Genomic DNA, 72089 nt, shown 5'->3' with positions numbered 1-72089 from the left:
ATTGCATTAAATATATAATTTCAATACAAGCGTGTTCTGTACAGTTATAGACACCAAAATAATGTAAAACAAAATAATATGAGATGAGTCTTGAATGCACTCCATCTTCTCAAAAGCTGGCCTCGGTACCTGTCTACTGATGACCTGAGAATACAAGTTATTTTGAAAGAGTTTATCAGCATTAAGCTGGTGCGTTCATAAGTATTTTAGTGTCAATGTTTGTTGTCAAAACGTTTGAACCTGTCGCAAGTATAAGTTGAAAAATGTATGTAAGTGTTTGAAAGTGTTTGTAAAAGTTTGAATCTCTCAGAAAAACCTATATTTTCTATTAAAGTAACCTTCTACCAAGGCTTAATTGTTTTGTAAACTCGTCTGTTGTAAAAGTGTGTAATTTCCCAAGTGTAACTATCATTTAATAAAATATAGTATGTACATTAATGTTTAAGTGAGGTTATCACTAAAATATGTAATGGGTAAATCATTATAGTACTGTAGTTTTGTATAATAAGAACTACTACTGTACTAATTACTACCTTAAACTGGATTTATATTAAGGTATAATGTGATAAATTGCACCATGCTATCGACTGGTAACAACGACATAATGAATGGTCGTAATAAAGAAATGACGTTTGGCACCCGCAGACCTGCAAGTTCGGCTGTAGCTGGCAGCAAGGTGTAGGATAGTCAATCCAGTATAGATCTATACGCAAACTCACGCTCTCCCTCCAAGAGAATTCTGGCTACAACTCGGGCCATGACATTTAAGGCATGCTCCGACACAGTGGATCACAATTGTTAACGTATTCATGTATATGTAATGTTTCTCGTTCTAGTATAGTTGTATATGTTCATGTTTCTAGTATAGCTGTATATGCTCATGTTTCTAGTATAGTTGTATATGTACTTGTTTCTAGTATAACTATATATGTACATGGTTCTGGTATAGCTGTATATGTACTTGTTTCTAGTATAGTTGTATATGTACTTGTTTCTAGTATAGTTGTATATATACTTGTTTCTAGTATAGTTGTATATGTTCCTGTGTTACCCCGATGGTAACTAACTATTGATGTACTGATAAGTATGAATATGGAAGTACTTTTATGTCTATATATGTATATAAGATATATAAGTAATATGGAAACGACCTTCGGATGGTCACCCAAAATCCCACCAGACCACATCTCAAGGCGCGAAAAGGAAATAGGGCGGATGGCCTTCCTAAGCCCTTTAAACATTATTTATATATCTATACATATATGGGCATGCAATTGATAATATAAAGGCATAAATAAGTTTTGAAAAGACATTTGAAAGATAAATATAATTTCAAGAGAAGATCGGCTTGATGTCAATCTATAATACAATTTGAAGGCATAAGTTGATAAAACGATTTAAGTATAAGAAACATTTGTTTGAAATTACAGTCGGTAAATAAGTTTGGATAGTAAAAGATTTTGTAAAACATTTCAAAGTAAAGCAGTTTGATAAACAGTTTGAACAGTGGTAAAAATCGTTGTTTTCCTAGTTATTAATCACATGTGATTAAATGCAATCACATGTGATTGAAGCAATAACTATAAGTATTAGACTTGTATTCCCCCCCCCATAAAGTATTTAAAACATTTAAAATCATTTCAAAGGTTGATTCAAGGGGTATGAACTCACTTGTGGTGAGCTGTACGAATCGCAGTGTCGGATACCGTGCTAGGTGGCAAACGGAGACTTGTTTACACGCACGAGCCTAGTTATCATATAATAAGCATATCTATAACTAACTAGACAAATAATAACTTAATAAATAAGTTAAAACACTTAGGAACATGTAAACACTTTTTATAAGTGTTTAAGGTCCTAATGGTTGCATCTATGTTGCTACGGGACAAGGCAAAAGGGTTTGAAACATCAAATGGCCTTGCATAAGAGTTCACCACCCAACAAACCCCACGATTTGGAGTTTACGGCCGTAAACTCATGGGTTTATGGCCGTGAACTCCTCACTTGGTGGTTTTGGGTGTTTTAAGGTGTTATCTTGGTCCTAGAACACTCCTAGCTTTGTTGGAATAAGACATGAAGTAGTTTAAGGCCCTAGAATGCTCCATAGGGGAGTTTACGGCCTAATGTCCATATACCCTAGAGTTTACGGCCGTAAACTCCTATGGGGTGATGGCTTTTAATTCATTTGAGGCACTTGCACATCAAGGATAGCTTCCATGATTTTATCTAAGGCTAATGGGGACAAGAGGCACACATTTGTGCCTTCACTTGGAGTTTACGGCCCAAGAGGTGTTCCTTGGCCGTAAACTCCCTTTAAGGGATGTTCTTGATGTCTTTTACTCCACATTCAAGTCCTAGGTGCTCAATGGTAATTGTCTTAAAGCCTTAGGGGTGTTTGTGGTGCATTTAACCCTTGGAATAGGGGTTTACGGCCCAAGAGAGGTTCTTGGCCATAAACTCCTATAAACTTATGATTTTGAAGTGTTTTGATGTCTAAAATTGTTACAAGCATGTGAGGGTTAAAGTCCTTAAGCATTAGGCGTTGTTTAGGGCACTAAATGCCCTTGAAAAGGGGTTTATGGCCCAAGAGAAGTTCTTGGCCATAAACTCCTATTACTTGTTGATTTTGGATGCTTTCTAGTCTCTTAAGATCATACACAAGGTCCTTAATAAGTTGTCTATCAAGGTAATGGGTCTAGGAAGCCTTAAAGCTCCATTTTGGAGTTTACTCCCCAAGAACGTTCTTGGGCGGTAAACTCCCGGATCTTGAAGTCTAAACATGTAATTGATGTTATAAAGCATCTAACAAGTATTGAAACACATTTAGTAAAGTAGACTCACAATCTGGGATGAAAACCCGAAGATCCGTCAGAGAGAATATGGCTTTTCTCTATTTGGAATTGTGAATAATGAATTAATTTAATTCAGAAAACTATTTATAGTCCTGGAATATTTTGGCAGAAAATATTTTTATTCCTGATATGGGACTGTAACATGATGAAACTTGAAATGCTCAAATTTCACAAAACTAGGAGCATCCACTCTCCTGATATCTCCTTAAACATTAACCCTAATGTATACAAACTGGTTCAGAAAAGTATGAAAATCACTGAAACTGGACTAGCTTCTATTGAATAGATAATGTTCGTACAAATGGAAATTTCGGGTTGTCACAAAATGTAACCTGATCAACTACATTTATTCGAGATGCGACCAACGTATGCTTGGGAGTGATGGTGGTGTTTTAACGAATCTGAAACTTACCACATAGGAATGCTAGAGCCAAACATAAAGTTTAGAATACTATGGGAGTATTTTCGAATACTAAAAGACTCACATTAATCGCAGAATCATATTCAGAAATTAAGAATCAAACAAGTAATTAAAATACCATAGGGGTATTTTAGGATCCATAGATAACCTTGTGTGAAAAACTAAAAAGATCCTTATTGATATACCTATGATTACAGAGGGTATACTTCCAAGGTTATATATGACAAGGATCCCATAGACTAAGAATGTGTAGTTTCGCTTTACTTCCTTTTCCTTGTTAGGATGTGGATATAGAGTAGTATCACATATTCGAAGGCCTATCGGATCTAAGTTATATATAATTTGTGTGTACCCCATGTAATTGTAGCAGGACTCGATATAGATCATCCAGTGAAATGTTTTAATAATCTCTTTGGATTCTTTAGACATTTCCATTCTCGCATGAACCCGGTAGAAAACCCTATTATCACACCCCAAAACCACGAACGGCGGAAACGTTCTGGGACGGAGGACATCATGTAATGTACCACAACAATGTAAAGTAGTAAACAAGCAACAACATCATCATCCATTGCATTAATAGTATAATTTTAATTACATGTGTGTTCTTTCATAATATACAACAATAACATGAATAATCAGAAAATAAGACGAGTCTCGACTGCTCCGTCTTCACAAAACCTGGTCGTCGTACCTGTCTATTTGTGACCTGAGAATACAAGTTATTTTGAAAGTGAGTATCAGCCAAAAAGCTGGTGAATTCATAGGTATTAATGTGTCTTTGATTTGTAAAACTTTGTAATGAAAGACTTGACATTGTTCTGAAAGAAAGTTCGTATAAGTGTGGAAATGTTTGTAAGTAATTGAAAGCGTTTGATAAACCCTAGAAATCCCTATGATTCCTATTAGTATAGATGAAATCTTCTACCAAGACCTAACTGTTTTTAAAGTAGCCTTCTACCAAGACCTGACTGTTTTGAAAGTAGCCTTCTACCAAGACCCGACTGTTTTGAAAGTAGTCTTCTACCAAGACCCGACTGTTTTGAAAGTAGTCTTCTACCAAGACCCGACTGTTCGACTATTATTATTATTATAAGAAATTGTATCCTTTGGTACTAGGATACTCAAATATAATTCACCTCATCGGTTATGTGAATGAGTCACAAGATAAAGGTAATAATATAACTAACTTAAGTATTATCCTTTTATACTAGGATAACTAACAGTGTTAACTTAAGACATCCGTAGATGTACATTTACCTCTGTAGCTAACAGTTGGGTGTAGGAATAGTTAGTCCCTTAAAGTATACCTATAATGGTATCAACCGAAGACATCCGTAGACGTGCATTTACCTCTGTAGCTAACAGAGGTTCTAGGAATGGTTAATCCCGCAAAGTATCCTTTGGAACGAGGATATAAAGTCCAATCTATCTCGTTGATTATGTGATTGCATCACAAAATAAAGATAAGAAGGAGAATTATATAACAGTATCTACACATATAATATGTAATAGTAACTCATCATATAACATTTACGTAAAAGTATTCATGTAAAAGTATCCATGTAAACGTACTCATGTAAGCGTATTTATGTAAACGTACTCATGTAAGCGTATCTATGTAAACGTATTCATGTAAGTGTATCTATGTAAACGTACTCATGTAACATGTAATGTACTAGTAGACTCATGAATGAACTGACTATTGTACATGGAATGGTAAGTGGTATCTCCTAACTATACCTATAATAGTTACTAACCATGTACGTGTATAACCTGAAGTATGCCTTTGCTACCCAAAGGTACTGAACTGACTGTGGAAACTTTTATGTCTCTATAGGTATACATGATATATAATTGATAGTTAAACGACCTTCGGACGGATACCCGATACCCTACCAGACCACATCCCAACGGGGAAAAGGAAATTAAGCGGGTTAGCCTTCCTAAGTCCTTTAAACATTATTTATATAACTATACATATGCAGGCATACAATTGACAATATAAAAGCATATAAGGAGTTTTATAAAACCTTTGAAAAAGATTAATACCTAAGAGAAGATCGACTTGATGTCAGTTTATAAAACGGTTTGAAAGTATTTGTTTGACAAAACAGTTTAAGTATAAAGGAACCTTTGTTTCAAACACAATGTAACAGGGTTTTGAAATGAACATACAGTGTTTAATAAACAGTTTAATGAAGTGTTTTAAACACCTAAAAACGTTTAAGATAAACATTTGAATGATTGGTAAAACAGTTAACGTAAAGTAAAGCCATTTGCATGTTAATTATTAATCACATGTGATTGATATAATAACTAAACATGATTCAACTTGTATCCCCCCATAAAGCATTTTTAAACATTTAAAAGGTTAATTCAAGGGGTATGAACTCACCTGTAGTTGGTGGTTTGGATGAACTGAAGATGTAGGATTGCAAGGTGTCAAGTGAAGACTTGAACACACTCTATGATCCTAGTTAACATATAATATCACATATATGTATCCAATTAGTATTTTAAACAACTAATAAACAAAGTTAAGACACACTAGGATATGCTAAACACCTCATACAAGTGTTATAAGTCCCAAGGATTGCTACTAAGTGTTGTAGGGAAAGGCTAGTGTGCTTGGGGTTAAAGGAAAACTCCATTAGAGAGTTTACGTTTTTGTGGTCACTAACAAAATAGTTTACGGTCGTAAACCCTTGAGTTTACGGCCGTAAGCTCGCAAACGTATGACCATTTGTTGTTTTGAAGCCTAAAAAGTCATTTCATGCATTCCTACCTCATGTTGAAGCCTTAGGAAGTGTTTGAGGCATCAATACACTCCTAAATGGAGTTTACGGCCCATGGACCATTTCTCCATGTGTTTGCTGCCATAAACTCCTATGGAACATGGTATTTTGATGTTTTCAAGTCTTAAACACTTCAAGGTAAAAGTCTAGGCTAGTTTCTAGGCATAAGGAAGGAATATGGTGCATTATAACACACTTTGGGGTGTTTACGGTTTTGGGAGATCCCCAAACCGTAAACACATATAAATGGGGTATCTTGGTGATTTTTGAGTGCTAAACACATCAAAGGAAGGTTCCATACTCATTTCTAAGCATAAGGAAAGAGTTGAAAGCACTTTGGCACCCAAATTAGGGTTTACGGTCCAAGAAGATCTTGGGCCGTAAACTCCTTTTTCTTTTGATTCATGAGTGTTTTCAATGATATCTAAGAATGTAATACACTTTAATACACTATAGGGTTGAAGTACTTACAATTTGGGACAAAAGATTGAAGATCCTTGGGAGAGAATCGGGCTTTTCTCTAGTTAAAATTGAAGAAATGAACTAAAAATGGCTAAGTGCCCTTTATATAGTCCATTGAGTTTTTGGTCCAAAAATATCATTTGAGCCGTAAAATTCAAACTCTTGGAGTTTTGAAACTTATTAGATGCACAAAATACTCTAGGGCATCCTCTCTCCTGATATTTCCTGAAGTGTAAATCCTGAAATACTCAAACTTATTCTAAAAAGTCTGAAAATTAACAGCAACTGCTCTGACTTCTATTGACCTGACATGTTTGTACATAATAGAAATTTCGGGTTGTCACACCTATCCACTTCAGTGTTCGACAGAAGAGTTGATTAAGACCCATAAGAGGTTCATTGAGAAGATTTCCAGTTCGGAAACAAATCAACCAAAACGAGACTATTGAAACCACCAAGTGCCTATACCTTTTAATGGCACCGGTGGGAAATTCGCCTGAACTTCCGAGATTTTTATTCATCCATCATGAAGCGATGACACCCATAGTCAGGATCGGAAGTAAGACGGAGTAGAAATTCAATATGTCTTTACGAGAAGAGAACCCTAGGTAACTACCCGAAGAAAACTAACGTCGGTCCCAGTCAAGGATAAGAGGTAGACAGAGGGAGCCAATACATGGAACCCGAGAAGTGTCTTTTCCTCGTATTCGTCGCGCTAATACACCCATAAAATAATACAATTTAGTGAGTTAGTGATTACACTACTCACACTATGTGTTAGGTAAATCGCCTTTCCCGTCGCAAGTAATACGATTAGATTGGATTTCAAAACCTCGATTGAGCGTGTTTAGCCATAAGTTTTCATGAGCCCTTTTCTTCTGTGATCCTTGTTTCGAACTTCCCTCAAATCTTTCCAAGCCGGAGAGTGAAACTTTTCAGCATAAAGATAACTTAGTAGGAGCAACCCCCATCTTATGGCTTTCTGATATTCTTACTTCTACCTTGAATACCCGGACTACATCATAGGGATGTAGGTTGACACTCTGATAACCAATATCCAAGGCACGGGAAAAATTATTGCCTATTATAAAAAGGATAGATACATCTAGGGTTAACCACCGTCCCTCATCAGCTTGTGTTCCTTTTTGTGTAGGAAAAACCATGCCTCCGAAGAAACGTAACCAATCCGCTGGCAAGAAATCGACTCCCCTATTCGATGAAGCTACGTTCCAAGCTGAAGCCTCAGCAGCCGTAGCAGCTGTCATGGGTCATCTAAATGCTAACAACACCAATGTTAGCAGGAGCCCTGTCGGGATTCCCGATTAAAGCAATGGACAGCAGCAACCAACACCTGCGTACCCAGCCACCCAAGAACCTCGACCAGATCCGCTGAAAAGAAAGTTCAAGAGCGAAGAGGGAAGTACCTCGACTCAAGGACCATCTAAATGGCAACGCGCCGAGGTAGTCAATACCCCTGTCAACCCTCCCGTCCCAACTCCAAGAAGACCATACCTAGGAAACCTCCCACGCTGCAGCAAGTGTAGCTACCATCATCATGGTAGTTGTCGAGAATTCTTTTGCGCTAGGTGCAACAAGAAGGGGCATACCGCTCGTACCTGCAGAACCCCGGTTGAGTTCATTACATCAACCACCAATGTGGCGACCAGTCTAGTGTGTTATCTATGTAGTGAGATTGGGCACTTCAAGCGGGACTGCCCAACGGAAAGGAACGACAATGGCGTAGGAGGAGTCTAACTCTAATGCCTAGGAAGAAGCATCAAGGAGCCCGGAAGAATTTTGGTACATCTCTCAATCCTAGATAACTAAACGAAAACATTAAATAGCTAATTCTAAATGTAATCACTCTCCCAATAAGGCGAAAGTTGCAACACTGTTGTAAGAATTCAAAATTTCATCAGGTAAAGCTATAATGGCTCGGTATATACGTTAAATCCATGTATAATTAAGATGGATAGACCTCAAGTGAGTGATGCTGCCTCATTTCCTGTTCCTCGTTTGGTTATGGATTTAGGGCGGAGTCGCTCAGTCAACAGTCCTTTCCACCTTAATTATACATGACTAGTGTATACTAGGCGATTATAGAGAGGCCTCGTGAGAATCCATTCATGAGAAGTACATTATTCCAAAACCTCAGGACCCTCTATAGTTCCGCGTCGACTCTATCAGTCCAAGTATCCACGACAGTGATACACGGGACGAAACCCGAGACGCCAAGAACTTGTGTGCCCGTTCAGCACATGGCCCTATCGACCCTCATTCTATGTCATGTCGATGTATACCAGCCTCGACGCCTTTATCAATCATGGTTCGACTTAGTGCGACCATGTGTAAATTCCTAGTGCTGTGTAAAAAGAACTTTCACCGTAGCCATTTCGGCGAATAAAGGTTCTTTCGAACCTAGTAATAAAACCTAATGCGATCCGCCAGTCGTCTCTCTTATCTAAAACTTTCCGAAATACCCCTGAGTAGGGTATCGCGTGCTGTTAACCAACCCTTCCTTAGAAAAATAAAACCTGAAGCGAAAGACACTGCAGGCATACCAAAAGACGATAACCACCTGAAACCTACTCCATAGATCCCCCAGAAAGACCCTCAGCACCTCACAATCAGGTTCGTGAATCAAGAGGAAAGAACTCATGGGATTGACTACTATTAATTGAGTATATGCATAAGAGTGGTATATAATTTAGATCAAAAAGATTTAAGATGTGTGCTTGCTCCCTACTCCCTGTTCCTCGTTGGGTTATGGGTCTGGGGTGGTGTGACAACCCAAGTTGTCCCGTTACAATTCCCCGTTACCATTAACGGAATATTCCACTGTATAAAAGTTTCGTTAATTAGAGGGCATCAATTTAATAAACATTCCATTTGGTTACCGTTAATATGCCGTAAAGTCGTGATAAAATGGAATAAAAACTCAAGACACACATTTCCATTTATTGAGGAAATGTCAAGTTTTATTATTACGACCACTAAATCGGGTGCGACCAAAAGCCCCGTTTAACGGCAGTATCGGGTAAAATTCCACTGAGCCCCGACTGTGAAACCTATATAAGGGTGAGTGGAGTCAAATGGGAGACTTTTTACACTCTCTCTCTATACTCTCCCTCTAGACCCGTTTTCGCCCCGAATTCACAACCAAACGCTTCCAAATTGTAAGTCCGCTTACCCTAACTTATTCTAAGCGTATTGATTTATGTTTATAGCCCAAAAATCATCCAAGAAGGCATAAAATAAGGAGTTTTCGGCCCAGGAACATTCTAGGGCCGTAAACCCCTAAAAAGGGTGTTAAAAATGCCTTTTAACTTGACCATGAGCTTAGAAACTATTAGAGGATATAGCCTAGGAGTGTTTAAACACTAAAATGCATGGATTTAGGACTCAAAGAAGAGTTTACGGCCCAAGCACATGCTTAGGCCGTAAACTCCACAAGTTAGGGTCCCAAATGTGCACCAAACTCATCCTAGGGCTTATTACATATTTTAGGGACTTATTCCTTTGAGTTTAGGACACTAGAACACTCCAAAATTAATTAAAGAAAGGAGTTTACGGCCCATGAATAGTCAAGGCCGTAAACTCCCTAAAATCATGCCCAAAAGTGTGATTTTGCCCCCCTAATGGCCTTAGACATTTACCATAAAATGCTAGAATGGAAATAAAGGCTTAAACACAAGAAAAATGAGACATTTCTTGGAGTTTACGGCCCAAGCATTTTCTAGGCCGTAAACTCCCCTAAAACCCCCTAAAATGTTGGTTTTAATCCTCCAAAATAGCATCACACTTCATTAGAAATCACTAGAAAGGAATTAGGGGCTTGAAACATCACCAAACTCAATGATTTAGAGTTTACGGCCGTAAACTCCTTTAGGAGTTGTTCTTAGGCCGTAAACTCCATTATAAGGCCCTTAGGAACCTCAAATCCAATCATGCCTTTGATGAAAAGTGCTTAGAATAAATCAAGGAACAAGCTAGAAGCATCAAAACCCCAAGAACATGACCTTGGGAGTTTACGGCCGTAAACTCCCTTAGGTTGGGCCGTAAACTCCTTGTTTGGTCCATATTGATGCTTTAAACCCCTTTACACCCTTGATACTTGAGCATAGCAAAGTCCCACAACTGATAGGAGACCCTTAGCACCCTTAAACGCTACCCGGGACCCCAAACACTCAACCAAAAGTGTTTTCCACTCCTTTGAGTGTGTATAATTGTTTTATTAGTATATTATATGCTAATTGTATGTGAACATATGTTATCATATGTTAAAATAGGTCCTTGTGTGTGTTCAAGTCCTTACGTGACCCCGAACGCCTAAACGGCACTACCGTCGGACCTACTTATACCAGGTGAGTTCATACCCCTGAATGAACCTTTTTTTAATGCTTTTAAATGTTTTCATAGGGGGGGATTACAAGTTAAACATGCCAGTTATCATATCAATCACATGTGATTGATAACCCGCATGCACAAGATTTTACCACTGTACACTGTTTTACCGAGTAGGGCACTATAAATGGCTTTCAAAAAGGGTTTTTAAATTGTTCAAGTTCTTACTTTCATAGCTTATCAAAGATTCATTTTCAACTGATTTATAAAAGATTCTCAAAGATTTCTAAAGGTTTTCACACTTATCTTATCAAAGAATACAAATGTGATTTTCCGGAGTAATAAAGTCTTCAAGGGTTTTCATGAATACTTTTAATTGTTAGATACCGCTGCTTCGCTTATACCTGTTTTATACTCCTACTCTGTAATGCTTTCTCTTATACCTGAAGTCACTTATACCTGATAACGCTTATACTTATTTACCCTCTTACTTAGTGATACGATTCTACTTCACTTATACTTGAGATCGACTTTACTTCACTTATACTTGATACGTTCTTACTTCACCTATTGTCATCTCCACTTCACGATGCGCTTATACTTATTCGACACTTATACTTCACTTGCGACCGCTCTTACTTCACTTGTTAGACACTCCTACTTCACGAGAATCACTTTCACTTGATACCCACTTAGTCATAGTTAGATGTATGTCCGTACTTATATAGGTATATATAAGTAATGACTGAAAGACTTAGGAAGGCTCATCGGCCCTATTTCCTTTTCTTCGTTGAGATGTGGTCTGGTGGGATCGGGTAGCCGTCCGAAGGTCGTTTGGTCCATTAGTTAAATACTATGTATATGGGTATGGACATATAGGGAATTCTCTAGTCAAGTCAATTAAAAGTCTCTTCATCTATTCTACACTTACTTTAGAAACACACTACCCACTGTTTGGAAGTCTCTACCTCTAGTATATCATTTGTATTAGAAACCCACTCCCCTCAAGAAACACACTATTCTCTATTTGGGATGCATCTTCGGGACGCGGCCTTCTCCGTCGTCTAGTTGGTAACCAGAGTCTCCTGTAGGGAGAGCGGACATTGTGTGTATAGGCCTATACGGGATTGACAACCCCGCACCCTGACTGCTAGCTACAGTCCACGGCCCACCAAGCCAAGGGGTGACAAATGTCATATTATATAGATGCTTGTAGGGTGTCTGGAACTCTAGTCAGTATGGTTACGAGTATCCTGGGTTGCCTTATAATTCATGGCTTTAAGGTAACGGTATTTTCGTCAGCAATTTACACTGTATGCTGATGTCACTTTTCAGAGTCACTCTGTTTCGACCTTGCTAGCTGTATCTTTCATTTGATACTGTCTGGGGTCTATAATCTCTGTTTCGACCTTGCTAGCTGTATCTTTCGTTTGATACTGTCTGGGGTCTATAATCTCTGTTTCGACCTTGCTAGCTGTATCTTTCATTTGATACTGTCTGGGGTCTATAGTCTCTGTTTCGACCTTGCTAGCTGTATCTTTCATTTGATACTGTCTGGGGTCTATAGTCTCTGTTTCGACCTTGCTAGCTGTATCTTTCATTTGATACTGTCTGGGGTCTATAGTCTCTGTTTCGACCTTGCTAGCTGTATCTTTCATTTGATACTGTCTGGGGTCTATAGTCTCTGTTTCGACCTTGCTAGCTGTATCTTTCATTTGATACTGTCTGGGGTCTATAATCTCTGTTTCGACCTTGCTAGCTGTATCTTTCATTTGATACTGTCTGGGGTCTATAGTCTCTGTTTCGACCTTGCTAGCTGTATCTTTCAATTGATACTGTCTGGGGTCCGTAGTCTTTCTTCTGACCTTGTGAGAGATACCTTTCATTTGGTATCGTCTTTGGTCTATATTTACTGTTTTAGACCTTACCAGCTGTACCTTTCATTTGGTACCTTCTGGGGTCTATGTCTCCCCTTTGTTAGACAGAACCAGGCGTGTCGTCAGTTCGATACCCTCCTGGAGTCTATGACTCTTTGCCTTAGTCAGCAGTCCTCACTGTTGAGGCATATGTTATTCCCTGATGTCTCCTGCTTTCTTAAATAATCAAATTCAGTATTTTGATAGCAATGTCAATTAAGGGAAACCTACCTCTTACCACAATGCACTGAGACAGTCTTGGTAGAAGGCTGCTTTATTTAAAGAAAATATAGAATTTTCTGGAAAGGACACTGAAGCACTGAAAGCACTTAAACTACTACTTATTAAAGTTATTTGACTAAATGACACTAAATGCTTATGAACTCACCAGCATTTGTAAAAATGCTGATACTCGCTTTTCAAATAACTTGTAATCTCAGGTAAGCAATTAGACAGGTACATCCCCGAAGCTGCTGATGAAGATGGCCTAAGTACCTTGCTGCACTTTATATATGTTGCTTGTATTACTTTGATACTAGGTAATGTAACCATGTAAAAATTATTACTATTAATGCAATGTTTTGTTGTACTTTGATTACTATATGCATGTGTTGTGATACTTGACATGACGTCATCCACCCCATAACGTTTCCGCCGTTCCGGTTTTGGGGTGTGACAGATTGGTATCAGAGCATTGTTTATAGTGAGCTAAGTATATCAATTCATAAAAGATATACAGCCTATAAATGCAATGGGATAAAACACTCTGACCAAGAATTATACTTTAAAATATAACCATATTTTACCAAAGTATAATAACATCCATAATCTAAGCGCTCGAACAAAAGTATCACAAGAAGAACAATAATAAAAGTCTTCGGATGTTGAGCACTACAGTCAAACCTGGGCAGTTATGTAATCGTAAGCTGGGATAAATGTAACCTGATCAACTACATTTATCCGAGATGCGATGAACGTGTGCTCGGGAGTGATAGTGGTGTGCAGCAGATCTGAAACTTACCCAAATAGGAATTCTAGAGCCAAACATAAAGTTAAAATACTATAGGAGTATTTTAGAACGCTAAAAGATCCACACTAATCCCAGAATCATAATCAGAAGATAAGACTCAATCAAGAATTAAAATACCATGGGGGTATTTTAGAATCTATAAACAACCTCGCGTGAATAATTAAAAAGACCCTTATCGATATACCTACAACTACAGAGGGTGTACTTCCAAGATCTTATATAATAAAGACCCCATAGGCTAAGAAGGTGTGGTTTCGCTCTGTTTCCTTTTCCTCGTTGGGATGTGGTCCTAGAGTAGTATCACATATTCGAAGGCCTATCGGATCTAAGCTATATAGGATTTGTATACCCTGTGTAATCGTAGCAGGACTCGATATGGATCATACAGTGAAATGTTAATAATCCCTTAGGATTCTTTAAACATTTCCATTCTCGTGCGAACCCTATAGAAAAACCCTATCCACTTCAGTGCTTAACAGAAGAGTTGATTTCGACCCCGAGGAGATTCATTGAGAAGATTTCCTGTTTGGAAGTGAATGAACCCGGTCGGGACTATTGAATACACCAAGTGCCCATATTCTCTTAGGGACAGTGGTGAGAGATTCGCCTAAACTTCGGAGATTCCTAGTCATCCATCATGAAGTGATGACACCCATAGTTGGAATTAGAAGGAAGGCGGAGTAGAAATTCGATATGTCCATACAAGAAGAGAACCCTAGGAAACTACCCGAAGGAAGCCAACGTCGATTCCAGCCAAAGATACGAGGCAGACCGAGGGAGCTAGTACATAGAACCTGGGAATTTGTCTTTTCCTCGTATTTGTCGCGATAATTCACCCTTAAAAATGATGCAGTTTAGTGAGTTAGTGGTTACACTACTCACGCTATGTGTTAGGTAAATCGTCGTTTCCCGTTGCCAGATACGCGATTAGGGCGGATCCCCACATCTCTATTGAGAAAATTTTAGCCATCTGCCCTTGTGAGTTTCCCTTTCCACGATTTCGTTCCGAATCGTTCTCAATTCTCTCCAGGCCGGAGAGTGAAACCTTTCCATGTATAAAAGTAACTTAGTAGGAACGACTCGCATCTTATGGCTTTTTCCGATACTCATACTCTTACCTTGATTTCCAGGACTACATCATAGGGATGTAGGTCAACGTTCAAACAACTAGTACCCGAGGCACGGGAAAAATTTATGCCTAATGCGTTCAGGACAGAAATGTCCAGGGTTAACCATCATCTCTCATTACCTTGTATTCCTCTCCGTGTAGGAAAAACCATGCCACCGAAGAAGCGTAACCAATCCGCAAGCAAGAAACCTGCCCTCTTATTCGATGAAGCTACGTTCCAAGCTGCAGTCTCAGCAGCCGTAACAGCTGTCATGGCTCACCTGAATGCTAACAACGCCAATGTTAGCAAGGGCCCTGTCGGGATTTCTAATTCTGGCAATGGACGGCAGCAACCCACTCTTCCCCACTCAGCCACCCAAGAACCTCCACTTAACCCACTAAAGAGAAAATTTAAGATAGAGGAGGGAAGTACCTCGGCTCCAGGACCTTCCGAAGGGCAACGAGCTGAGGCAGTCAATACCCCTGTAAATCCTTCCCTCCCGACCTCAAGAAGGCCATACCTAGGAGACCTTCCCCACTGCAGCAAGTGCAGCTACCACCATCATGGTACCTGCCGGGAACTCTATTGTGCTAGGTGCCACATGCTGGGGCATACTGCTCGTGTCTGCAGAACCCCGGTTGAGTTCATTACACCAACCACCAATGTGGCGACCCGTATGGTTTGCCACCTATGTGGTAGAATGGGACACTCTAAGAGGGACTGCCCAACTGAAGAGAAAGACAAAGACACAGAAGGAGCCTGACACTACTGCTTAGGAAGAAGCAGCAAAGAAACTCGTTGGATTTTTGGTACGTCTCTCGATCCCGGATAAATAAGCTAAGAAAACAATAAAAGACTAATTCAAGTATAAATTCTTTCTAGTAAGGTGAAAGTCGCAGCACTGTTATAAAATTTAAAAAAATTCATTAGGTAAAACTACAATGGCTAAACATATACGTTACGGCCATGTATATTTAGGATGGATAGACCTAGAGTGAGCGAATGCCGCCTCATTTCCTGTTCCTCGTTTGGTTGTGGATTTAGGGTGGGGTCGCTCAGTCAACAGTCCTCCCCACCTTAAATATACATGACTAGTATATGTGAGGCGATTATAGAAATGCCTCGTGAGAATCCATTCAAGAAAAGATACTCTATTCGGAAACACTTAGAACTCTCTATAGTTCCGCGTCGACTCTATCGGTCCAAGTATCCGCAGTAGCGACATATGGGACGAAACCCGAGATGCCTAGAACTTGTGTGCCTGTTCGGCACATGACTCTATCGATCTTCACTTTATATCATGTCGAAGTCAGCCAACTTCGACGACTCTATTGAGCACGGTTTGACTTCGTGCAACCATGTGTACATTCTTAGTGCTGTGAGCTTTCTCCATGGCCGTATCGGCAAATAAAGGTTCCTCCGAACCCGAACCTAACACAAATAATCACATCTAATGCAATTCGTCAATCGTCCCTCTTATTTCAAACCTTCCGAAGTACTCAAGTGAGGGTACCCCACGCCGTCGATCGACCCCGCGTAGTCAAATGAACACCAAAGTGAAAAGCACTGCAAATACCTCAGAAAACGACAACCATCCGAGGCATACTCCGTTGAGTTCCCTGGGTGACCCTCCTCACCTCACACATAAGGTTCGTGAACCCAGAGAATAGAACTCATGAGGCTGGCCACTATGACCAGGTGTACTGCTGGCATCCATCAAGTATGGGCAGTTAAGCCACGCATGAGTTCTACCATGAACCCCTTCGCAAAACACTTTCACCCCATTCGATGACATAGGAGCAGAAAATCAAGAGAACTACTGCGGATTGAGCTAGTAGAGTTCCGAGTGAAGAGACCCTATGCCCACTAGATTTGCCTTAGACCGAGAAAACTCAGAACCTTTGGGAGAATAGTTGCGGTAGGTGCTCGCACTACTCCTGCACCTTGCCCACCCAGTTATAGGCAGGTAGTGCTTATCATCCTCCACCCTCTCACAAGGAGGAAAATCGTCGTCGCCTCGTAGATGATGAATCATATTTCCCGAGGTAAACACTAGAATACCGAGAACCACATGGTAACCTTCGCAGCCAAGAATACTTGGTCAAGTGCGAAAGTAGTTGCGTTAAATCTCATGACACGGATCCCGAAAAGATTATAGACTCGACACCAGCCTTGGTGTTAGTCGAGGGATTACGTCGGAGCACGCACTTTCCACGCTAGAATAAACCACAGTCTTAGAGATTCCTTGGACTAATAGGTGTTCTCCGAATACTATCTCAAGCAGAGATAGTAGAACTACCTCGCGAGATAGTCCAACACTCGTCTGGTGAAACCCTATCTCCCCGATTCTCAGGGTTTCCGTATCTCAAGCGTCGATAGTGCAGGTCCATTTTGCACAAGCTGGAGATAGACACTCTATAGCAAACCGATGACTATAGTCGCCCAACCCACTTGACGATCTAGGAAGCCTCTATCATCCAGTGGAAAGAAAGCATGAAACTGAAGACCACTTGAGATTCCTAAGAACCAACCCGAAGGACTACACTACCAGTACGAGAGAGAACGTTAGGAACTTCGGAATGGCGATCACGCCAGTGATGATCTTGCCATAGAAGTACACTATGTTCTAAGTACTGAAAGGCTCTACCCTTCCTAGAGCGTAGGACCATCCGGGAATCCTCATGGAAATTTGGTCCAATCCTTTTCAGACCACTACTACTTTCGGATATACCACAAGATTCACATTCGACCGATCCACTTCTTAGACTTGATATGCGATTATCCGACAACACTCTTCGTGCCTCACTCATCTTGATAGAATCCATCGAGAGCCCTGACTTCATAGATACACCAGTCGGAACCCGCTAGCTACACTAGACGGAATGCGCATCCCGTATGTGAAGATCTGTGGGAAGGACAGACACAGACTAGAGATCACTTGGGAATACGAGGGCAACCGTATAGGAAGTACTCCCTCATCTCTACTTGGCCATTCATGCCTACTTCCTTGTCTAGACTTGAATTTCGGGACGAAATTCCCTCTAACGGGGGAATGATGTGACAACCCAAGTTGTCCCGTTACAATTCCCCGTTACCGTTAACGGAATATTCCACTGTATAAAAGTTTCGTTAATTAGAGGGCATCAATTTAATAAACATTCCATTTGGTTACCGTTAATATGCCGTTAAGTCGTGATAAAAGGGATTAAAAACTCAAGACACACATTTCCATTTATTGAGGAAATGTCAAGTTTTATTATTACGACCACTAAATCGGGTGCGACCAAAAGCCCCGTTTAACGGCAGTATCGGGTAAAATTCCACTGAGACCCAACTGTGAAACCTATATAAGGGTGAGTGGAGTCAAATGGGAGACTTTTTACACACTCTCTCTATACTCTCCCTCTAGACCCGTTTTCGCCCCGAATTCGCAACCAAACGCTTCCAAATTGTAAGTCCGCTTACCCTAACTTATTCTAAGCGTATTGATTTATGTTTATAGCCCAAAAATCATCCAAGAAGGCATAAGATAAGGAGTTTTCGGCCCAGGAACATTCTAGGGCCGTAAACCCCTAAAAAGGGTGTTAAAAATGCCTTTTAACTTGACCATGAGCTTAGAAACTATTAGGGGATATAGCCTAGGAGTGTTTAAACACTAAAATGCATGGATTTAGGACTCAAAGAAGAGTTTACGGCCCAAGCACATGCTTAGGCCGTAAACTCCACAAGTTAGGGTCCCAAATGTGCACCAAACTCATCCTAGGGCTTATTACATATTTTAGGGACTTATTCCTTTGAGTTTAGGACACTAGAACACTCCAAAATTAATTAAAGAAAGGAGTTTACGGCCCATGAATAGTCAAGGCCGTAAACTCCCTAAAATCATGCCCAAAAGTGTGATTTTGCCCCCCTAATGGCCTTAGACATTTACCATAAAATGCTAGAATGGAAATAAAGGCTTAAACACAAGAAAAATGAGACATTTCTTGGAGTTTACGGCCCAAGCATTTTCTAGGCCGTAAACTCCCCTAAAACCCCCTAAAATGTTGGTTTTAATCCTCCAAAATAGCATCACACTTCATTAGAAATCACTAGAAAGGAATTAGGGGCTTGAAACATCACCAAACTCAATGATTTAGAGTTTACGGCCGTAAACTCCTTTAGGAGTTGTTCTTAGGCCGTAAACTCCATTATAAGGCCCTTAGGAACCTCAAATCCAATCATGCCTTTGATGAAAAGTGCTTAGAATAAATCAAGGAACAAGCTAGAAGCATCAAAACCCCAAGAACATGACCTTGGGAGTTTACGGCCGTAAACTCCCTTAGGTTGGGCCGTAAACTCCTTGTTTGGTCCATATTGATGCTTTAAACCCCTTTACACCCTTGATACTTGAGCATAGCAAAGTCCCACAACTGATAGGAGACCCTTAGCACCCTTAAACGCTACCCGGGACCCCAAACACTCAACCAAAAGTGTTTTCCACTCCTTTGAGTGTGTATAATTGTTTTATTAGTATATTATATGCTAATTGTATGTGAACATATGTTATCATATGTTAAAATAGGTCCTTGTGTGTGTTCAAGTCCTTACGTGACCCCGAACGCCTAAACGGCACTACCGTCGGACCTACTTATACCAGGTGAGTTCATACCCCTGAATGAACCTTTTTTTAATGCTTTTAAATGTTTTCATAGGGGGGGATTACAAGTTAAACATGCCAGTTATCATATCAATCACATGTGATTGATAACCCGCATGCACAAGATTTTACCACTGTACACTGTTTTACCGAGTAGGGCACTATAAATGGCTTTCAAAAAGGGTTTTTAAATTGTTCAAGTTCTTACTTTCATAGCTTATCAAAGATTCATTTTCAACTGATTTATAAAAGATTCTCAAAGATTTCTAAAGGTTTTCACACTTATCTTATCAAAGAATACAAATGTGATTTTCCGGAGTAATAAAGTCTTCAAGGGTTTTCATGAATACTTTTAATTGTTAGATACCGCTGCTTCGCTTATACCTGTTTTATACTCCTACTCTGTAATGCTTTCTCTTATACCTGAAGTCACTTATACCTGATAACGCTTATACTTATTTACCCTCTTACTTAGTGATACGATTCTACTTCACTTATACTTGAGATCGACTTTACTTCACTTATACTTGATACGTTCTTACTTCACCTATTGTCATCTCCACTTCACGATGCGGTTATACTTATTCGACACTTATACTTCACTTGCGACCGCTCTTACTTCACTTGTTAGACACTCCTACTTCACGAGAATCACTTTCACTTGATACCCACTTAGTCATAGTTAGATGTATGTCCGTACTTATATAGGTATATATAAGTAATGACTAAAAGACTTAGGAAGGCTCATCGGCCCTATTTCCTTTTCTTCGTTGAGATGTGGTCTGGTGGGATCGGGTAGCCGTCCGAAGGTCGTTTGGTCCATTAGTTAAATACTATGTATATGGGTATGGACATATAGGGAATTCTCTAGTCAAGTCAATTAAAAGTCTCTTCATCTATTCTACACTTACTTTAGAAACACACTACCCACTGTTTGGAAGTCTCTACCTCTAGTATATCATTTGTATTAGAAACCCACTCCCCTCAAGAAACACACTATTCTCTATTTGGGATGCATCTTCGGGATGCGGCCTTCTCCGTCGTCTAGTTGGTAACCAGAGTCTCCTGTAGGGAGAGCGGACATTGTGTGTATAGGCCTATACGGGATTGACAACCCCGCACCCTGACTGCTAGCTACAGTCCACGGCCCACCAAGCCAAGGGGTGACAAATGTCATATTATATAGATGCTTGTAGGGCGTCTGGAACTCTAGTCAGTATGGTTACGAGTATCCTGGGTTGCCTTATAATTCATGGCTTTAAGGTAACGGTATTTTCGTCAGCAATTTACACTGTATGCTGATGTCACTTTTCAGAGTCACTCTGTTTCGACCTTGCTAGCTGTATCTTTCATTTGATACTGTCTGGGGTCTATAATCTCTGTTTCGACCTTGCTAGCTGTATCTTTCATTTGATACTGTCTGGGGTCTATAATCTCTGTTTCGACCTTGCTAGTTGTATCTTTCATTTGATACTGTCTGGGGTCTATAGTCTCTGTTTCGACCTTGCTAGCTGTATCTTTCATTTGATACTGTCTGGGGTCTATAGTCTCTGTTTCGACCTTGCTAGCTGTATCTTTCATTTGATACTGTCTGGGGTCTATAGTCTCTGTTTCGACCTTGCTAGCTGTATCTTTCATTTGATACTGTCTGGGGTCTATAATCTCTGTTTCGACCTTGCTAGCTGTATCTTTCATTTGATACTGTCTGGGGTCTATAGTCTCTGTTTCGACCTTGCTAGTTGTATCTTTCAATTGATACTGTCTGGGGTCCGTAGTCTTTCTTCTGACCTTGTGAGAGATACCTTTCATTTGGTATCGTCTTCGGTCTATATTTACTGTTTTAGACCTTACCAGCTGTACCTTTTGTTTGGTACCTTCTGGGGTCTATGTCTCCCCTTTGTTAGACAGAACCAGGCGTGTCGTCAGTTCGATACCCTCCTGGAGTCTATGACTCTTTGCCTTAGTCAGCAGTCCTCACTGTTGAGGCATATGTTATTCCCTGATGTCTCCTGCTTTCTTAAATAATCAAATTCAGTATTTTGATAGCAATGTCAATTAAGGGAAACCTACCTCTTACCACAATGCACTGAGACAGTCTTGGTAGAAGGCTGCTTTATTTAAAGAAAATATAGAATTTTCTGGAAAGGACACTGAAGCACTGAAAGCACTTAAACTACTACTTATTAAAGTTATTTGACTAAATGACACTAAATGCTTATGAACTCACCAGCATTTGTAAAAATGCTGATACTCGCTTTTCAAATAACTTGTAATCTCAGGTAAGCAATTAGATAGGTACATCCCCGAAGCTGCTGATGAAGATGGCCTAAGTACCTTGCTGCACTTTATATATGTTGCTTGTATTACTTTGATACTAGGTAATGTAACCATGTAAAAATTATTACTATTAATGCAATGTTTTGTTGTACTTTGATTACTATATGCATGTGTTGTGATACTTGACATGACGTCATCCACCCCAGAACGTTTCCGCCGTTCCGGTTTTGGGGTGTGACAGGTGGAGTCACACAACTGAACATCCCATCGATCTCAATTATATACGGCTTGCATACACCAAGTATTAGTAGTTAAGCTAAATATGAGATCTACCACGAACCTCATAGTAAAACTATTCATCCTATCCCATAGAATAAGAACTAGAGTCAAGAGAACCACTGCAGGTTGAGCTACTAAAAGGACCGCAAATCCGAAATTGTTGTCATCCCGGTTAAGCCAATATAGTAGTTAAGCCAAGGACATTGACTGTGACCATCCATTCACGCTTAATCTGTGACAACCCAAAAATTTCCGTTAGTTTAACGTCGAAATTAATTACGTCAAAAATTAGCCAAATTTATCCCGAAAATTGTGACAATAGTCAAATTCGGGTCAAGTCTAAGCCGGACAAGGTCAACAAGTCAAACCGGTCAACTCAATTAAACCTTGTATAATAGGGTTTGTATTATGTAATTTCTGCATAACTCACTATCTTAATGAGAAAACATCACTTGAAAAGTTCGTGTGTTTAAATTTCTTTAACCTTAGTGCTAAACAATGAACAAGAACAATAAAACAATGTTGCATACTCATAGGGAGTGTGTAAGATCCTAAAACATGGCATAACGGGGTCTACGGACCTTACATTGCGAAGCCGGACACTCACATTCGTCACACACGAAACCGCTCTCAATCGTTTTCACTCTATCTCTTCTTATCAAAAATCTCTCCCAAATCTCTCCAAGTATGTCAAATCTCTCCCAAATCTCTCTAAGTATGTGAAATCTCTCCCAAATATCTCTCTGTATGTGAAATCTCTCCAAGTATGTCAAATCTCTCCCAAATCTCTCTAAGTATGTGAAATCTCTCCCAAATATCTCTTTGTATGTGAAATCTCTCCAAGTATGTCAAATCTCTCCCAAATCTCTCTAAGTATGTGGAATCTCTCTCAAATCTCTCCCAACTTTCTATAATCACTCGGGGCATCCCGACCCTCGAATTTGGCGAAAACAGCCCAAAAACGGAAGTCGACGCGAAAAACGGATCTTAGGAACCGAAACCCCTCTTAGGAACCGAACCTCCTGATGAAGAGGAACCGAACCGAAAGTACTGTTCACTACTAACCGAACCTCCTGATGAAGAGGAACCGAACTGAAAGTACTGTTCACTACTAACCGAACCTCGCTTAAAAGGAAGAACCGAACCCGAAGGTACTGTTCACTACAGTTCATTCGGTTCTAACTTCTCGCCTTTTATCTCCGGACCGAACCCTCACCTTCGCTTCTGACTTCGGACCGAGCTCCTCGCCCCTTCGCTTCCCTCTGTTCGTTTCCGGCTACAATCCTCAGCAAGGACCGAACCTCGGCCTAGGACCGAGAGGCCTCGCTGGGAAGCCTTTTTCTCCCGATTTTCGATTAAATTCGCGTTTTAAGCCCGTTTTTAATTGTTTTAACACAGGATTTTCACCCAAAACTTTATTTTAAAATATAAGACGCCTAAATTAATGATTTAATCACATTTTAAGGATAAAACCTTATCCAAAAGAGAGTAGGTAAAGTACAAAGGTAGAGTGTTGACTTTACCTTATTTTATGACACAAGCAACCCCATACCCACTCCATGATTAACCCACACTCCTCCCCACCATACCTTGTCACTTCCTTGTACTTTTTACCCCTCTCACAAGCCATCCCCACGTTCTAGGACTGGTCACTCAACCTCTCTCCTCATTTTCTTTCAATCACTCTCATTCCACCAAAGATCCAACTCCAATTTTTCTCTCAAACTTTTCTCTCTAATTCAAGATCCCAAGGCTGATCATCAAGTGTTCTTCCACTCTTGGTAAGTGTAATTCATCCTCCTTGTGATTTTTACACTTCATTCTACTCAAATCACTGATAGCTTATACAAACTCCATAACTATGATGCTAGATTCTCAAAAATCTTCAAGGCATCTCCAAGTGTTCTTGAGTTAAACACCTCCATTCTTCAACAATCATCTACTGAAAACACTTAAGGTGAGTTCATACCCCTACATTTTTATGTTTTCTTAAGTTTTTAGGGGGGGGGGGGGGGGGGAATACAAGCTGAATCACCAAGAATATAACTAAATTTTTCTAACAGCTTTCATCAGAAAAGTTGGACTCCATTCACGGACTGTTTTGGGCAACTTAAACATTTTTGTTTGAAAAACTGTTTTAGGTGTAAGTATTTCCAGTTATTAGCTTTAAAATGACTACTTGCACATCTCCATACGATTTTTCTACAATTTATGGTGATTTTTACAAAACTGCCTATCATTTCAAACACCAATCCGGACCAGTCTGTGATTATGGACTTGGTTACACAAGTTAGAGGTCCCTAAAAATTATGGGAAAATTTATGAACCAACTAGGCTCATTTTCCAAACTCCCAGAAGTTACAGAACTGGATTTGGTCATTTTATGATTTTTCTACAAATTTTCTAATAACAGTTACAGAAAATGTTATAATCAGAAAAGCACTAGCAATTTCATTTCACCTTGTAACATGTTGAGCAAGGTGTATATTATTATGTGTTTATGTGTTATTGCAATATATGACATTCTTGTGTTAGTATCTAGACATAAACTGTTAACAAATGGATTTTTATTAGAGAAAGCATAGATTAAACAAAGCATTATTATTGAAGTATACCCATTACACACAAACATTTTATTAAACTATGTTAAGTATAATTTACGTACTTTGCTGTTACTACCCTTGTTTTGACAAACTATAATAGGTATAGTTTACGATAGATTTCAAAATGCATACATTTCAGAAGGGTACATTTATACAAAAGGGAAACTTTCATTATGTTAAGTGTAAATTCGTTAATAACTTTGTGAGACATTCACTTCGCATAAATCATAAGTCCTGTATTGTAACCAGAGTCTCCTGGAGGGAGAGCGTGATAGTTGTATATAGATCTATATTGGGCTTGACAACCCACACCAGAGTTGCTTGCAACAGCTAGACCGGCAGGTCTGTGGTGACAAGTGTCATTTCAGTTCTACGACGCCCGAAGAACGTCGTTTTCAGGCCACCTAGGTCATAGTATGGTTATAATAGCTCACGGAAAGTATTAACAAACTTAAGAATTTACGAGAATTTCACTAATATCATACACGTTTGTATTGAAATAAACTCACGTTATTTTCTGTAAATAAGGAAGATTACTCATAAGTTTCAGTCTTTGAATACAAGACTACAATATTCATTTTAAGGAAAAATATCGGATTTTTTTTTCTGGAATAACTATACAATTACATGACAAGCTTTTTCATAATTATATACAAAAACTTATGAACTCACCAACCATTGTGTTGACATTTTTTTTTCAAACTACTTGTATTCTCAGGAAATCGCTAAACAGGTAACAAAGTACTTTTGAGGATGGGACGTTGAGGCGTCAAACTTATCATATTTTGTCAACATATTGTAATTGATTTTGAAACATGTAAGTCATACAATGATGTAACTCTTTCAATTATATATATGTTGGTTGTGTTTACTTTCATCACTATTACCATTGTTGTTATGATACTACACATGAAGTCCTCCACCCCCGGACGTTTCCGCCATCCTTGGTTTGGGGGTGTGACAAAAATATTTTTGAGCGGATTTAAACCCGTTAGAATATTTTAAATAATATTCGTCTAGCGAACCAAAATTAAGGCGGTATAATTTTAAAATTTGCCGTGATTAATAATAGTTGTGAAAAAACCCCGTTTGCGGTTGGTGTCAGGTGAACCCCAGCTAGGCCATAAACTCCACCATATATAAGGGTGGAGTGGGTTTCATTCCCACCTTTTTTCCACCTTAGACTCTCTCTCTACTTTCTCTCTCTACAAAACGGGTTTTGGTCAAAAATTGCCCCTTCGAGCTTCAAATCGGTAAGTTAACCTTCCTAGCTCGTTGTTTATCTTATCTAGCTTGCAAATTCGTGGCTTAATCATCCAAAAACCCCAAGAATATGAGTATACGGTCTTGGGAGCATCCCGAAACCATAAACCCCTTGGAAGTGGGTTTTGATGCCCAAAAACCCTTCCAAAACACTTCTAATGCTTAGCAATGACTTCGGCTTACACGAAAGGACTTAGAACACCAAAATCGGGGCAAATGGGGAGTAAACATGAGTTTACGGTCTAAGAACATCCTTAGACCGTAAACCCATCTTCTTGGACCATAAACACCTTTTAAGGTGTTAAACTACCCCTCAAACACCTCCAAAAGCTTCCACGAGTGCCTTGAGCCTTGTAATCCTTCGTTTGATACACCAAAACATAGGATTCATGGACCAAATGAGTTTACTACCGTAAACTCATGTGTTTAAGATAGTAAACTCCCCAAGAACATCTTCTTAGACCGTAAACACCTTTCCAAGGTGTTTAAGTGCCTTTAACACCTTCCTATGCTCATAAAAGTGACTAGAACCTTACATGCATGAGTTAGATCCACCAAACAACAAAATAAATGGATAAACATGAGTTTACGACCGTAAACTCATGTGTTTATGGTTGTAAACTCCTCAAGGAGTGTAATGGACCGTAAACTCCTCAAATCGTCCATTTTGAAGCCTTAAACCCTTCACAAGCCCTAAAATTGAACCTAGCGTAGTTCCATAAGTGTTATATGACCTTAATGCATCAAAGAACCCACCACCCATGAGTTTACGGCTGTAAACTCATGAGGATAAGGTCTTAGGGCCGTAACCTCAATAAAGAGTTTACTCTTGAAGAGTAAACTCCCTAGTTAGGCCATACACACCCTTAGATTGTTACCCGGGACACTCCTAACACTTGACCAAAGTGTTTTCCGCATTTTAGGATGCATATACGTGTTTAATTAGTATTATATTTACTAGTTGTATGTAAACATATGTCATCATATGTTAATAGGTCACTAAGTGTGTTCAAGTCTTTATTTGACACCGAGCACCCAACCGGCACCTTCATCCGATCCGCTTACAACAGGTGAGTTCATACCCATGAATTAAACTTTTAAATGTTTTTACATGCTTTTATGGGGGGGGGATACAAGTTAAAACATGCCAGTTATCATATCAATCACATGTGATTGATAACCTGCATGCACAAGGATTTATTACACTGTCAACTATTTACCAAGTATGATGCTGGAAATGGTTTTCCAAAACGTCTTTACTTGTTCAAATCTTTTCTCAAATTGTCTCTCGCGCTGTATGTTTTACTTCAAATTCAGTTACAGTAGTATTTTAAACAAATGTTTTCTTTACTTATATTGTTTTATCAAAGTTATAATCAAAACTTGTTTATGAAAGATTTTCAAGGGTTTCTAAAGGATTTTCAATCTTATTTTACAAAAGAATACCAAGTCATGATTTTCTTAAGTGTAAAGGTTTTCCAAAGTTTTCATCAAAGTTTTCTTCCATGTTTTTATACTTCTACTTCGATAGATACTACTACTTCGTTATGCCTCTACTTCGTTAAATGCTCCTACTTAGTTAAATGCTACTACTTCGTTAAACGCTTATACTTCGTGAAACGTTTCTACTTTGTTAAACGCTTCTACTTCGTGAAACGCTTCTACTTTATTAACGCTTCTACTTCGTTAAACGCTTCTACTTAGTTAAATGCTTCTACGTCGTTAAATGCATGTTTGTACCTGTATAGTTATATAAATGATGTTTAAAGGACTTAGGAAGGCTAGTTCGCCCTATTTCCTTTTCCTCGTTGGGATGTGGTCTGGTGGGTATCGGATATCCGTCCGAAGGTCGTTTAAACATTAATTATATATCATGTGTACATGTATAGACATAAAGGTTTACAAGGGTCAGTTCACACGCGAGTCTATATCATCTCTCCAGCGCCTCTAATAGAATTCAGATTACGAGATGCATCTTCAAGACACGGATCTCCCAATCGTCAATTTGGTAACCAGAGTCTCCTATAGGGAGAGCGGGCATTGTGTGTATAGATCTATACGGGACTGACACCCCCGCACCCTGACTGCTAGCTACAGTCCACGACCTACCAAGCCAAGGGGTGACAAATGTCATATTTACACCGACGCTTGCAGGGCGTCAAGTACTCTAGTGTCGATCAGTATGGTTACGAGTATCTCCATGTTTACCTTATAATTCATGGCCTTAAGGTAACGATAATTAACATTGTATGCTGGAAACACACTCTTAGAATTACTCTCTGTTTTAGACCTTGCTAGCTGTATCTTTCATTTGATACTGTCTGGGACTGTGTTTCTTAGTTTTAGACCTTGCTAGCCGTATCGTACGTTTGATACCATCTGGGGTATGTGTCTCCTTTTGTTAGACTGAGTCAGGCGTGTCGTTCATTCGATACTCTCCTGGAGTCTATGATTTCTTTTGCAGGTCAGCAGTACTTTCTGCTGAGGCATATGTTATTTTCCCTATTGTTTATTAGCTTACTCTAAAATCAAATACCGTATTTTGGTAATGATAGTATTTTAGGGGAAATTACTCTTTAAAACATAACTCTGTCAAGTCTTGGTAGAAGACTGTCTTTATTTAGAAAATATAGGATTTTCTAGAAAGGACTTTAACACACCGTTGATTCTAAACTACTACTTTTATAAAGTTATTTGAATAAAATGCTCAGTTACACAAATGACACTAAATACTTATGAACTCACCAGCATTTATAAAAATGCTGATACTCGCTTTCAAAATAACTTGTATTCTTAGGTCAGCAATAGACAGGTACACCCCATAAGCTTTTGTGGAGACAGCCTAGTACCAAGCTGCACCTATATTATTACTTGTATTAATTTGTTTCTATGCAATGTAAACTATGTAAAAGTATTACTATTAATGCAATGGTTGTTGTACTTTGATTACTATACTGCATATGTTGTGATACTTGACATGACATCATCCACCCCAGAACGTTTCTGCCGTTCCGGTTTTGGGGTGTGACATAATCCCACAAATTAAGCATCTCAGCAGATATCCTGGAAACCTGGAAGCTGCGATAAGTTAAACTCTGAGAAGAATGGATGAGGAAATTTGAAGCTCCGAGTGACGGAACCCTATACTTCCTAGACTTAATCTATATCGAGGAAACTCAGAACCACCGGAAGAGTAGTTGCAGAAGATGCTCGCACTACTCAGGCACTTCGTCCATCCCGTTACCGACGAGTAGTGCCTAGGACACTCCGCCTCCTCACGTGGAAGAAGTCACTGTCGCCCTGTAGACGATAGATTGCATTCTCCAAAGTGAATACTAGAATGCCAAGAACCACAGGATAACCTCCGCAGCCAAGAATACTTGAATAAAGTACGAAAGTAGGTGGCGTTAAGCCTTATAACTCTGATCCCGAAGAGATTATACAATAGCACGCACTTTCTGCAACTGAAATAAACCGACGCCTTAGAGAATAGGGCATGTCTTAGAGATTTATTAGATTACTAGGTGTTCCAAGAATACTATCTCACACAGAAATAATAGAACCACCTCCCGAGATAGTCCAACACTTCAGAAAATCTCTAAGGACTAAGTTAGCCCTGAGCAGAGATTGCTATTCATGAAACAGCGAAGCGAGTAAGAGCATGATTCTTTCCAGTTAGTAATCATACTGTGAAAGCATCTGTTAGACGATGATGAAAATTAAAACTTTCTAAACATCGTCTGCTAAAACCCTATCTCACTAACTTTGAGAATTTCCGTTAGAAACACCTCAAGAATCAGAAGTGCATGTCCATTTTACACTAAGTCGAGATAGATGCCATGAAACCAATTACATGCCAGTGTGTAGCCAATACATCCGATGATCCAGAAAACCTCTGAAAGCCAATCGGCAGGAAACATGAATCCGAGGATAACACGGGCCTTCTAAGAACCAACCCAAAGAACTACACCCCCGGTATGAGGGAACGTTTGGAACTTCAAAATGGCGATCACGCCAGTGATGGTCCCACCATAGAAGTTCATTATGTTCTAAGTAGTGAAAAGCTCTATCTTTCCGAGAGCTTAGGACCATCCGAGAACCTTTATAAGAATTGGTCCAACCATTGTTAGACCACGACTACATTCGGAATTCCATAAGTTCACCCAAAATCGATACACGTCTTAGACATGAAAAAGTGCTTGCCCGACGTAACTCTCTAAAATCCCACTTGTCTCGATAGAAATCATTGGGAACCCTAACTTCGTAGAGGAACCTGTAGGAGTCGCGAACCGAGAGATCAAACGAGCATAACGAATCCACATCCCATTAAGTGAAGGTTCGTTGGAACGCAAATAAGAAGGCCGGATTTCACTTGGGAGTGCGAGGGCAAATCGATTAGGAAATACCCTCATCTCGTTACTCAATCGTTCACGCCTACTTCTGTGCCTAAACTCTAATTTCGGGACGAAATTCCCTCTAACGGGGGGATGATGTGACAACCCGAAATTTCCGTTTGTTTTAATGTCGTAATTAAGTACGTCAAAAATTAGCCAAATTTATCCCAAAATATTTTTTTGACCGGATTTAAACCCGTTGGAATATTTTAAATAATATTCGTCAAGCGAACCAAACATAAGGAGGTATAATTTAAAATTTGTCATGTTTAACGGAAGTCGCGAAAAACCCCGTTTGCGGTTGGTGTTGGGTGGACCCCCACCCAGGCTATAAACTCAACCCTATATAAGGGTTGAGTGGGTTTCATCCCAACCTTTTTCACACCTTAGACACCTTCTCTCTCGACAAATCGGGTTTTGGTCAAAAATCGCCCCTTCGAGCTTCAAAATGGTAAGTTAACCTTCCTAGCTTGTTGTTTAGCTTATCACACTTGCAAATTTGTGGCTTAAACATCCAAAAACCCCAAGAACAAGAGTTTACGGTTTGGCAACATCCCAAAACCGTAAACACCTTAAAAGAGGGTTTTGATGCCCAAAAACCCTCCCAAAACCTTTCCAATGCTTAGCTAATGGCCTGGGGGCTTGCATGTATGATCTAAGAACCCCCAAACATGATTTTAAGAGGGTAGACATGTGTTTACGGTTTGGGGATCTCCCAAAACTGTAAACACCTTCTAAAGGGGTTTTAAGTGCCCTTAACACCTTCCAATGTTTGTTTAAGTGACTAGAACCTTGCCTACATAGCCTCGAACCACCAAAGCACAAAAGAAACGGACTAACATGAGTTTACGACCGTAAACTCATGTGTTTATGACCATAAACTCATGTGTTTACGACCGTAAACTCATGTGTTTACGACCGTAAAGTCCCCAAGGAGTGGTTCAGAAAACGTAAACTCCCTAAAGTGTCCATTTTTGAGCCTTAATCACTTCCATAGCCCTTGAATCAACTCTAGAACCCTTATTTGTCAAGCATGAAGCCTTAAAGCACATAAATGCACCATTCCCATGAGTTTACGGCCGTGAACTCATGGGGGATATGGTTCCAAAACCGTAAACACCCAGACACTACTATTTGAGGAGTAAACTCCAATGTGAGTCCATACTCTCCTTATATGCAACCCTTAGTACTCCTAGCACTTGTAGCAAAGTGTTTTCATGTAGTTGGACATCCTTACTTGCTTGATTAGTTATTAAATGACTAATTAGATACTTAAATGTATCATTATATGTTAATAGGATCCGAGTGTGTGTTCAAGTCCTCGCTTGACACCTAGCGTCCTATACCGTTCATTCATCCGAATCGCCCACGAAAGGTGAGTTCATACCCCTGAATTAACCTTTTAAATGATTTTAACTGCTTTTATAGGGGGGGAATACAAGTTGAACTGTACAGTTATTAGCTAAATCACATGTGATTAATAACTGTATAGCAAAATAGATTTTTGCATGTTAAACTGTTTATCCAGATTAAAGGTTTCCAAATCATGTTTTCGAATCTTGTTAAAGTATGAATATCCCTTTTTAGATCATTAAAGGTTTACCAAAGTTTTTCAAAGTTTGTTTACTTAAGAGACATCCAGTCGTAATTTCTTATCCAAAGTTTTCTTCACTTAAACCGTTTTATACAAATCATTTTCAAAGCTGTTTATGAAAGGTTTTTCAAAGGAATCCAAAGATTTTCAAAACTTGTTTTACAAAATGACATCAAGTCGTAAATTTCTTATGTATGAAAGTTTTCCAAAGGTTTCATCAAAGTTTTCCTTCTATGCTTTTACTTCGTTAAATGCATGCCTATATTTGTATAGTTATATAAATAATGTTTAAAAGACTTCGGAAGGCTAGTTCGCCCTATTTCCTTTTCCTCGTTGGGATGTGGTCTGGTGGGTATCGGTTATCCGTCCGAAGGTCGTTTAAACATTAGTTATATATCATGTTTAGACATAAAGGTTTACATCGACCAGTTCATTTCCCTTGGGTAGCAAGGGCATCCTTCCATTCATCATTCATAGACCAGAAACACTAGTAACTATTATAGGAATAGTTAGGAGATTCTATTTAATCTTTCTAGTACGGAGAATTCCAAAGGAGTCATGTCATTCGTGAGTCCATATCATTATTCCAGTACTTATAATAGAATTCAAAATAGGAGATGCATCTTCAGGACACGGATCTCCCCGTTGTCAAGTTGGTAACCAAAGTCTCCTGGAGGGAGAGCGGGCATTGTGTGTATAGATTTATACGGGACCGACACTCCCACACCCTGATTGCCAGCTATAGTCCCCGACTTACCACGCCAAGGGGTGACAAATGTCACATTTATTCCGATGCTTGCAGGGCGTCAAGTACTCTATTGTCGATCAGTATGGTTACGAGTATCTCTATGTTTACCTTATAATTCATGGCCTTAAGGTAAAACGGTATTTTTGAAACAACCCACTTAGGATTATCGGATGTTTTAGACTTTGCTAGTTGTGTCGTTCATTCGATACTGTCTGGTGTCTGTATTTCCTTGTTTTAGACTTTGCTAGCTGTGTCGTTCATTCGATACTGTCTGGAGTCTGTATTTCCTTGTTTTAGACTTTGCTAGCCGTGTCGTTCATTCGATACTGTCTGGAGTCTGTATTTCCTTGTTTTAGACTTTGCTAGCTGTGTCGTTCATTCGATACCGTCTGGAGTTTGTGCTTCCTTTTGTTAGACTGAGCCAGGCGTATCATTCATTCGATACTCTCCTGGAGTCTATGATTTCTTTTGCCTTAGTCAGGAGTATTACTGCTGAGGCATATGTTATTTTTCCCCTAGTATTTTTACGACTGATATTCTCATATTTTCTTTAAAGTCAATACCGTATTTTGGTAATGATAGTATTTCGGGGAAAATTACTCCTTAAAACATAAGTTTGTCGGGTCTTGGTAGAAGACTGCTTTTATTTAGAAAATATAGGATTTTTTGGAAAGGACGCTAATACACCGTAGATTCTAAACTACTATCTTTCATAAAGTTATTTTGATTAAAAATGCGTACTTATACAAATGACACTAAATACTTATGGACTCACCAGCATTATAAAAATGTTGATACTCGCTTTCAAAATAACTTGTATTCTCAGGTCAGCAATAGACAGGTACATCCCGGGAGATTTTGTGGACACAGCCTAGTACCGAGCTGCATCTATGTTATGTTCTGTAATTACTTTGATATTACTATATCATGTAACCGATCTAAAATTATTACTATTAATGTAATGGTTGTTGTACTTTGATTACTGTACTGCATATGTTGTGATACTTGACATGACGTCATCCACCCCAGAACGTTTCCGCCGTTCCGGTTTTGGGGTGTGACAATAGAAGTATTCCATCAATTTATAAGAGGTTTGATGATCATTGTTTAATTTTTGAGTTCCGCAATATAAGTCTATGCAAATTAAGCAAAGGTTTGATGAGCAAAGTTTAATTCGTGAGTTCAATAATAGAAGTCTATGCAGTTTAGCAAAGCTTTGATGAGCATTGTCAAATTCAAGATTTCCACACTAGAAGTCAATGCAATTTAAGCAAAGGTTGGACGAGCATTGTTTAATTCTTGAGTTCCAGAATAGAAGTCCACGCAATTTACCAAAGCTTTGATGAGCATTGTTTAATTCTTGAGTTCCACAATAGAAGTCTATGCAATTTAGCAAAGCTTTGATGAGCGTTGTTTAATTCTTGATTTCCCCAATAGAAGTCTTTGCAATTTTGAAAAGTTTTGATGAACATTGTTTAATTCGTGAGTTCCATAATAGAAGTAGTCTATGCAATTTAGAAAAGCTTTGATGAGTATTGTTTAATTCTTGAGTTCCACAATATAAGTCGATGCACTTTAGCAAAGCTTGGACGAGAATTGGTTAATTCTTGAGTTCCAAAATAGAAGTCTATGCAATTTAAGCAAAGGTTGGATAAAGGTTGGATGAGCATTGTTTAATTCCTTAGTTCCAAAATAGATGTCTATGCAATTTAGCAAAGCTTTGATGAGCAATGTTTAATTCTTGAGTTCCGCAATAGAAGTCTAATAAATTTAGCAAAGCTTTGATGAGCGTTATTTAATTCTTGATTTCCACAATAGAAGTCTATGCAATTTTAGCAAAGCATTGTTTAATTCTTGAGTTGCATAATAGAAGTTGTCTATGCAATTTAGCAACGCTTTGATGAGCATTGTTTAATTCTTGAGTTCCACAATAAAAGTCTATGCAATTTAAGCAAAGGTTTGATGATCATTGTTTAATTTGTGAGTTCCATAATAGAAGTCTATTCAATTTAGTAACGCTTTGATGAATATTTTTTAATTCTTGAGCTCCAGAATAGAAGTAGTCTATGCAATTTTGCAAAGATTTGATGAGCATTGTTTTATTCATGAGTTCTACAATGGATGTCTAAGGATTTAGCAAAGCGTTGATGAATATTGTTTAATTCTTGTGTTCCTCAACAGAAGTTGGTGGAATTTAGCAAAGCTTTGATGAGCATTGCTTAATTCTTGAGTTCCACAAAATAAGTGATCTATGAAATTTTCCAAAGCTTTGATGAGCATTGTTTAATTCTTGAATTCCACAATTGAAGTCTATATAATTTAGTAAAGCTTTGATGAGCATTATTTAATTCTTGAGTTCCACAATAAAAGTCTATGCTATTTAGCAAAGCTTTGATAAATATTGTTTAATTCTTGAGTTCCACAATAGAAGTATACCATGCAATTTAGCAAAGGTTTGATGAGCATTGTTTAATTCTTGAGTTATGCAATATAAGTCTATGCAAATTAAGTAAAGGTTTGATGAGCAAAGTCTAATTTGTGAGTTCCACAATAGAAGTCTATGCCATATAGCAAAGCTTTGATGAGCATTGTCTAATTCTTGAGTTCCACAATAGAGTCTATGCAATTTAAGCAAAGGTTGGATAAGCATTGTTTAATTCTTGAGTTCCACAATACATGTCTACGCAATTTAGCAAAGCTTTGATGAGCATTGTTTAATTCTTAAGTTCCACAATTGAAGTCTATGAAATTTAGCAAAACTTTGATGAGCGTTGTTTAATTCTTCATTTCCCTATTAGAAATCTTTGCAATTTTGCAAAGTTTTGATGGGTATTGTTTAATTCGTGAGTTCTATAATAGAAGTAGTCTATGCAATTTAGCAAAGCTTTGATGAGTATTGTTTAATTCTTGAGTTTTATAGTAGAAGTCTATGCAATTTAGCAAAGCTTTAATTAGTAGTGTTTAATTCTTGAGTTCCACAATAGAAGTCGAAGCACTTTAGCAAAGCTTAGATGAGCATTGGTTAATTCTTGAGTTCCACAATAGAAGTAATATATGAAATTTAAAAAAACTTGATGAGCATTGTTTAATTCTTGTATTCCAGAATTGAAGTCTATGCAATTTATCAAAACTTTGATGAGCACAGTTTAATTCTTAAGTTCCATAATAGAAGTCTACAAAAATAGAAGTATTATATGCAATTTAGCAAAACTTTAATGAGCATTGTTTAATTCTTGAGTTCCACAATGCAAGTCTATGAAATTTATAAAGGGTTTGATGAGCAATGCTTAAATCCTGAGTTCCACAATAGAAGTCTATGCAATTTAGCAAAGCTTTGATGCGCAATGTTTAATTAGTGATTTCCACAATAGATGTCCATGCATTTTAGCAAAGCTTTGATGAGCATTGTTTAATTCTTGAGTTCCAAAATAGAAGTCTATGTAATTTAAGCAAAGTTTGGATGAGCATTGTTTAATTCTTGAGTTCAACAATAGAAGTCTATGCAATTTAGCATAGCTTTGATGAGCATTGTTTAAATCTTGAGTTCCATAATAGAAGTAAATGAAATTTAGCAAAGATTTAATGAGCGTTATTTAATTCTTGATTTCCACAATAGAAGTCTATGAAATTTAGCAAAGCATTGATGAGCATTTTTTAATTCTTGAGTTCCATAATAGAAATTGTCTATGCAATTTAGCAAAGCTTTGATGAGCATTGTTTAATTCTTGAGTTCCATAATAGAATTCTATGCAATTTAAGAAAAGTTTTGATGATCATTGTTTAATTCGTGAGATCCACAATAGAAGTCTATGCAATTTAGCAAAACATTGATGAGCATTGTTTAATTCTTGAGTTCCACAATAGAAGTCTATGCAATTTAGCAATGCTTTGATGAACAATGTTTAATTCTTGAGTTCCATAATAAAAGTAGTCTATGCAATTTTGCAAAGATTTTATAAGCATTGTTTTATTCATGAGTTCTACAATAGATGTCTAAGGATTTAGCAAAGCACTGATGAATATTGTTTAATTCTTGTGTTCCACAATAGAAGTCGATGCAATTTAACAAAGCTTTGATGAGCATTGCTTAATTATTGAGTTCCACAGAAGAAGTGATCTATGAAATTTACTAAATCTTTGATGATCATTGTTTAATTATTGAGTTCCACAATTGAAGTATCTGTAATTTAGCAAAGCTTTGATGAGCATTGTTTAATTCTTGAGATCCATAATAGAAGTCTATGCAATTGAGCAACGCTTTGATAAACACTGTTTAATTTTTGAGTTCCACAATAGAAGTATTCCCTGCAATTTAGCAAAGTTTTGAGTAGCATTGTTTAATTCTTCAGTTCCACAATAGAAGTCTATGCAAATTAAGCAAAGGTTTGATGAGCAAAGTTGAAGTCCCGAGATCCACAATATAAGTCTTTGCAATTTCACAAAGCTTTGATGAGCATTGTCTAATTCTTGAATTCCACAATAGAAGTCTATGGAATTTAAGAAAAGGTTGGATGAGCATTGTTTAATTCTTGTGTTCCACAATAGAAGTCTATGCAATTTAGCAAGGCTTTGATAAGCATTGTTTACTTCTTGAGTTCCACAATAAAAATCTATGCAATTTAGCAAAGCTTTGATGAGTGTTGTTTAATTCATGATTTCCCCAATAAAAGTCTATGCAATTTTGCAAAGTTTTGATGAACATTGTTTAATTCAAGAGTTCCATAATAGAAGTAGTGTATGTGTCACACCCCAAAACCAAGAACGGCGGATACGTTCTGGAGCGGAGGACGTCATGTAAAGTATCATAACAATGCAAAGTAGTAAACAAGAAACAACATCATCCATTCCATTAAATAGTAAAGTTTTAATACATGTGTGTTCTTTGTAATATAATAGACACTAAAAATGAATGATTCAAAATAAAAGTCGAGTCTTGTCTGTGCTCCGTCTTCTGAAAACCTGTCACCGGTACCTGTCTACTGAGGACCTAAGAATACAAGTTATTTTGAAAGCATAGATCAGCATTTAAGCCGGTGAATTCATAAGTATTTTAGTGTCTTTGATTTCTAAAATTGTAAAGAAAGACTTGTAAATGTTTGATGAAAAGTTCCTATAAGTATGAAAACCTTAGAAAATCCCATATTTCCTACTAGTATAAAATGTAGTCTTCTACCAAGACCCGACAGTTTTGGAGGTTTGCTTCTCCGTATAATGAAGGTTTTTCCCCATGTACAACTATTATTATCAAAATATAGTCTACCTTATCATTTATGTGAATGTGTCACAAGATAAAAGTAATAGGGAAAATTATATAGTCATTGAAATCGTATCCTTTTGTACTAGGATAAACACGGCGCGGCAACTTCCCGAACCGAACAACCGTAGACATCCGTCGATGTGCAGTTTCCCACTGTAGCTAACAGCTGGGTGTAGAATGGTAAGTCCCGTATAGTATGTAGAAGTATCTCTTCATATAGTATGTAATAGTATCTCTTCATATAGTATGTATTAGTATCTCTTCGTATAGTATGTATTAGTATCTTTTCATATATAATAGATATGGTTTTTAACAATACATAAGTTGAAAAGAGGTTTTGTAATACATTTAAAGGGTTTGAAACAATAAACAATAATGACTTGAATGTCAGTTTATGAAACGATTTAAAAGTAGTTTGTTTGATAAGACAGTTTGAAAATATAGCAATTCCATATGTTTGATAGTTATTAATCACATGTGATTGATATAATACTATGATGTTCAACTTGTATCCCCCAATAAAAAGCATTTAAAAGCATGTACAAGCATTTAAAAGGTTGGTTAAGGGGGGTATGAACTCACCTGAAGTAAGTGATGCGATCGTAGGATCAGTAAAGGATGCTAAGTGTCAAATGAGGACTTGAGCACACACAGATCCTATTTAGCATATAATGACACATATATGTATCAAAGTTGTCATTTAACAACTAATTTACTAAGTTAAGACACCCTAGGACATGAAAAACACTTTGATTCAAGTGCTATAGGTACCAAAGGGTTGCATCTAAAGGTTGTATGGCAGGGCATTGGAGTTTGTGGCCCAAGGATCACTCCTTAAGGAGTTTACGGCCTAAGGTCATTTCCCCCATGAGTTTACGGCCGTAAACTCATGGTACTAAGTACCATTTGGTGATTTAAGGTCTTATAAGTCAAGAGCAAGCATTCTAGGTTCAAGTCCAATCCTTAGGAAGCATTAGGGGCACAATTTCACCACCTTATAGTGTTTACGGCCTATGGACCATTTCCTTATGAGTTTACGGTCGTAAAATCTATGTGGACTTGGTTTCTTTGATGTATAAGGTCCTAAACACTTCAAGGAAGTGATCTAGACTAGTGTCCAAGGCTTAGGAAGGGACTAGGGTGCACTTTGCCCCACTTATAAGGGTTTACGGCCCAAGAACATCCCTTGGTCGTAAATACCTTTGATCTTATGATTTCTTGGTGTTTTCTAAGTGTAAACAAGTTCAATCAAGTACATAACAAGCTAGGACAAGTGTACTTACAAGATAGAAGCTTGATTGGGTGTTTAAGGTCCAAGAACACTAGTGTGTGTTCTTGGTGTTCTTGGTGTTTTGAAGAACACTTGAAGATCCAAGTGAAAATCAAAAATGTGTGGATAAAATGATGTATAATAACTATATGTAATGTTATAACAACAAATCAAGTGAAGAAACACTTACGTTTTCGGAAGTTCGGGAGAAGAGTGGGATGATACTTGAGGGAGAATGGTGGAAGTTCTCGAGTTTGGAAGTTGGAAAATGATGGAATGGAGAGTAAACTCATGCCTAAGGCATGAGTTTGCGGCCTTAAGGGAGTTCACGGCCCAAACCCTCTTTGTTTGGCCGTGAACACCTAACCAAGGTGTTGATTATTCCATTGTTCCCCGATATCCTAGAAAATACTTCCTTTTATTCGCTCGTTTCAAGAATAATTATTAAAAATACTCAAATGGACTTTAAATCGGCTAAAAATTAGCAGAAAAGTATGTAACTTTTATTTGAAGTGTTTGACTGTAGGGTTTGTACGAATGAAAATTTCGGGTTGTCACATCATCCCCCCGTTAGAGGGAATTTCATCTCGAAATTAAAGTTTAAGCAAATAAAGTAGTTACAAATAACTAAGTGAATAGATGAGGATAATTCAATTTCATTTGATCCTCGTGCTCCCATGTGAATTCCGGTCCTCGCTTGGCGTTCCAGCAAACCTTCACTATTGGGATGCGACTTTGCTTCATCTGCTTGACCTCATGGTCCATGATCTCTACAGGTTCTTCCACGAAGTTGAGGCTCTCATTGATCTCGATCTCGTCGAGTGGGATTACAAGAGTCTCGTCGGACAGACACTTTTTCAAGTTCGAGACGTGGAAATTAGGATGTACGTTACTGAGTGCACGCGGTAGATTGAGTTTGTAAGCTACATGGCCGATTCTAGCAAGAATCTCGAAAGGCCCTATGTAACTTGGATTTAGCTTCCCACGCTTTACGAAGCGTATCAAGCCCTTCCAGGGTGAGACTTTTAAAAGGACTCGGTCTCCCACCTGGAATTCCAAAGGTTTCCTTCGCTTGTCTACGTAGCTTTTCCGACGGTCTCTAGAGGCTTTCAATCGTTCACGAATCTGAACGATCTTCTCTGTCGTTTCCCGTATGATTTCCGGACCCGTGAGAGTGCTGTCAGAAATTGTCCTTTAGCTAATTGGGTGTCACCCACCTCAGCCCAGCACAGAGGGGATCTGCACTTTCGACAATAGAGGGCTTCAAATGGAGCAACCTTTATGCCCGTGTGGTAACTGTTGTTGTAGGAAATTTTGATAAGGGGTAAATGAGTATCCCATGCCTTCCTAAAGTCTATCATACAGGCTCTCAGCATGTCTTCCAAGGTTTGGATAGTCCTCTCACTTTGTCCGTCGGTCAGTGGATGGTAGGTTGTACTCCTGTCCAGCCTCATTCCTAGGGAACTTTGTAGCGACTGCCAGAACCTCGAAGTGAATCTGCTATCTCTATCGGAGATAATGGATATGGGAGCACTATGCAGTCGTACAATCTCCCTAATGTATGTTCTTGTTAGTTTCTGCATTTTGTCAATCTCTTTAATTGGTAGGAAATGTGCGGATTTGGTCAATCTGTCGACGATGACCCAAATGGTATCAAGTTCACCCATTGTCTTAGGCAACTTGGTTATAAAGTCCATAGTAATCCACTCCCATTTCCATTCAGGTATCTCCGGTTGCTGAAGTAAACCTGATGGTTTCTGGTATTCGACCTTTACCTTTGCATAAGTAAGGCATTTACTCACGAAGGTAGCAATTTCTGCTTTCATGTTAGGCCACCAGTATAACTTTTTAAGATCCAAATACATCTTATCTGAACCTGGGTGGATAGAATACCGAGTGTTGTACGCCTCGGTCATGACCACTTCTCTGAACCCACCATGCTTCGGTGTTTAGATTCGGTCCATGAAATATAACGCTCTGCCACCTTTGATTTCCATGTTCTTATCCATCCCTCTCAAGGATTCGCTTGCCACATTTTCAGGTTTCCAAGCGTCGAGCTGAGCCTCCTTAATTTGTGTGGACAAGTGTGAATGGATTGTCATAGTCAATGATTTGACTCTACGACCAGAGTATTCTTTCCGACTTAGGGCATCAGCTACTACATTGGCCTTGCCGAGATGATAACGAATTTCGCATTCGTAGTCATTGAGTAGCTCGACCCAACGTTGTTGTCTCATGTTGAGCTCCTTCTGATCGAAGATGTGTTGTAAACTCTTATGGTCTGTAAAGATAGTGCTTTTCGTACCATACAGGTAGTGTCTCCAGATCTTCAGAGCAAACACAACTGCTCCTAACTCAAGATCATGTGTGGTGTAATTGACGTCGTCAGTCTTCAGCTGTCTTGAGGCATAAGCAATGACCTTACCTCGTTGCATCAGAACACATCCGAGCCCTTGGTTGGATGCATCGCAATAGACCCCGAAGTCTTCTATTCCTTCTGGGAGGGATAGTATTGGTGCGGTGCACAAGGTTGGTTTTAGTGTTTGGAACGCCTTCTTTTGTTTCTCTTCCCAGTCAAAGGCCACGCCTTTCTGGGTCAGTGTGGTAAGTGGTTTCACGATACTAGAGAAGTTCTGTATGAACCTGCGATAGTAGCCAGCGAGAGCTCGAAATTGATGAGTTTCTGTAGGTGTCTTCGGTGGTGACGAGTTCTCAATAACCTTAATTTTCGAAGGATCCACGTGTATTCCCTTTTCGCTAACGACGTGGCCCGAGAATTCGACTCTTCAAATCCAAAACTCGCATGTGGAGAAGTTCGCATAGAGCTTCTTCGATCGTAATGTTTCTAAGACTTTTTGTAGGTGTTGACTATGCTCCTCCTTACTTCGGGAGTAGATAAGTATGTCATCGATGGAGACGATAACAAACTGATCCAAGTAAGGACGGCACACCCTATTCATCAGGTCCATGAATACAGCTGGTGCGTTGGTTAATCCTAACGGCATCACTACAAACTCATAGTGTCCATAACGAGTTCGGAAGGCTGTCTTGGGAACATCCTCCTCTAACACTCTTAACTGGTGATATCCGGATCGTAGATTTATCTTCGAGAAGTAGTTTGCTCATTGAAGTTGATCAAATAAGTCATTGATGCGGGGTAGAGGATAACGATTTTTAACGGTAAGCTTGTTGAGTTCCCTGTAGTCGATGCACATACGAAACGTTCCGTCTTTGTTCTTGACGAACAAGACCGGTGCTCCCAATGGTGAGAAGCTTGGCCTAATGAATCCCTTCTTGAAACGTTCGTTAAGCTGACAGGAAAGCTCCTGCATCTCTGCTGGTGCCAGACGATAAGGAGATTTGGCTACTGGCAGAGCCCCTGGCACTAAGTCGATTCTGAACTCAACATGACGTTGCGGTGGTAATCCCGGTAGTTCTTCCAGAAAGATGTCGGGAAAGTCGTGTACTTCTGGAATGTTATGAATTTCCTTTACCTCTTGACTCGTATCGATGATCTGTGCAAGGAATGCATGATTTTCCTTTTGTAAGCACTTTTGAACTTGAATACTCGAAACGATTCGAAGGTTTGTACTAGATTTGTCGCCGTAGATAACTAGAGTTTCGTTGTTAGGGAGGTTAAGACGAACTTCTTTCTCAAAGCAAATGATGTCGGCGCGACAATGACTTAACCAATCCATGTCGATTATGACGTTGAAACTTTTAATTGAGACCGGCATGAGGTCTATTTGGAAAGAATGACCATCTAGAGTTGGAGTACAACCTACGTATATGTAGTTAGTACCTTCCGTTTTCCCGTATGCCATTTCTACAGTGAATGATTCCTCTAGTGTATGTGGTTTTCGTTTAAGTAAATGAACAAATTTCTGGCTTACGAAGCTTCTCTTTGCTCTGCTATCGAATAATATGCATGCATATGAATTATCGAGTAGAAACGTACTAGTAACTATCGTACGATCAGCTACGGCTTCCTCATGGCCCATAGCCAAAACTCGTCCCACTCCGCCGGTATTCGCTCCCTTCGGGCAGTTTCGTTTGTAGTGACCCACCTCGCCACAACCGTAGCAAGCTTGGCCCATACCAGCATTGGGGACTTGATCGCTCGACTTTGCGGGAGTCTTGCAGAAATGGGTAGTATGCCCCTTTCTGTTGCAGTTAGAGCACTGCATCTCCCGACAAGGTCCGTTGTGGTGGAAGTTGCATTTGTTGCACTTCGGAAGGCTACCCACATAAGGCTTTGTTGGGAAGGGGTTAGTAGGAACAGCAGTAGGTACAATAGCAGCATTTACTGTAACTAGTTGTTGTTTCTTCGAGGATTCTTTTGAAGACCCTCCTTTCCTCTTGTTGCAACCTTTCTTCCTGTTGTTGTTGTTTCCCTTTTTGTTGATCAGGTGTAGCAATTGTTGTGTTCAAGTAGTTTCTGTGATCGATAATAGATTGTGCCAGTTCTTTAGCGCTGTCAAAAGTAACAGGCCTTGAAGCTAGCACGATCGACTGTATCTGGGGCGACAGTCCCCAAATATATCTCTCTATTTTCTTGCTCTCAAGAGGAACCATTTCCGGGCAAAGAATTGCCAGATCACAAAATCTATTGGTATAGGTTAATACGTCAGAATCAACCATCTTAAGATTCCAGAGCTCCTGCTCGAGCTTTTGAATTTCCCATCAAGGACAGTACTCTCTCATCAGCATGGCTTTCAAGTTCTCACAGCTTATCGAATTTGTCACAATCAGAGTCAGTGACTTAACGTGGCCATTCCACCAAGTTAAAGCCCTGTTAGAAAAGGTACAAGTAGCAAACTTGCCCTTGTTGTTCTCTGGGCAGGCGCAGATTTCAAAGACTGCTTCTGTCTTTTGCATCCACTGCCTCAAAATCATCAGCCCTCAGGTTCCATTAAAATTTCGGGGTTTGGCATTCGTAAAATCCTTGTAGGTGCACTCTCGGGGTTGCCCATGACTCTCGCCATGGTTGGAAAGAGGTGCACCAATTCCCGATCCACTAGGGACAGAAGTATTGATGTGTGACATGGCAGCCACTATGGCCGCCGTGACAGCTGTGACAACCTGAAACTTATTCAGTCACTGTAACCCGTTTCTGTCAGTAAAACTCGTCTTTATCAAATTGTTCCATTAACATTTTGGATTAGGTTATTTAAATTGAGACTTTTATTATGACTTCATGAGTGTCCAAACGCATTAGAAACACGTAAAACACCCTCGATATTCTTTTTAAAAGTTTCTAATTCACGACCACGTCGGGTTACGACAACTTAATCGGGTACGACCATAAGCTCCATTTAACGACGGTATCGGGTAGATTTCCACCGGGCCACAAGCTCAAACCCTATATAAGGGTGAGTGGACTTCATTTGAAGCTTTTCCACTCTCTTAACACCCTCTCTCTCTACTCTCTCTCTCTCCAAGCCAAATTGATCCAAAAACACCCCTTTCAAGCTCCAAATTGGTAAGTGATCTATCCTAGCTTGTAGTTTAGCTTGTTTAGAATGCAAATTCGGGTTTAAATCATCCAAAACTCTCAAGAATTTGTGTTTACGGCCCAACAATAGCCCCAAACTGTAAACACACTTAAATGGGGTTTTGAAGCCCCAAAACCCTCCCAAATCACTCCTAGTGCTTAGCTATGACTTAAGGGCTTGCATGAATGGACTTAGAACACCAAAATCTTGTCATTTGGGGAGTAAACATGAGTTTACGTCCCAAGAACATTATGTACCATACTTATAGTATTAGATAGGTATTCTGATATCTTAGTTATCCTACACTCGAATGTCGATTATCTACTATACTTAGTTGTATTTTCGAATATTTGGATACACTCAGAAATGTACATTAATTGTATATTCGATGTTCTGGTGATTTCCAAAAGAGTACATTGGAAGTATCTCCGAAACTCTGTCGACATCCAAAGGCGTGTGTTTTTGAAACTTAGTCGATGTCCAGAGGCGTACTTTCAAATTATTTTCGAAACTCTAGTGACACTCAAGGCGTACACTAACTGTATTTCCGAAGTCTTGGCATCATCCAACGGCGTTATTTCGTATTCGTATTCATTCTATCCTAATGGTTCTTTCGTATTCGTTCTATCCTAACGGTACTTCCGTATTTGTATTCGTTCGATCCTAATGGTACTTTCGTATTCGTATTCGTTCTTATCCTAACGGTACTTTCGTATTCGTATTCGTTCTATCATATTCGTTTCGTATTCGTTCTGTCCTATTCGTTTCATATTCGTTTTGTACCTAGTTGTACTTTCGTATTCGTTCTGTTACTATTCTAGGGCATATTTTATTAGTATTAATCTTAGTTTGTGATTAGTATGATTTCTTTGTAAAATGTAACATAGTTTATAACACTTTTTAAAGAACTCTGCATTTAGTCTAACAATTTACTCTGCAATTAGAACCATTGGTTAATACGATTTTTGATAATAAAAGCATACAATTTATGAAACATTTGAACTGAAAATAATAAGTTTATGTCACACCCCGAAACCCAAGGCGGAAACGTTTCCGGGGCGGACTCCACATTGAGTATCAAATCCAATGTACATAGTAAGCAAAGTAAACAACCATTACATTACATATAAAGATTTTACATTTGTTTTAATGTAAAAATTATTACAAGTGTGATACATATGTATATATACAGACAAAAGTAAGACGTGTCTTCTACGCAATCCGTCTTCGCCAAAAGGAATCATCGGGTACCTAACTAACGCGGACCTGAGAATACAAGCAGTTTGAAAATCAGCACAAAGCTGGTGAGTTCATAAGCGGTTTTGTTTTCTGAAAATGTATTTGTTTCCTTTCTGTTTCTGAAAAGTTACGCACCATGAAAATCCCATATTTTCTTAAAAGTTGATTACTAATCCGAAACGTAATGTAAAAGATGTACACTGAAAACATGGTTACTCTTGTGAATTGTAAGGTTTAGTTATCTGGTTTGTTACACGAATCTGGTTATGTACAAATGTTTCCCCAGGAAAATCCCATATTTTCCTAAAAGTTGGTTACCAATCCGAAATGTGAAAGATGTATACTGAAAACCTGGTTGTCCTTGTGAAATGTGTAGTTTTAACACGTATATAAAAAACTAATATGTACAAATAAACTAGTTACTTTATTCATTATTATTATCAAGTAAATCTTTGTTATCCAAATTGCGAGTTCCGTAACCATACGATAGACTAGATATGGCAATAAGTAGTCCACATCACCTTATGACTTTCGTCACCCTTGAACCTTTCGGTTCGGCTGTAGCTAGCAGCCACGTGTGGGGTAGTCAGCCCCGTATAGATCTATACACTCAAGTCACGCTCCCTATCTAAGAGATTATGGTTACGGGTGCGGTCCTCCACCCGCGTATCTCTGTGGAGTGTTCTCCGAGGACGTTTCTCCAATTTGTAGGAATAAAAAATTTACTAGTATTAATACATAAAGATAATGTTTTAAACAATGATCCTCCACTCGCGTATCTTTGTGGAGTGTTACCGAGGACAAAAAATTGTACTAAGTTTCATGTTCAAAGTTCAAATGATATGCTTTTAACTGATAAAATGTGGAAAACCATTTGTGAAAATATAAAATACATCATTTTATAATGTTTTTTCACAAATAATACGGTAATGTGTTCTGCAAGTTCAAACAGTTATCTGTTATGATTGTCAATGTTAAAAGCATATGAAATATAAAACACGACACATGTAAAACAAGTTTTTGAGTACAAGTATTCCTTGTACTTTGCTTGTATCCCCCCTGAAAACAGTGAAAAACATTGAAAAAGGGTAGGGGTATGAACTCACCAGGCGAGAAAACGTGACAGTTTGAATGCTAAGCGTCGGTTCGGTGCTTGATAACGCGCGAGTTTCCTATGTAATATGGAATGATATACAAATGTATCTAATTAGACTTCAAACCACTAATTAGATAAGAGTAAACACTTCTAGACGTGAAAACACTTCAATCTAAGTGTTTGGGGTGACCAGGGTGACATCTACGGACGTATAGGACTTTGGATAATGTGTTTACTCTTCAAGAGTAAACTCCTCATGGAGTTTATGGCCCCTAGACAAACTCCACATGAGTTCACAGCCGTGAAATCATGGATGAGGGTTTTATGTTGCTAAATGGCCAAATAACACTTGAGGAAGGTTGCTATGATTTAATCTAAGGCATAGGAATGAGTTAAACCACCAAGGACATTACCAAATGGAGTTTACGGCCGTAAGCTCCTTTGTGATCATTCCTTACATGATTTTGTGGCCCTAGCTCAATCACATGTGATTCAAACCAATTTTACAAGCCTTAGAATGAATTTAGGGCACCATTTGACTTATGTTTATGAGTTTACGGCCCAGGAACCCATTCTTGGGGGGTTTACAGCCGTGAACTCTCAAAAGGATGGTTTTCATCATGTTTAAGGCCCCTAAATCGATTGTGGTTGGTTCTAGAATTTAATCCAAGGCTATTGGTGTGTTTAAGTGGCATTTAAACACTTGAAATTGAGTTTACTCCCCCATGAATATGAGTTTACGGCCCAAGCATGTTCTTGGGCAGTAAACTCATGTTTACTCCTCAAAAATGATGTTCAAGGTGTTCTAAGTCCGATTTGATAAGCCATTAAGTCATATCTAAGCCCCAAAGGTGATTTGGAAGGGTTTTAAGGCTCAAAAAACCCCTTTATGTGTGTTTACGGCCCAAGCATGCTCCAGGGCCGTAAACTCATGAATATGGTCCTAAATCATAGTTTGAACTCGGATTTGGAAGCTGAAAAGGTTGAACAACAAGTTAGGGTGATTACCTTGATGTTTTGGAGCTTGAAATTGGATGATTTTGGACCTTAAGTTGGATTGAGGAGAGAGGTTAGAGAAAGAGTAGTGAGAGAGTGCAAAAGCTTCGAATGGAAGCTTAATCCACTTTAAATAGGTTCCAAGTTCGAGACACGGTGGAATTCTACCCGATACCGACGTTAGACGTGGCTTTTGGTCGCACCCGATTAAGTTGCCGTAACCCGATATGGTCGATTCTAAAAATTTTCTGATTACTAATATGGGGTGTTAATATGAGTTCTAATTGCGTTTGGACACCCATTAAGTCGTAACAGAAGTCCCACATTTATGACTTAATTTAATGACGTAAACGGAAACGAAATTTAAAACGACAAATGTATTAACGGAAAGGGTTACAAATAATGGAACGAACTTCAGGTTGTCACATTATCCCCCCTTGAGAGGGAATTTCATCCCGAAATTCAGAATTAAGATACAAATCATGGATATGGGAAGAGATGCGGATACTTCTGTTTCATCGAGTCTTCACGCTCCCAAGTGAATTCCGGTCCCCGCTTGGCATTCCAACGAACCTTCACTATCGGGATGCGACTTTGTGTCGTGCGTTTGATCTCTCGATCCATGATTTCGATTGGTTCCTCCACGAAGTTCAAGTTTTCATTTATCTCGATCTCGTCTAAAGGAATCACTAGGGTTTCATCGAATAAACACTTCTTGAGATTTGAGATATGGAAGACGAGATGAATGTTACTAAGCTCATAAGGTAATCGAAGTTTATAGGCTACAGGACCGATCCTGTTGAGGATCTCGAAGGGTCCAATGTACCTCAAATTATGTTTCCCACGCTTTCCGCAGCGTATCATGCCTTTCCGGGGCGAGACCTTCAACAGGACACAGTCTCCAACCTGGAACTCCAGAGGTTTCCATCGGTTATCAGCATAACTCTTTTGGCGATCTCGTGAAGCTTTCAATCATTCCCAGATTTGGATGATCTTTTCAGTGGTTTCGCAGATGATTTCAGGACTAGTGAGAGCACTGTCGGGGACTTGACTCTTAGCTAGCTGCGTGTCCCCTGCCTCGGCCCAACACGAAGGGGATCTGCACTTGCGACCGTAGAGGGCTTCAAACGGAGCAGCCTTGATGCTGGTGTGGTAACTATTGTTGTACGAGAACTCGATCAAAGGTAAATGTGTGTCCCACGACTTTCTGAAATTAATGACACATGCTCTAAGCATGTCTTCCAGGGTTTGGATAGTTCTCTCACTTTGTCCATCGGTCTGAGGATGATAAGCCGTACTCATGTCTAGCCTAGTTCCAAGAGCTTTCTAAAGGGACTGCCAAAACCTTGAGGTAAACCTGCTATCTTGGTCGGAGATAATGGATGCAAGCACACCGTGCAGTCGGACTACCTCTTGGATGTAGATTCGCGTGAGTCTTTCCATCTTGAATGACTCTTTGATCGGAATGAAGTGAGCGGACTTTCTCAAACGATCGATAATTACCCAAATGGTATCATACCTACTCGGACACTTGGGTAACTTGGTGATGAAATCCATGGTAATCATCTCCCATTTCCATTCGGGTATCTCGGGCTATTGGAGTAGACCCGAGGGTTTCTGGTACTCGACTTTCACTTTGGCGCAAGTCAAGCACTTGCCCACAAATGTAGCAATCTCGGCTTTCATGTTTGGCCACCAGTATTGTTTCTTGAGATCCACGTACATCTGGTCCGAACCTGGGTGAACAGATTATCTAGTCTTTTGTGCTTCCTCCATGACAATCTCCCTGAATCCTCCGGACTTTGGAATCCAGATTCGGTCCATGAAACAGTAGACTCTGTCACCTCTGATCTCAAGTTTCTTATCCATTCCTCTCAAGGCTTTGCTTGACACGTTCTCAAGTTTGAGGGTTTCTAATTGGGCTTCTCGAATTTGCATGGATAGATGGGAATGGATAGTCATCGTCAGGGTCTTCACTTTTCATCTTGAACTATCCTTCCGGCTAAGGGCATCTGCTAGCATATTGGCCTTGTCGGGATGGTAGCAGATTTCACACTCATAGTCGTTGAGTAGTTCTACCCATCGTCGTTGCCTCATGTTTAAGTCCTTCTGATTGAAGATGTGTTGTAGGCTCTTATGGTCAGTGAAGATCGTACACTTGGTTCCGTAGAGATAATGTCTCCAAATCTTCAGTGCAAAGACTACGGCTCCTAGTTCCAAGTCATGAGTGGTATAGTTGACCTCGTGTTCCTTCAGCTGTCTCGAGGCATATGCAATCACTTTTCCCCTTTACATAAGCACACAGCCTAAGCCCTGGTTAGACGCATCACAATAAACAATGAAGTCCTTTGTTCCTTCGGGCAGGGACAGGACCGGTGCGCTACACAAGGCTCGCTTTAATGTTTGGAAAGCGTTTTCTTACTTTTCACTCGAACAAAAGGGTACACCTTTCTGTGTCAGAGTGGTTAGAGGTTTGGCGATTCTGGAAAAATTTTGGATGAATCTCCGATAATAGCCGGCGAGACCCAAGAATTGACGAATTTCTGTGGGTGTCTTCGGTGCCGACCAATTCTCTATCGCTTTAATCTTGGATGGATCCACGTGAATACCCTCCTCGCTTACCGCGTGACCGAGGAAAGTTACCTTCCGAATCCAGAATTCACACTTGGAAAATTTTGCGTACAACTTCTCGGATCTAAGGGTTTCCATCACTGACCTTAAGTGTTGTTTGTGATCTTCTTCGCTTATGGAGTAGACAAGTATGTCGTCAATGAACACGATGACGAACTTGTCTAAGAAGGGACGAGACACCCGGTTCATCAGGTCCATGAACACAGCCGGTGCATTGGTTAGACCAAAGGCATCACTACGAAGTCGTAGTGTCCATACCGAGTCCTGAAAGCTTTTTTGGAAACATCAGTCTCATGAACTCGTAGCTGATGGTACCCTAACCGAAGGTCTATCTTTGAGAAGTAGCTGGCTCCCTGAAGTTGATCGAAAAGGTCATCGATTCGAGGAAGAGGATACCAGTTTTTGATGGTCAACTTATTTAGCTCATGATAATCGATACACATTCGGAAGGATCCATCTTTCTTCTTTACAAACAAAACCGGAGCTCCCCAGGGTGAGGAACTCGGTCGTATGAACCCTTTGCTGAGCAACTCGTTGAGTTGGCTGGATAACTCCTGCATTTGTGTTGGAGCTAAGCGATATGGAGACTTAGCTACGAGGGTAGCTCCAGGGATTAGATCGATGCGAAACTCAACTTGACGTTCAGGAGGAATTCCTGGGAGCTCTTCGGGAAAGACATCAGGAAAGTTGCAAACTTCGGGGATGCTCGCGAGGTCTTTAACTTCCTGTTTCTTGTTAATGACATGGGCTAGGAATGATTGGCATTCCTTTCGCAAGAGTTTCTGAGCTTTGATGTAGGAAATGATACGATGATTGGAGCTGAGTTTATCTCCATAGATTATGAGAGTCTGACCCATAGGAAGGTTGAGACGGATGGCTTTTTCATAGCAGAGGATATCAGCATGATTGGGACTCAACCAATCCATGCCAATGATGACATCAAAGCTCTTTATGGAAACTGGCATAAGATTGATGGGAAATGAATGATCGTTCAAGGTAAGGGTACAACCTATGAACACATCGCTAGCGCTTTCTTTCTCACCGTTAGCCATCTCGACGGTAAACGTTTCGGTTAATGGTTGGGGAATAGGTTTAAGATTATGTTTGAACGAATGACTAACAAAACTTCTTTCGGCACCCGAATCGAAAAGAATACTAACATAAGAGTTGTCGAGAAGGAACGTACCCGAGACAACGGTGGGATCGGCGACTGCTTCTTCTCGTCCCATGGCTAGGACTCTCCCGGTGTTATCAGTTGTTGCCTTCTTGGGGCAGTTTCTCTTGAAATGCCCAACTTCTCCACAATTATAGCATGCTTGACCAACACTTGCTCCAGAAGATTGATTGGCTGATTGGGCTGGTGCTTTGCAGAATCGGATCGTGTGCCCCTTTTTACCACAGTTTGTACATGACAGCTCACGGCAGGGGCCAGGGTTGTGGTGGTATTTACACTTTTCACACTGGGGAAGGCTACCAGCATACTTGCTAGTAGGTGTTTGAGCTGTGGATCCCACAACAGAAGCAGCAGCAACGGGGGTAGCAGCAGCATGGACTGCTACAGTCTGTTGTTTCTTTGAGGACCCTTGAGAAGATTGGCCCTTCTTCTTCTTCCAAAACTTCCTTTTCTCACCACTCCTCTTGGTCGGTTCGGGAGTGGTGGTTGCTTCCTCCACATCATCGATGTAGTCAATCAGGGTTTGGGCTAAACTTTTGGCACTGTCATATGTATCCGGCCTCACAGATAAAACATTTCCTTTGGTCAGTTAGGTCAGCCCCCAAAATAAATCTCTCTATTTTCTTACTCTCTGGGGTAACCAATCCCGGACAGAGTAATGCCAGATCATCAAATCTCGAAGTGTATGCGGCAATATCGGAACCCTTCATCTTCAGGTTCCAGAGCTCGTGCTCTAACTTCTGTATTTCGCCCCGAGGGCAGTACTCAACAAGAAGAAGTTCTTTCATGGCTTCCCAACCCATGGCATTGGCTACAGGTAGGGTTAGGGATTTGACTCGGCCGTTCCACCAAGTCAGAGCTTTATCGATAAAGGTACAGGCTGCGAATTTTACTTTATCGGATTCCGAACAGGCACAAATTTCAAAGATTGATTCGATCTTCTCGAACCATCGGGAAAGGGAAATGACACCTCCAGTGCCATTAAAGGACGTGGGTTTTTCGTTCAAGAAATCATTATAGGAACCTTCCTTTCGGTGTCCCTGGCTGCCTTCTTGGTTTTGAGGCTGAGGACCACCTCCCGAACCACCGGGACCACTGGTGTTCATTTGAGACATAGCAGCTGCCACCGCGGTAGTAACAACTGCCTGGAACATCACAGGGTCAAATTCAAGAGGAGGTGGTGGCGGAGGGTTGTTGGTCTTTGAGTTGGGTCTTTTTCTTGGAGGCATCTTGATCTATAAAGATCAGGAATGAGAGGATGGTAAGTCCTCTGAATTGAATCAAGAGATATGACAGAAATATTCCGAATAAGCGATAAAGCAGGTTAGAGTTATCAAAGCAGATAAATTATCGCTAAAGGAATGATCAAGGATCTACGCTTGAAAGAGGATTTCTACAAAGGATTGGCTCGAGAAATACTCACATAGTATTTCATGATTCGCTACTACACTGGCTCGATGTTTGTGGTATTTGGGTATGTTTTAGGCATGTCGCATACTACATTCACTCCCAAGCACATGTTGGCCATGTCTCGAATGAATATAGTTGGCCAGACTATATTGATCCTAGACACGACTACATAACTGCCCAGGTTTAACCGCAGCATACAACACCAATTTACTTATGTTTTGTTCTACTTGTAGTTACGGATTTCGACGGTTGGGTATACTTGTATACTTTTTGAAAATACTTATATTTTAGAGTATACTTTTAGTTCAGAGCACTTAGGCCCCTTTATGTTTATACTCTTATACCATGTAAGGTTTGGTATACTTAGTTCAATATAAACATGGGCTCTGATACCAATCTGTCACACCCTGAAACCCAAGGCGGAAACGTTTCCGGGGCGGACTCCACGTTGAGTATCAAATCCAATGTACACAGTAAGCAAAGTAAACAACCATTACATTACATATAAAGATTTTACATTTGTTTTAATGTAAAAATTATTACAAGTGTGATATATATGTATATATACAGACAAAAGTAAGACGTGTCTTCTATGCAATCCGTCTTCGCCAAAAGGAATCATCGGGTACCTGTCTAATGCGGACCTGAGAATACAAGCAGTTTGAAAATTAGCATAAAGCTGGTGAGTTCATAAGCGGTTTTGTTTTCTGAAAATGTATTTGTTTCCTTTCTGTTTCTGAAAAGTTACGCACCAAGAAAATCCCATATTTTCTTAAAAGTTGATTACTAATCCGAAATGTAATGTAAAAGAGGTACACTGAAAACATGGTTACTCTTGTGAATTGTAAGGTTTAGTTATCTGGTTTGTTACACGAATCTGGTTATGTACAAATGTTTCCCCAGGAAAATCCCATATTTTCCTCAAAGTTGGTTACCAATCCGAAATGTGAAAGATGTATACTGAAAACCTGGTTGTCCTTGTGAAATGTGTAGTTTTAACACGTATATAAAAAACTAATATGTACAAGTAAACTAGTTACTTTATTCATTATTATTATCAAGTAAATCTCTGTTATCCAAATTGCAAGTTCCATAACCATACGATAGACTAGATATGGCAATAAGTAGTCCACATCACCTTATGACTTTCGTCACCCTTGAACCTTTCGGTTCGGCTGTAGCTAGCAGCCAGGTGTGGGGTAGTCAACCCCGAATAGATCTATACACTCAAGTCACGCTCCCTATCTAAGAGATTATGGTTACGGGTGCGGTCCTCCACTCACGTATCTCTGTGGAGTGTTCTTCGAGGATGTGTCTCCAATTTATAGGAATAAAAAATTTACTAGTATTAATACAGAAAGATAATGTTTCAAACAATGATCCTCAACTCGTGTATCTCTGTGGAGTGTTACCGAGGACAAAACAGTGTAGTAAGTTTCATGTTCAAAGTTCAAATGATATGCTTTTAACTGATAAAATGTGGAAAACCATTTGTGAAAATATAAAATACATCATTTTATAATGTTTTTCACAAATAATACGGTAATGTGTTCTGCAAGTTCAAACAGTTATCTGTTACGATTGTCAATGTTAAAAGCATATGAAATATGAAACACAACACATGTAAAACAAGTTTTTGAGTACAAGTATTACTTGTACTTTGCTTGTATTCCCCCTGAAAACAGTGAAAAACATTGAAAAAGGGTAGGGGTATGAACTCACCAGGCGAGAAAACGTGACAGTTTGAATGCTAAGCGTCGGTTCGGTGCTTGATAACGCGCGAGTTTCCTATGTAATATGGAATGATATACAAATGTATCTATTAGACTTCAAAACACTAATTAGATAAGAGTAAACACTTCTAGATGTGAAAACACTGCAATCTAAGTGTTTGGAGTGACCAGGGTGACATCTACGAACGTATAGGACTTTGGATAATGTGTTTACTCTTCAAGAGTAAACTCCTCATGGAGTTTACGGCCCTTAGACCAACTCCACATGAGTTCACGGCCGTGAACTCATGGATGAGGGTTTTATGTTGCTAAATGGCCGAATAACACTTGAGGAAGGTTGCTATGATTTAATCTAAGGCATAGGAATGAGTTAAACCACCAAGGACATTACCAAATGGAGTTTATGGTCGTAAGCTCCTATGTGACCATTCCTTACATGATTTTGTGGCCCTAGCTCAATCACATGTGATTCAAACCAATTTTACAAGCCTTAGAATGAATTTAGGGCACCATTTGACTTATGTTTATGAGTTTACGGCCCAGGAACCCATTCTTGGGGGGTTTACAGCCGTGAACTCTCAAAGGGATGGTTTTCATCATGTTTAAGGCCCCTAAATCGATTGTGGTTGGTTCTAGAATTTAATCCAAGGCTATTGGTGTGTTTAAGTGGCATTTAAACACTTGAAATTGAGTTTACTCCCCATGAATATGAGTTTACGGCCCAAGCATGTTCTTGGGCAGTAAACTCATGTTTACTCCTCAAAAATGATGTTCAAGGTGTTCTAAGTCCGATTTGATAAGCCATTAAGTCATATCTAAGCCCCAAAGGTGATTTGGAAGGGTTTTAAGGCTCAAAAACCCCCTTTATGTGTGTTTACGGCCCAAGCATGCTCAAAAACCCCCCCTTTAGTATCCTTCCATGATTTCATCCATATAAATCATTCTTTTCTTAGATCTTCAAGTTTCACCAAGAACACACACTAGTGTTATTGGCCAATATCAACCATTTCAAACTTCTAGATTATAAGTGTTCTTCCCTAAACTTCATATCTAGTTAGGAATTATGCTTAGAGACTTGAAAACATCAAGCACACAAGGACAAAAGGAGTTTACGGCCAAGCCATCTCCCATGGCCGTAAACCCCTTAAAGGGTGCCATTTTGGCTATCAACCCTTCTAGATGCAAGGCTTGTGACCCAAAACCCTTCCTTGACGATTGTAGGACCTTAAACTACTCTCATAAACATAAATGGTCATGAGTTTACGGCTATAAACTCCTTTGGGCCGTAAACTCATCAAAAGCCTCAATGAAGGTGGTCTTTCTCATCCTAGTGTAGAGCAAAAGTCCCTAAAGCTTCCCTAGCCATCAAACTAGCACTTATACATGAGTGACCATGAGTTTACGGACGTAAACTCCCTTGGTCCATAAACCCATGGTAGTAAACTCATTTTAGTGCCATTTTACATTCCTTGTTGAATCACATGTGATTCCAACACTTAGTCATAGTGTTTCCTAGTCCTAGAAGGTGTTTCCTTTCATATAGTCGTTTATAAACACTATATTCATGTCAATATGTGTCCTTATATGTCATTTAGGACCTATTATGTCTTGGGACTTCATTCGTGGAACTTCTCATCCTTACACGCCCGTTTGAATCACCCACATCAGGTGAGTTAATACCCCATAATGAATCTTTTAACTATTTTAAATGCTTTTAAGGGGGAATACAAGTGAACACAATGATAATTGTGTAATTGTTTGTTATAAATATCTTTCAAAATGTTGCTTATGTCTTCTATAAGTCGTCAAAACATTTCAAAAACTATTTTACAGTTATGTTGCTTTATAGTTTAACAAAACTCCATTTTTAAAGTACAAGCATAACTTGGTAGTAAAATGAGTTTTTTTCAATAAACAATTCAAGTAGAATAATAGTAAACTATAATGGGTATAGTCTAGGGGTTCAGTTCATACTAGATACAATACACGATAACAGAAAGAACATACTAAGATACTATAACAAGAGATGATACTAAGATACAGAAGATACTAAGATACTATAACAGAACGAACATACTAAGATGCTATAGCATGGAACACTTACAGGATCTAATTATACCAATAAATCACTAACACATTGTTCTAAACAAAAGGTGATAGTTATATTGGGTATACATAATCATATAATTTTAATGTGGATGTTCACGGCTTACAACTGATTGCAGAAGTTGCGTTTGGTTCCCAGAATCTTTTGACACGGAGAGCGTTTAGTATGGGATCCAGCCATCACATTATAACTTAACAATCTATTTAAGGCAATTAGTACAACAGTACTTACTATATACAATACTACAGTACTTACATTTTACAAACGACAAACAGAACAGTCAGGTCTAGTATATTCAGTAGAAAGGGACCATAATGCTAACCTTATGATTCCTTAATGTATACACAAGGGATATATGTAAATAGAATCCGATAGGTAATAGGAGGTGTGCTTTCTGCCTTATTTCCTATTCCTTGTTTGGTTGTGGGCTTAGAGCAGATTCACCCAGCCTATTATCTATTCGATTTTAGTTATATATATGTTTCGTATACATTAAGTCATCATAAGGGGTACAATGTATGGGTCCAATCATAGGACACTAATTCAATGCACAGTTTTCCAGTACAAAGCATACCTTTCAAATAGAACTTTTAGCATTCAAAGCTAGACACTTACCAGTAAAGGGTTTAATCCATTTTATTAAACTAGTATAAACTTAAAGGAATTTAGGTGATTAACTCTATAACACCTTAGTTTATAAATCATGGTTATATATCATTAATACCCAACAGGTAGTTGGATGTGTGCTTTCCGCTGTTTGGTTGTGGGCTTAGGGCAGATTCATCCAATCAACTATCTATTCGATATTAGATTATATATAGTCAGTATAAACTAAGTGATTATAGAAGTAATCACTGTGGTCACTATTTTATTATAAGAAATAAGGGTTTTCTTAAGGGATCTTTTCATTAAATATAAAGGAACTATTACAATTAACTCCATGAGTAACAAGTGAATACACCAGGGTTATATACAACGAGGAACTAACAAATAATGGGATGTGTGCTATCCGCCTTACTTCTTGTTCCTTGTTTGGTTGTGGACTTAGGGCAGATGCACACAATCGATTGTTAGTTTACTCTGAGTTTTATATAACTTGTATCCATTAGTACTCATAGAAAGGATTGTAGAATCATTTTTACGTATCTTTCATCAAATTAGGAAATATAGGATTTTCTAGAGGAACAAGCGAACTTTTCTAAAAACAGAACTTATAACTTACTACATTTCAACTACATTTTTCAACAACTTTCTACAACTTTCATACATCACTAAAACCTTATGAACTCACCAGTTTATTGCTGATAAACTCTTTCAAATAACTTGTATTCTCAAGAAACTAGTAGACAGGTACTCGCTCTGGGAATTCAGAAGATGGAGCAGTATAGCTTCAAGTCTTGTTTTGTTATTTGCTTATGTACATTATGTTTTGTTAACACAAACTTTGTAAGCACTTCTTTCTAATGAAATGGTTGTTCATTACTTGCTTACTAAGATACATGTCTCATGATACTAAACATAACGTCCTCCACCCCGAACGTTTCCATCGTTCCGGTTTTGGGGTGTGACACAATGCTCATCAAAGCTTAGCTTAAATTGCATAGACTTCTATTGTGGAACAAAAGAATTAAACGATGCTCATCAAAGCAATGCTAAATTGCGTAGACTTCTAATGTGGAACTCAATAAAGAAACAATTCCCGTCAAAGCTTTGCTTAAATTGCATACTCTTCTATTGTGGAACTCAAGAATTAAACAATGCTCATCAATGTTTTGATAAATTGCAAAGACTACTTCTATTGTGAAACTCAAGAACTAATCAATGCTTTGCTAAATATCATAGACTTCTAATGTGGAACCCAAGAACTAATCAATGTTAGGGTAGTCACCTTTATGATTTGGTGCCTTAATTTGATGATTTTGGACCCTTAGATTGGATTTGAGGAGAGTGGTTAGAGAGAGAGAGAGAGTGAAAAGGCTTCAAATGAGGCTTATTCAACTTTATATATAGTTCGGGTTTGGGACACGGTGGAATTCTACCCGATACCGACGTTAAACGGGGCTTTTGGTCGCACCTCAAATTAATAATTTGGGCCGTTTACATGAGTTTCTAAAGAGTTTGGACACTCATGAGATTATAATAAACATATAAATTTAAATAACTTAGCCCAAAAACGAAATCGGAACGAATTGCTAATGACGGGTTTTACGGTGGAACGAGTTACGACAATGGAACAACTTCGGGTTGTCACATTATCCCCCGTTAGAGGGAATTTCGTCCCGAAATTCAAAGATTAAGATACAGTTCATGAATTGAAAAGAGATGTGGATAATTCTACTGCATTGGATCTTTCGCGCTCCCAAGTGAAATCGGGTCTTCGCTTGACATTCCAACGAACCCTCACTATCGGGATGCGGCTTTGTTTTGTACGTTTGATCTCTCGATCCATGATCTCAATTTGTTCTTCCATGGGGGGTTCAGACTTTCGTTGATTTCGGAATTACTAGGGTTTCGTTGGGCAGGCACTTCTAAAGATTCGAGACGAGGAAGACAGGTTGGATATTACTAAGTCCCTGAGATAGTCGAAGTTTGTAGTTCACGGTTCCAATTCTGGCGGGGATTTTGAAAAGTCCGATGTATCACGGGCGAAGTTTTCTGCGCATTCCCAAAGCATATCATGCCATTCTGGGATAAGACCTTCAACAGGACATAAGCTCCAACAAGAGGGTATATCTTCATTTGGAAAAGTAGCTAAGGTTTTGATGATTCTGAAAGAAATTTCTAGGTGGGTCTGCGATAATAACCGGCGGGACACAAGAATTGACGGGTTTCTATGGGTATTTTCGGTGCCGACTAAGTCTCTATCGCCTTGATTTTTGGAAAGGTCCGCGGGTATGGTTGCTTTGCTTATTACATGAGCAGGGAAAGTGGTTTGATCGAAGGGCACCACTACTAACTCGTAGTGACCATATCGAGCCCTGACCGCTATCTTGGACACATCATCCTCACGGAGGTTTGGCTACGAGATAGTTCCAGGGATTAGGTAGATGCGATACTCGACTAGATGTTCGAAAGAAATTCTCGAGAAATCCTCGGGATAGACATCAGGGAAAGAGTTGTAAACTTCTCGTTTCCCGATGATCACACGGACGAGGAATGCATGGCATTCCCTTCAGGGAAAATTTTTAAGCCTTGATGCACGAAGTAATGCGAAGGTTGGATTTAGGTTTGATGCCGAAGATCATGAGAATTGGGTCAGAGGAAAGATTTAGACGGATGACCTTTTAATGAGACCCGGTCATTACATGCCAATGACAGCATCAAAGCATTTCATGAAAAGTTTGCCATTTGATTGAATGGAAAAGAATAATCGTCCGGATTAAGGATACGACCTATGGGTATGACGTTAGCGTTCTCTTTCTCACTGGTTAGCCATCTTGACGGTACACATTTCGGTTACTAACAAAGGATTAAGTTTAGAAAGGTTTTTGAATAGATAGTTAGCAAATTTCTTTCAGCACTAGAATCAAAAAGGATCACAGGCATAAGATTCATCTAGGAGGAATATACCTGTGGCAATGGTGGGGTCGGCGGCTGCCTCATTTTATCCTACAGCTAGGACTCTCCCGGTGTTGCCAGATGTTGCTGCCTTGGGGCAGTTTTGCTTGTAATGTCCGGCTTCCCCACAACTGTAGCAAGCCTGACCGATACCCGCTCCGGAAGCTTGACTAGTTGATTGGGTTGGTGCTCTGCAGCTTCGTGCGAGGTGACCTTCCTGGCCACAGTTTTTACAAAATTTTGCACGACAAGGGCCAGGGATACGATGGTGGTAACTGCATTTATTGCACCACGGAACGATACCGACATATCCGGTGATAGGTGCTTAGGCTGAGGAACCGATAACAGAAGCAGCAGCAGGGGTAGTGGCAGCGTGGACTTCCACTATCTGTTGTTTCTTCGAGGACTCCGAGGAAGACTGACTCTTTTTCTTCTTCTTCTTCCAAAACTTTCTTTTCTCACCACTCTTCTCTGTCGGCTCAGGAGTGGTGGCAGCTTCCTCTGGGTCATCGCTATGGTCGATCAAGGTTTGCGCTAGGCATTTGGCGCTGTCATAGGTATCCAGTTTCGCAGCTAAAACATTCCTTTTGGTTGGCTGGGTCAATCCCCAGATAAACCTCTCAACCTTCTTACTCTCTGGGGTAACCATTCCCGGACAGAGTAATGCCAGGTCATCGAATCTGGATGTGTAGGCGGCGATATCGGAACCCTTCATCTTCAGGTTCCAGAGTTCATTCTCCAGCTTCTGTATTTTGCCCCGAGGGCAGTATTCTGCGAATAGAAGTTCCTTCATAACTTCCCAACCCATAGCATTTGCTACAGGTAAAGTTAGGGATTTGACTCGGCCGTTCCACCAAGCCAGAGCTTTATCGGTGAACGTGCAGGCGGCGAATTTCACCTTGTCGGATTCTGAACAGGCACAGATCTCGAAGATAGATTCGATTTTCTCTAACCACCGAGTTAGAGCAATGACACCCCCTGTGTCATCGAAGAATGTGGGTTTTGCGTTCATAAAGTCTTTATAGGAACACTCCTTCTGGTGTCCCTGATTACCTTCCTGGTTTTGGGTTTGGGTACCACCTCCTGCACCACCGGGGTTTATGTGAGACAAGGCGGCTGCCACTGCGGCGGCAACAGCTGCCTGGAATACGACAGGATCAAATTGAGGAGGAGGTGGTGGTAGCGGAGGGTTGTTATTCTTTGAGCTGGGTCTTTTCCTCGGAGGCATCTTGATCTATACTAGCCAGGAAAGAGAGGATCATAAGTCCTCTGAATTGAATCAAGAGATGTGGAACAGGGGATATCTCATTAAGACAGATATAGAATTCCATTAAGTGATAAAGCAGGAAAGAGTTATCAAAGCAGATAAATTATCGCTAAAGGAATGATCAAGGAACAACGCTTGAATGAGGATTTCTACAACGGATTGGCTCGAGAAATACTCCCATAGTATTTTATGGTTCGCTGCAACGACGGCTCGTTGTTTTGGGTATTGGGTAAGTTTTAGGCATACTGCATACCACAGTCACTCCCAAGCACATGTTGGCCGTGTCTCGAATGAATATAGTTGGCCAGGCTATATTGATCCTAGACACGACTACATAACTGCCCAGGTTTAACCGCAGCGTACAACACCCATTTACTTATGTTTTGTTCTACTTGTAGTTATGGATTTCGACGGTTAGGTATACTAGTATACTTTTGAAAATACTTATATTTTAAGGTATAGTTTTAGTTCAGAGCACTTAGGCCCCTTAGTGTTTATAGTCTTATACCATGTAAACTTTGGTATACTAGTTCACTATAAACAAGGGCTCTGATACCAATCTGTCACACCCCGAAACCCAGGGCGGAAACATTCCGGGGCGGAGATGACTTCATGTTGAATATCATAACCAATGTACATAGTAACACAGTAAACACAAAACATTACATTACATAGAATAATTTACATTTGTGTGCAAGTAAAGTTATACAAGTGTTATACACATATATCATATGAACAAAAGCAAGACGAGTCTTCTAACGCTCCGTCTTCTCCAAAAGATGGCGTTGTACCTGTCTAATGCTGACCTGATAATACAAGCAGTTTGAAAATCAACATAAAGCTGGTGAGTTCATAAGCGGTTTAGTTTCCTTTGGTTTTCTGAAAAAGACGTTATTCAAGAAAATCACATATTTTCTTATATAAAAACAGTTTAGTTATCATTCGTTACACAATTCGATTATGAATAGTTATGTTATGCAAGGAAAATCCCATATTTTCCTATTAGTTTAGTTTTCCATTCGTTATACCATTCATTTACGAGTTGTTATGTTATCCCAAGAAAATCCCATATTTTCCTATTAGTTTAGTTTTCCATTCGTTACACCATTCGTTTACGAATTGTTATGTTATCCCAGGAAAATCCCATATTTCCCTGAATGTTGCGGTTAGTTCTTAGTTCGGATTTCGATGTACTAGTGTCACACCCCGAAACCCATGGCGGAAACGTTCCGGGGCGGAGGTGACTTCATGTTGAATATCATAACCAATGTACATAGTAAGCAAAGTAAACAACCATTACATTACATATGAAAATTTACATTTGTTTAAAAGTAAAGTTGTACACGTGTGATACATATGTATATATGTGAACAAAAGTAAGACGTGTCTTCTACGCAATCCGTCTTCGCCAAAAGGAATCATCGGGTACCTGTCTAATGCAGACCTGTGAATACAAGCAGTTTGAAAATCAGCATAAACCTGGTGAGTTCATAAGCGGTTTTGTTTTCTGAAAATGTATTTGTTTCCTTTCTGTGTCTGAAAAGTTACGCACCAAGAAAATCTCATATTTTCTTAAAAGTTGGTTACTAATCCGAAATGTAATCTAAAAGATGTACACTGAAAACATGGTTACTCTTGTGAATTGTAAGGTTTAGTTATCTGGTTTGTTACACGAATCTGGTTATGTACAAAAGTTACCCTAGGAAAATCCCATATTTTCCTCAAAGTTGGTTACCAATCTGTAATGTGAAAGATGTATACCGAAAACCTGGTTGTCCTTGTTAAATGTATTTGTTTTAACACGTATATGAAACTGATATGTACAAGTAAACTAGTTACTTTATTCATTATTACTATCAAGTAAATCTCTGTTATCCTAATTGTGAGTCCCATAACCATACGATAGACTAGATATGGCAATAAGTAGTCCACATCACCTTATGACTTTCGTCACCCTTGAACCTTTCGGTTCGGCTGTAGCTAGCAGCCAGGTGTGGGGTAGTCATCCCCGTATAGATCTATACACTCAAGTCACGCTCCCTATCTAAGAGATTCTGGTTACGGGTGCGGTCCTCCACTCGCGTATCTCTGTGGAGTGTTCTCCGAGGACGTGTCTCCAATTTATAGGAATAACAAATTTACTAGTAATAATACATGAAGATACTATTACAAACAATGATCCTCCACTCGCGTATCTCTGTGGAGTGTTACCGAGGACAAAACAGTGTACTAAGTTTCATGTTCAAAGATCAAATGTTATGCTTTTAACTGATAAAATGTGGAAAACCATTTGTGAAAATATAAAATACAACATTTTATAACGTTTTTCACAAATAATACGGTAATGTGTTCTGCAAGTTCATTCGGTATCTGTTATGATTGTCAAAGTTAAAAGTATATGAAATATGAAACACAACACATGTAAAACAACTTTTTGAGTACAAGTATTCTTTGTACCTTGCTTGTATTCCCCCTGAAAACAGTGAAAAACATTGAAAAAGGGTAGGGGTATGAACTCACCAGGCGAGAAAACGTGACAGTTTGAATGCTAAGCGTTAGTTCGGGGCTTGATAACATTTCAATCCAAGTGTTTGGAGTGACCCGGGTAGCATCTATGGACGAGTATGGTTTGGATATGGAGTTTACTCCCCAAGAGTAAACTCCTTTAGGAGTTTAGAGTCCAAATGACCCATTCTCCATGAGTTTACGACCATAAACTCATGGTGGGGTGTTCTTGGTTGCTAAATGGCCTTATAACACTTGTGGGTTAATGCTAGACTTGGTTTTAAGGCTTTTGATTGAGATTAGAACATCCTAAGGGCCATTTGAGGAGTTTACGGCAGTAAACTATGAGTTTACGGTCGTAAGCTCTTGTGTGACGTAATACAATGTGTTTTGGTGGTCTTGGGTCAATTACAATGCACAAAGGAAGGTTCTAGTGTTGATTCTATGGCTTAGGAAGTGTTTGGGACTTGAATTGACCTTGGAAAAGTAGTTTACGTTCTATGAAGATGTTCTTGGGAGTTTACTACCTTAAACTCATGAGTTTACAACCGTGAACTCATGTTTGCCCAAGATTCATGGGTTTTAGTGGTTGAAATTTAAGCATACAAGGTTCTAGGTTCAATTCCAAGCCATACAAGGTGTTAAAGGCACTTTAACACCCAATTGAAGAGTTTATGGTCTAAGAAGATGAGTTTACGGTCTAAGAATGTTCTTGGACTGTAAACTCTAGTTTGTTCCATTTGTGCATGTTTTGGTGCATTTCTTGAAGGGTTACAAGGTTCTATACACTCATGGAAGTTCATTGGAGGTGTTTAAGGGCATTTTGACACTTTAACATGAGTTTATGGTCCATGAATGAGGGTTTACGGTCCAAGAACATGCTTGGGCCGTAAACTCATGTCCATACATCAAATGATACGATTTTGGGGTCCTATGCTCATGCATGCAAGTTTCTAAGTCGAATCTAAGCACTAGAAGTGGTTTGGAGGGGTTTTTGGGCTCCAAAACCCTCCTAAGAGGTGTTCACGATTTTGGGAGGGTCGCCAAACCGTAAACACATGTTCATATGTGTTTTGGGTGATTCCAACATGAATTTGCATACTATACAAGTTAAACAACAAGTTTAGGATGGATTCCTTACCAAATGATGCTTGAAATGAGGTTTTTGGGCCGATTTCGAGTTCTAGAGAGAGAGTGTAGTGAGAGAAAGTTTTTAGAGAGAGAGTAAAAGCCTCAAAATGATGTCACTCAATCCCTTAGATAGGGGTTGAGTTTGTGGCCCGGAGGAATTCTACCCGATACTAACGTTAGACGCGGCTTTTGGTCGTACACGATAAATTTAGTCGTAACTGAACTTGGATGAAACTAATAATTTTCCAAATAAATATGGAAAATATTTTAATGTTTATAACACATCCCGACACTTATGGAACCGAATTAAAAGTCGCGATTAACTTAATTTAACTCAAAAGTTAACGGATCAGATTGAATTTAACGGCTTTACTTAACGGGAACAGTTTTAGTGACGAAATAAATTACAGGTTGTCACATTATCCACCCGTTAGAGGGAATTTCGTCCCGAAATTCAGAATTATGATACAAATCATGGATTTGGAAAGAGATACGGATACTTCTATTTAATCGAGTCTTCGCGCTCCCAAGTTGAATTCTGGTCCCCGCTTGGCATTCCAGCGAACCTTCACCATCGGGATGCGACTTTGTTTCGTACGTTTGATCTCTCGATCCATGATTCCGATCGGTTCCTCCACGAAGTTCAAGTTCTCGTTGATCTCGATTTCATCCAGAGGGATCACAAGGGTTTCATCGGATAAACACTTTTTAAGGTTCGAGACATGAAAGACAGGATGAATGTTACTAAGTTCATGGGGTAATCGGAGTTTATAGGCTACAGGACCGATTCGGGCAAGGATCTCGAAAGGTCCAATGTACCTCGGATTAAGTTTTCCACGCTTTCCCAAGCGTACCATGCCTTTCCAAGGCGAGACCTTCAACAGGACAAGGTCTCCAACCTGGAACTCCAGAGGTTTCTGTCGGTTATCAGCGTAACTCTTTTGGCGATCTCGTGAAGCTTTCAATCGTTCCCAGATTTGGATGATCTTTTCAGTGGTTTCGCGAATGATTTCAGGACCAGTGAGAGCACTGTCGGGGACTTGACTCTTAGCTAGCTGCGTGTCCCCTACCTCGGCCCAGCACAGAGGGGATCTGCACTTGCGACCGTAGAGGGTTTCAAACAGAGCAGCCTTGATGCTGGTGTGGTAACTGTTGTTATACGAGAACACGATTAAAGGCAAATGTGTGTCCCACGACTTTCCGAAATCGATGACACATGCTCTAAGCATGTCTTCCAGGATTTGGATAGTTCTCTCACTCTGTCCATCGGTCTGAGGATGATAAGTCGTGCTCATGTCTAGTTTAGTTCCAAGAGCCTTCTGAAGAGACTGCCAAAATCTGGAGGTAAACCTGCTATCTCGATCAGAGATAATGGACGCAGGTACACTGTGCAGTTGAACTATCTCCTGGATGTAGATTCGCGTGAGTCTTTCCATCTTGAATGATTCTTTGATCAGAATGAAGTGAGCGGATTTTGTCAAACGATCGACAATTACCCAAATGGTATCGTACCCACTCAGACACTTGGGTAACTTGGTGATGAAATCCACGGTAATCATCTCCCATTTCCATTCGGGTATCTCGGATTGCTGGAGCAGACCCGAGGGTTTCTGGTACTCGACTTTCTCCTTGGCGCAAGTCAGGCACTTGCCCACGAATGTAGCGATCTCGGCTTTCATGTTGGGCTACCAGTATTGTTTCTTGAGATCCAGGTACATCTTATCCGAACCTGGGTGAACAGAGTATCTGGTCTTGTGTGCTTCCTCCATGAAAACTTCCCTGAATCCTCGGAACTTTGGAATCCAGACCATGAAACAGTAGACTCCGTCACCTCTGATCTCAAGTTTCTTATCCATTCCCCTCAAGGCTTCGCTTGACACGTTCTCGGGTTTGAGGGCTTCTAATTGGGCGTCTCGGATTTGCACAGATAAATGGGAATGGATAGTCATTGTCAGCGTCTTCACTTTGCGGCTCGAACTTTCCTTTCGGCTAAGGGCATCTGCTACCACATTGGCCTTGCCGGGATGGTAGCGGATTTCACACTCATAGTCGCTGAGTAGCTCTACCCATCGTCGTTGCCTCATTAAGTCTTTCTTATTAAAGATGTGTAACAGCCCGGAATCTCAGGTATTGTTAAATTATGTTTTTGGGGTGATTTAAGAGGGGACTCGGCGAGTTGGAGCCTAGACTCGCCGAGTAGGATCGCAGACTTGGTCGCGGGATCGCGACTGGACTCGACGAGTCCAGATATGGACTCGACGAGTCTACGCTGTTTAGCGAAAACCCTAACCGTTCAGGTTTGGGACGTATAAAAAGGACTCATTGGCCGTCATTGTTCATTTTAGCCTTCTGAGAAGAACCCTAAATCGATTGTGTGCATCTGGAGCAAGGATTATAGGCCATTGTTAATTATAGAAGAGAGATTGTGCAAGGAAGAGAAGGGATTGGCTAAAGGAACAGCAAGGGAGTCACATTCTGAGGATTGGGGACACAGAGAATACATCATCCAGGTAAGAATTCGAGTATACTCTGCTATGTTGATGTGATTATGGAATTAGGGTTTATGGAACCCTTTTGTGAATAGATTGATTGTTACCCTAGTCCCCTAATCGATTGTAACCCTGTATTGGGACCTTTGGAGGTCCAGAATGTCCCATGTCTGTGCATTTCGAGAATTGATGAAGGTTTTGGATTGGAATCCTTATGCCTTAGATCAAAATGTAAATTATGAATCATAGGGTGTATCATGAGCACTGAAATGAGGACTTTACGTGATGGATCAGCCTAGGAAGGCCAGACCTAGGAATGGTCGGAGCAGTTCTGACCTTATGATGCAGTTTGAGCAGTTGCATGGCATGGACTCGCCGAGTTCGACGAACAGACTCGGCGAGTAGCTTGAAGATTAACTGGGACTCGTCGAGTTGTTCTTCAGACTCGGCGAGTTGAGTCGGGGTGGCCCCGCGATTCTTCCAGGAGTAACTCGTCGGGTCAAGGAGGATACTCGACGAGTAGATAGGGAATCTCAGAGAGTTGGAGGACGTCTAGACTCGCCGAGTCGCCATGGCACTCGCCGAGTCTGGTCGAGTTGACCGTTGACCGTTGACCGTTGACCAGAGTTGACCTAAGTCTGACTCCTTAGGGATAGTCACACTTAGAAGATATAAGTGTTAATGAGAGATATGTGATGTTATAGGGAAGTTGTGGCTCGACGGATTGTGCACGAGTGATTTCAGGATTTGCTAGCTTTCAGCATTCGCGAGGTGAGTCTTCTCACTATACTGTACCCGGAAGGGTTTGACTGTGTGATCGGAAGGTCATATATGATATGTGATATGTATGCTATGTGTGGTAAGCTGTTTGTGATATGTGCTATGTATGTTATGGGCCGGAAGGCGAATATGTTATGGGCCGGAAGGCGATATGTTATGGGCCGGAAGGCAATATGTTGTGTGATGGACCGGAAGGTCGGCGTGGGTAGGACCGGAAGGTTTACCCAGCAAGGACGGAAGTCCCCTGAGACACATGGACCGATAGGTCACGGCCTGGAAAGGCGTATGTGCGTAAGTTGTATATTGGGGAACTCACTAAGCATTTATGCTTACAGTTGTTATGTATGTGTTTCAGGTACTAGCAAGGACCGTGGGAAGGCGCCGGCGTGATCGATACACACTGAAGGATGTTTTTATGATCTTGGGATTTAGACAATTTGTATTTGATATGACACTTAAATTATTTATGCCTTGTTTTGAATGAAAATACTTTATTTTTAAAATGAAAAATTTGTTTGAAAATTTGCGTTGTTACAATTGGTATCAGAGCCTTGGTTTGAGGGATTCGGGTGCACCTTCGGGAGTAACTGAACTCAAACCGAGGATTTGAGGAAAACTTTTTTTTAAATAAAGGCATAACTTTTGTAAATGGTTTTGTGGTAAGCAAGAAAGAAGCAGTGTGTCCGATCAGTCAGCGCCCGAACGATAAAGATCCCCAAAATACCTTACAATATTATATGATATGAATTGTTATGCATGCTAGAAGACTAGGTATTCATGATAGGACTAGAGTGGCCTGATTTGTGATGCCTTAGTCTAGGGAAGTTTGCCGATATGAGATGCTTTGCTAGGGGTCGGGTAGATAGTGCATAACAGAAGTAGAGTACTCACTATCCGGGGTTTGGGGAGGAAGATTTGGGATGAATGCTGATGCGGTGTGGTCGGTAGTATTGGGCCCGTACTACCGAAGACACCGGGTCAGTGGGAGACCCAAGTAAGAATCCCTGGATATCGGAGACTGAGTAGGGTTGCATTATCGAGTACGATCATACTCGATGGAGTCTCTGATAGTTTTATGTTGTATTCCAGAGACATCATGGTTAGACCACGCCACGGAGCGAGTTCGAGCAGTGTGAGTGACGAGGAGATTCGTCAGATGATTCACGAGGAGGTAGCTGCGGCGATCCGGGCCGAGATCCCGGAGATGTTTGGGTCTATTAAGACCACCCTGATGGAGACGTTTGATGAGCGGTACGCCGCATTGACTGAGGCTGCAACCGCTGCAGCTACCGCAGCTGTGGCCGCTGCTAGGCCACAGGGGGGTGACTCGTTGCTGTTCCGAGAGTTCAGCAACACGAAGCCACCAGAGTTCGATGGGACGCAGGATCCGATTGTTGCGATGAGGTGGATCGCGGATATAGAAGGGTGCTTCTACACTTGTTCATGCCAGGAGCACCTGAGGGTACGGTTCGCTTTGAACCAGCTCCGTCTGGGAGCGAAGGACTGGTGGAAGTTCGTGACGGCGAACTTCACTTTGGCAGAGATTACAGCAGTGACATGGGAGGGGTTTACTGCTATGTTCAGGGACGAGTACGTTCCCCCGGTGGAGAGGGAACGATTGGTTCAGGAGTTCTTAACCCTCAAGCAGGGTACTAATTCGGTTACGGCGATCACGCGGAAGTTTCATGAGAGGGCGATGTTCTGCCCCGAGCTGGTGTCCACCGATCAGGCTCGGATGAGCCGGTACTTGGGAGTGTTGAGGAGGGATATCCGGGAGTTTGTGTCAAACTCCACCTACCATACTTTTGCTGAGCTTCAGGCGAATGCCAGGAAGCGCGAGATCGAGTTGGAGACCCAGGTCAGGGAGGAGGCCGAGTCTCAGCGGGTGGACCGGCGACCGGCTCAGTCCCAGCCGGCAGTCAAGCGGATAAAGTCCGCCGATTCGAGGATAGGAGGTTTGAAGGGCCGCACTTACGAAAAGTGCGGCAAGGGTCATGATGGGGCATGTCGATCTGGTGCTTGCTACAAGTGTGGCAAGGAGGGGCACATTGCTAGGGAGTGCCCCAAGGGGTTTACGGTTTGCTTTCATTGCAACCAGACAGGCCATAGGAAGGCCGAGTGCCCTCAGCTTCTTCAGGGATCTGCACCTGCTGCCAGAGCTACTGCGACTCGACCGGTGAAGGCCGAGGCCCCGAGGGCTCGGGGGAGAGCCTTTCAGCTGACTGCGGAGGAGGTCCGCGCTGCGCCCGATGTTGTGGCAGGTATGCTGTAATTCATGTATTTATTTTTAATGTCGAGACGTTATGCTATGTTATTATATGCGTAGGTACTTTCCTTGTGAACTCTGTGCCTGCCTTAGTGTTATTTGACTCGGGTGCGAGTAGATCCTTTGTATCTTTAGCCTTTAGTCAACATATCAGCGTTAGTCGTGAGTCGTTGAGTCGGCCTCTGAGAGTTTCTATAGCTGACGAGAGAGTGATTTGTGCCACGGAGGTTCTTCGGGGATGCGTGTTAGAGATTTTCGGGGTCGAATTCCCGATTGACCTGATTCCTATTGCGATGGGTGATGTCTGTGTCATCGTGGGCATGGACTGGTTGAGCCGATTCGGTGCTGTCATCGACTGTGAGCGTCATCTGGTGACTATACGAGACCATAGTGGGGGAGTTCTTTCGGTGTACGGCGAGGGTACCCGTTCGGGATCAGCTTTTTGTTCGGCCGCTAGGGCGAGGCAGTGTCTACAGCAGGGCTGTAAGGGTTTTGTGGCGTATGTGATGGATACGCGGGAGGTTTCCGAGAGACCGAAGTCAGTTGAGGAGGTCCCTGTGGTGCGTGAGTTTCCAGATGTTTTCCCCGAGGAACTGCCGGGAGTACCTCCTGTGAGGCAAGTAGAGTTTGGTATCGATCTGGTTCCGGGGGCCGCGCCTATTGCTAAGGTGCCTTATCGTCTTGCACCTCCAGAGATGCAAGAGTTGTCCTCGCAGCTCCAGGAGTTGCTGGGGAAGGGATTCATTCGGCCGAGCAGCTCGCCGTGGGGAGCACCTATTCTGTTTGTCAAGAAGAAGGATGGTTCACACCGGATGTGCATTGATTACCGGGAGTTGAACAAGTTGACGGTGAAGAACCGTTACCCGTTACCGAGGATCGATGATTTATTCGATCAGTTGCAGGGAGCGTCTTGGTTTTCCAAGATCGATCTGAGGTCAGGGTACCATCAGGTGAGA

Source organism: Lactuca sativa, chromosome 7 (genome assembly GCF_002870075.4).
Source record: "Lactuca sativa cultivar Salinas chromosome 7, Lsat_Salinas_v11, whole genome shotgun sequence".
Lineage (NCBI taxonomy): Eukaryota > Viridiplantae > Streptophyta > Magnoliopsida > Asterales > Asteraceae > Lactuca > Lactuca sativa.
Note: the sequence above shows the minus strand (reverse complement) of the source record.